This window comes from Drosophila grimshawi, unplaced genomic scaffold (assembly GCF_018153295.1).
Source record: "Drosophila grimshawi isolate 15287-2541.00 unplaced genomic scaffold, ASM1815329v1 contig_848, whole genome shotgun sequence".
NCBI lineage: Eukaryota > Metazoa > Arthropoda > Insecta > Diptera > Drosophilidae > Drosophila > Drosophila grimshawi.
The window spans coordinates 15,928,879-16,000,634 of NW_025063692.1; the positions used below are offsets into that span (position 1 = coordinate 15,928,879).

General features: G+C 41.6%; 6 protein-coding genes across 6 annotated transcripts; 2 read left to right on the plus strand and 4 right to left on the minus strand.

Moving 5' to 3' along the window:
• Window positions 1-7,592: 7,592 nt before the first annotated feature.
• LOC6565031 (protein phosphatase PTC7 homolog) lies at window positions 7,593-9,000 on the minus strand. Its single transcript, XM_043216101.1, has 2 exons — window positions 8,990-9,000; window positions 7,593-8,937 (listed from the first exon to the last, which is right to left on the minus strand). The coding sequence occupies exon 2, from the start codon at window positions 8,929-8,931 to the stop codon at window positions 7,900-7,902; it is 1,032 nt and encodes a 343-aa protein (XP_043072036.1). The 5' UTR covers window positions 8,932-8,937; window positions 8,990-9,000; the 3' UTR covers window positions 7,593-7,899.
• Window positions 9,001-17,678: 8,678 nt separating this feature from the next.
• On the minus strand, window positions 17,679-18,453 carry LOC6565030. The gene is made up of 2 exons (XM_001991736.2): window positions 18,245-18,453; window positions 17,679-18,182 (listed from the first exon to the last, which is right to left on the minus strand). Exons 1-2 carry the CDS (start codon window positions 18,332-18,334, stop codon window positions 17,979-17,981), a joined length of 294 nt encoding a protein of 97 aa, XP_001991772.1. The 5' UTR covers window positions 18,335-18,453; the 3' UTR covers window positions 17,679-17,978.
• A 7,850-nt stretch (window positions 18,454-26,303) lies between these two features.
• LOC6565028 (sodium-coupled monocarboxylate transporter 1) lies at window positions 26,304-29,786 on the plus strand. The gene is made up of 5 exons (XM_001991734.2): window positions 26,304-26,713; window positions 27,605-27,764; window positions 27,823-27,888; window positions 28,190-29,280; window positions 29,412-29,786. Exons 1-5 carry the CDS (start codon window positions 26,475-26,477, stop codon window positions 29,665-29,667), a joined length of 1,812 nt encoding a protein of 603 aa, XP_001991770.1. The 5' UTR covers window positions 26,304-26,474; the 3' UTR covers window positions 29,668-29,786.
• Window positions 29,787-33,328: 3,542 nt separating this feature from the next.
• LOC6565027 lies at window positions 33,329-33,640 on the minus strand. Its single transcript, XM_001991733.3, has one exon. The coding sequence runs from the start codon at window positions 33,609-33,611 to the stop codon at window positions 33,408-33,410; it is 204 nt and encodes a 67-aa protein (XP_001991769.2). The 5' UTR covers window positions 33,612-33,640; the 3' UTR covers window positions 33,329-33,407.
• A 28,850-nt stretch (window positions 33,641-62,490) lies between these two features.
• Window positions 62,491-62,983, minus strand: LOC6564933 (proline, histidine and glycine-rich protein 1). The gene is made up of 2 exons (XM_001991730.3): window positions 62,881-62,983; window positions 62,491-62,799 (listed from the first exon to the last, which is right to left on the minus strand). Exons 1-2 carry the CDS (start codon window positions 62,944-62,946, stop codon window positions 62,668-62,670), a joined length of 198 nt encoding a protein of 65 aa, XP_001991766.1. The 5' UTR covers window positions 62,947-62,983; the 3' UTR covers window positions 62,491-62,667.
• Window positions 62,984-69,257: 6,274 nt separating this feature from the next.
• On the plus strand, window positions 69,258-69,592 carry LOC116805566. Its single transcript, XM_032738150.1, has one exon. The coding sequence runs from the start codon at window positions 69,258-69,260 to the stop codon at window positions 69,381-69,383; it is 126 nt and encodes a 41-aa protein (XP_032594041.1). The 3' UTR covers window positions 69,384-69,592.
• Window positions 69,593-71,756: the final 2,164 nt, after the last annotated feature.

The following is a 71,756-nucleotide window of genomic DNA, read 5'->3' on the forward strand; positions in this document are numbered from 1 at the left end:
GCTGAGTAACTGAAAACATAATGATATACGGCCGTGAAATCCAATCGTGGCATGAGATTCGTGTTCGTACACACACAGGCATACACAGGGAAGGCTTTAAATGCTCGCTGCTGTTTTACTTCTTGGGAACAGTCATAGTTCCCCAGCTACTGATACGGCTCCCAACTACGGCTATCATCATCAAGGGTTACGGCAACGACGAGTCGAGCAATGGCTACGGCTTTTTGGCAAGTTCCTTGAACAAATTCAACAGACTCCGACTCCGACTCCGAAACCGTCGTCGTGCTTTGTATGTGCATTGGCGTGGATTGCCTGGCGCGGCAGCCAAAATTTATTGCGCCGATGTGCCGTGTTGCGTGTCCGCACAGTCGAAAATGGGAACGAATACGAAAACGAAGACGACAACCAAAACGAAGACGGAGACATTGCCCAGCGGGTTGCATGTCCTGCTGCCCAACACGTCGCCAGCGCGTCCTGCTTTTGGCCCCACGGTCCGTTTAGTCAGCCAGCCAAACAAGCCTGCCTGCATTTTGGGTAGGCGTTGGCATTGCGTTTTCGACGGCCGTGTTGAAATTGACAGCAAAATAATTGGTTGATTATTTATGAGACAAACGAGCGAGACGATTTGTCCCAACCCAGCCAACCATTCCATTCAGCTAGCCAAAGTTTGTTTAGGCCGCATTTAAATCAATGCCAAAGAAATGTTTTTATTTATTCGAGTGCCTGAGCAACAGGAAAACTCTTAAAACTTGCCAGCTGTACAAGTCTTACGAATCTTTTAGTTAGTTTAACATGGAGCACAGTTGCATCTGAATGGGAAGTGGACAGGCACTTAATATTTATGCCACTTTTACCATACACAGTATGGATGAGGAATTTACGTGCATGGGTCATGGGTATATTATCTTTGGTACCCCAATAAGCACTGATCCTTCCTAATTCCAACAATATTTGATCGGGTGATGTTTCTGTGTGGTATAATTATTGGAAACAGCACAAAATCGGTTGAATTAATCGCTATGTAATCAATACAATATTGCAATTTCAAAAGGGAAAGGAACTTTTTTTTGAGAAGCGAGAATATAATTTGAAATTAGTGAGATTAAAAGACTTTTAATGCTATAGTTATTAATATTGATTGTGGACTTAATTTTTTCTTTTGAAATAGGTAAAATTCTTTGCACGAATAGCAAATAACATCACTTTAAAGTGCCAAGTTCATTAGTCAAATCTAACTAATTGTATGCCAGAGAAGACTTGGTTAATCCGCCAAGAGAATGGGGCAAAGGACGAGGTTGCCTTAGAGGACTTTTAGGCCTTGTCAGGTCCAACATGAGCTACGCCCTGCTGCTGGCACTGAGTTGGCTTTGATGTTGCACGACGCATACAACTGATTGTTATCCAAATAGTTATTTAAGCAATTCAAATTGTGGTAATTAAAAATGGCCAACAGGCCACATACACAGAAGGATGGCAAGTGCGATGAAAGGGTTGGGTTATCAGAGTATGTGTGATGGGCTAGGAAATGTGGAGAAGGGGTGGAGGGGGGGCAAACCCAGTGGTTATACCTAGACAAACCCTGGATGCAGGCACTTGACATATGGAGCCAGGATTCTTGGGAATGTGAGTGCGAGGCCACTGCTAGGGCCCATTGCCTGCGGCTGGTTGTTATTATTTTTGTCACTGACAAAGCAAATCACCGAAAACCAACAGAAACAAAAGCCGTGCAGGAACGCACACACACACACACACACACACACACTCACATGGGCAGAGGCGTAACAAACGATGTCGCCGGCAGTAGCAGACAAACAAAAAAAAAAAAAAAAGAAGCTAGAGCCTCTGGCGTAGGCCTATGGAGTAGCTGGCCGTCGTCGTCGACGCCGTCGTGGCTGTAGCCAGTCCAGGCAATTTTCCTGTTGAATTATGAGGATATTTGTTTCGTCATGAAAGATTGGCCCCGGCCCGGGCAGCTGCATTCACTCTCTCATTGTAATCCTTATGAAACGGCGTTGACTGTATTTTTTTTTTTGCTGTTGTTTCTGCTCTGTTCTCTGCTTTGTTTCTCGGTTCTGGGATTTGTAGTGCTCCTTGTGGTGGAGCTGCGTTTCCAATTTGTTGTTGTTGTTTGTTGCTGGCCGCAACAGAATCGTCAACTTTGCCTTCGTCTAGAGCTTACCAAATGCACTGTCGCCGCATACTGGGGCGCTGCCAGTGAAATGCACTCGACTGATTCCTGAGGGGCTGCAGATTCGGTAACGGGTTGTTCACTGGGTCAGGTGTCATGGGAGGGGAGTGTAACGGCCAAAAGAGCAAAACCAACAGGAACATATAGTTTGTGTATCTGCAACAGTAACACATGAGTCTTAACCGGACCACGGACTGGCCCGATTGCATCTACAATTCATAGAAATTTCAAACGATGCGTAAACGAAAACGGCAAATGCACAGCAGCAACATCAGAGTGGAAGACAAGTATAAAGAGTTTTGGGGGAACGAGCTGATAGAAGCCGGCTCAAAACGTTGCTAGCTCTTGGTCATCTTTTCACTCTGGGATCCGGGGTCAACGTAAACGAAATTGTTCAACGCATCGCAATGGGAAGTTCTCCGGGCAAGGACCCAAAAATTGCGTTTTTCGAAATGCATGCGTTGAGCGTAAGCACAATAGAGATGGACATACACGGTGCGAGTGAGAGGGGGTGATTGAGGCTAGGGAGTTAGTTTGGGTAAAGGAGCTGGCAAATCCGACTTTGGTTGATGATGAGTGTCGTTATCGCTTTTGTGTAGCTTCGCTTTTGTCATAGCTCTCTTCGAGTGGGCGCCACTTCAGGCCAAGGGGCAGGAGTGGCATCAACAGCAGCAGCAACAGCAGCAACAGCAGGAGCAGCAGCAGGAAGGGGTTTCGAGTATTTCAACTGCAACTTGAATTTACATTTCGATATAAGGCTCGGTTCGGGACCAAAGCACAGCCAGCAGCGCAGAAAACAATCAAGAAAAGCAATTGGTGCAGTTGTTGCCCCGGCTCTCTGCCGGAAAATAGCATCGCAGTCGCAGTCGCAGTCGCAGTCGCAGTTGGTGTCGCAGTCAGCTTCATGGACGTAGTCGTAGTCGGACGGTGATGTAGCTGCACGGATTGATTTACGTTCGAAAAGATTTCTCAAGTGCGACAGTGAGTGCATAGCACAGTTTTGCAAACACATCTAGCAGTTCTGCCCACCCACATACCGTTCCATATCATTCCATTCTATTTTATGACTGTACATTTTTATATACGTTTCAGTTGTAGTTTTGCATTTTGACTGCTTGGCAGAGAGAGAGAGAAAGAGAGAGAGAGAGACAGACAAAGAGACAGAGAGAGAGTGAGCTAAAGCCAGAACGAGAGGGAGAGACAGAGAGAGAGAGAGAGAGAGTTGGCAGCCAACTACTGAGATTTATCAAAAGGTAATTTATATATGTGGGTGTGTAATTTATATATAGATATATACCGAAAACAACAACCCCATTTAACTCCCTCCCTCCCCCATACCATACCCCATCCCTTACATGCATCGAGCTTTGTTTGCACTGCTGTCTGTTTGTTTTTGGGCTGACTTCTGCTCCTCGCAACTCGCAGTTGCAGTTGCAGTTTGCATTTGCAACTTATGCAACAATTCTAAGAGTATTTCGTTGAAAATAAATCGCCTGCCCAAGCATGACATACGACCAAATGCCCCGTAGACCCCGTGGAGTGGCCTCCAGTGCCTTCATCGGCTTCGGCATCGGCATCGGCATCGGAATCTGAGTCAAAGACAAAAGCATGGCAATTATTCTGGGTTACAGCCAGAGAGCACCCCAAGCATGATTTGGACGCAACTCATGCAAATTGGATTACAAATGCTGCTACATACGAGCATTATAATTGCACAGTGCCCCAAGAGAACAGTTAACTTACTCAAATCTCTAATTGTGTGAAGAAAATTTAATTTGTCTATATTCAATTTCCATGTATAAATTGGATTATTATCAACAATGTGACTTTCTGTACTAAGCGTGAATGGAAAGAAATGTATTTTTTAAAAAGAGATTTCAAAATATTCGATTCAAAATAAATTAATGAAATTTTTTAAAACGTTTATGTAAAGTCTTTATATAAATCGATTCAAATTTTACATGTATAAGTTGCAAGCTAACAAAATGCATAAATACATTGCAATGTAGGGTGCGAGCTCTTTGGCAAAAGAAAAAGACATTCTTGCCGATTTTCCAATTTCAATTAATTGTAATTATAATATTTGCTAATCATGGTAATGCAAAAAATTGCAGTGCAGAATTTGTTAGGGGGATTAAAGGCGCCGTTGGAATGATATGCAGCTCGGCAGCACCCAGTCCAAGACTCTAAATGTCAGCTGCAGGTTCTGGGGGACATTCAGAAATGGGAAACGTGTTGGACTGGAGCGCAAATGCATAAATTCAATTTTCGCATAGCAAAACAAGGGAAAAAAAGTTGCATATTTTAACGCTGTCTATAGACACGGCTCAAAGCAGAATAGATGGGTGAGGCCATGTGGTTGTGGTCGTTGTTCGCAGTTCGCAGTTTGCAGTTCGCTGTACGCCTGTAACAAGGTGGGGCGGACGAAGAGAGCGACAATATGATGTAAAAAATTGCAAATCGAATCGAGCAAGCAAACGAACGACATCGCTACCAATGAATGAAGGTAAGCTGGAGCAAGGGGAGGCAGCATGGCAACTGATGGGGGATGTAGGGTCAAGCGAACCGGCTGGTCTGCATACCGAAACGTCAAGAGCACTCGCACGACAGTTACACGCCTAAGCCCCCGGCTTCCCAAATATCCACGCCCCTCCCCCCCACGCCTCACTTTCTGTTGTTGCTTGTCGAATCGACGGTGCGGACCCGCAGCCGAGCGCCGGCCGGGCAATGGCCACGGTATAAACATTGTTGACATTTGCCAAACCTACTTTAATCACTTTTTAACCCCATTTGATACAGTGTCAACATGCATGGGGCGGCGGCTCATAAAATGGACAGTCGACACTCGACAGTCGACAGTCAGCAGGGCCTGTTTGTCCGATCTGGCGGACACGCGAGTCCTGAATGCAACGGTCAAATAAAAGAGGAAAAACTGCGCCGAGTGACAAAAAATGCCAATGACAAACGTCGAAAAGGAAAACAGAGCAAAAAAAAATATCCAAAAATGGAAGCACAAACGGCCAAAGAACATTCTGGCCACCGTTCGTCGAGACCCGTTGACCCCTTCGGTGTCCTGTGCCTGGCTGGCCAGGGCATGGTGAACGGGCCGAGCTGCCAAAGCAATTGATTTACTGCACTTTGTTTGCCAAAAATTAATTGAGTTGATGACAAGTGCAATTGATTTATGCGGGACTCAAATGAGTGTGGACTAACGCATGGATGAACGGGGACGGGGCGGACGGACAAGCGGACAGATGGATAAAGGGATGAGCAGATGGTTGGCCTAGCGTCATTGGAAGGACGGTCAAATGAATGGATAAGCAAAGGCCACTAATATGCGGGCCACAGCTTCAATTTCACGCTTCCAAGAAACACAGCGCAAATAAAAAAATATATCATTGAGGGAATGGCGGATGACGTCAAAACTATTTTCTAAAATATTCTGCTAAACTATAAAATTTCGAAAAATATTTATGTGAAATACTAGATATTCGAGTAAAATATCCATAAAATGAACTTAAAAGAGATTCTTAAGATCAGAGAGACTTGTATTATCTGTTAAACTAAACTTGCGTATTTAACAATATAATTTAGAGAATATTTTCAGAGTTTTATTAGGATAAAAAGTCTGACCAAAGTAGTCTTTTCCATCGAACGCAACCCACAGAAATTTAATATGTATTCTTGTAGCTACAAGCAAAATGTGCTATTAACGCTTTAGCTTAGTATCTAATATAGATTAATAAATAATAATGTATAATCAGATATATTTTTCGCATACCGTTTATCGTGTTTGTTTTGACCATTAAATAAAGAAGCGTTTTATAAAAGTGAATGAACAATATAGCTTGCAAGTGATAGTCTATGTCTTAGATCTACTACTCGTCGTATCTATAAGGCAGCTTTAGGGTTCCTTAAATTTTCAATAGTATTTTCTAACACAAACCCCGACATTCATCATTACACATGAACACTTGTCGCACAGTGTATGGCGGCCCGGGTATCACAGCGCGTTGCACAACGGCAGGTGTCAAAGGCAACGCTGTAAAAAATTGTGAGCTACCTGGGAGTCCCCATCTTGTCACCGTGTTCTGTCACGGAAGCGTGCCGCGCACACATGTCAGGCCTCTGGCCTTTCTCGTTCAGTTGGTTGGATGGTTATTCGCCAGTTGGCCATTTGGCCGTTTTGGTCGGCGCTGGTTTAGGCCAAAAACGAGCGACGCAACGGAAATAAGCGCCAAGCGGATGCCGACAAACGAAGCAAATGATTCATTTCCGATGATGCGACAGCGTTGTGTGCCTGTCTCCCTTGCCCCCCTCCCTTCCCTGCCACAAAATACACCCTCTCGTACTCATTCGCATCGAGAGTGGCAGAGTACGCCTTGTCATCGTCGGCGTCAGGCCACCAAAAATTTGCATGAAATGCAAAATCAAACGGGTCGTGGCATTTAGTGGGTGTGTTAGTGGTGCAGGTTGGTGTGTGTGTGTTGGTGTGTGTGTGTTGGTGTGTGTGTGTGGCATAGGGCAAGGCGTTGCTGGCTGGCATTACGCGTCACGTTTCACATGCCCCGTGCAGGTTGACGGGCAAATGTTGCCACTGCCGTTGCCATATTTTATGAGTCCGGTCTGCGGCGCAGCGTGTGTTATTGATATGCTAACGGTAAATGTCATTGGGGGAAGGGAAGTGAAGGGAGAGCTGGTGGACTCTGCATTTGACGGCTGTGCGGAAGTGGTTAAGCTGGGCTATATGGCTATAGATGGCACTGACCACGCGGTCGCCAGAATCCAGAATCCAGCATTCAGCACCCAGCACTCCACCATCACCATTTCCATCTCCAAGCCCTGTTTTGACCACGGCGACATATGTCGCGGGCAAACGTGTGAAATTTTAAGCCAAATTTTGCACAGGACGCGCCCCCATTTATAATGCGACCGACCCCTTTTTTTGTGGGTTCGATGTGTGGGGCACAACATATTGGAAATCAAAATGTTGACATGCAGTCGGCAACATTTTTCAATTAAGCTTCCAACAAAAACAACAAAAACAACAACAACAGTAGCAGCAAATGTTATCTTCAGTGGCAGCAAAATGTAAATAGAATTAGCCCATTGAAGAACACACAGATCATAAAAGTTCGAGCCGAAACAATTTCGCTTATTCTTGGTCTTAGTTTAAGAACGGATTTGTTAAGTCCAAGCTTTAATCTTTATTTGTTGCTTCTGCTTCTATTTGTAAAAGACATGTTTGTTAATTTCCCACAACATTCGTCCAATATTCACTAGTCACAATTGTTATTATGCTCTTTGCAGTAAGGAGAGGATCTGGGAAGAATATGAATCGCTGGGGAAAAGGACTTAAGAAGCTAGCATTTGATGTTATCACTGCAAAAAAACGAAAATCATGAAACGGTGTAAGTAAATCTTATTTATTGTCTAGATGAGTAAAACACTTGACTTAATTTTGCAGTTCGACGTTTTTAAAATGTATCGACTTAAATATTTATCACTGATATGAAGTAGGACTCTTTCTATTTTATGTGATTGATACTGATAGTGTGTGATGAGGTCAAGGGCTGCTTAAATTGTCGACTTGTCTCGCCCGGCAGCATGAACTGGCAATTGCCTGCAAGAGATGTGCACAGCTGCCAGTGATTGCGTAGGTGGTGGGACTGATAATGATGTTGGATGTGTGAATTGCTGGATAGCTGTATCTATTGAATAAAGCTCGACAAGATGACAGTGATGTCGTCGGGCTTGCCGCCATGTGCCTCGATGTTATGCCGTCTAGCATTTAGGCTAAATGGTGAATCGTAGTTGGGATTTAAGCTGAGCAAGCGAGCTATCAATGCCACTGAATTTGCGTATCTCTGCAGCTGGACGGGATTATCGATGCCGGCCGCTGGACTCAGCACCTGTAGCAGCAGCTCCTTAGATACATTATCGTAGACGCCATCGGTGGCCAGTATGAGTATATCACCGGATTGCATTTCAAGCTCCAGCAGATCGGCGCAATCCGGCCCATCTGTGAGCATATTAACGTTCTGCCCCGGTGGTGGAGCAGCCAGCTGGTATGGTGTATTAAAATGATGCTGTTGCTCCATGGAACAGCAGACGATGGTGCCATGCCGAATGACCAGAAACCCACTGTCGCCAATGTTGGCCGCATGCAGGATGCCGCTCTCACGATGCAGGGTCAGGACACAGGCGGTGCTGCTGCCAAGGATCGGCTGCTTTTGCTCCAGTAGATTGCAGAAGGCGCGCGCCAGCAGCTGCTTAGGCTGCGATGCCTTGAAGTCGGCGGCATGCGAGAGTCGCTCACAGGAGCGCATCAGAAAGCGGCTAAAGCGACCGGGATCGATGCCGTATGCGCGCCAGCCGCCAACGCCATCGGCCACGCCCAGTGCGTATGCCTTTGTTGTGGATGCCTTAAACCAGGCATCCTCGCCAAACTGCCCATCCAAATAAATCGGATACATGTTGATATCCTTGGGGAAGCCACAGACGACGCTGACAAGGTGCATTCGCTGCTGCTTCTGCGAGCTGTCCGCTTTCGAAGTGGATTCCGTTGGCCCACTGCTCTCGGCCATTACCTGTGCCTTCAGAATCATCAATCTGCTATATAAGGTGCTGCCGGTATTCGCGGCAAGATTGCCGGCCATGCTGCTCGCCCCCGAGAGGAAGTTGAAGCTGCTCTCCATCGCCCGTTGAATGTTGCGCCTGGCATTATCTAAATATTCATTCATGTTGCTCTTTGATCAACAATTAATACGAAATTTGACGCGATTATCTTGTTATATTTACCAATGAGAAGGGAAAAAAGAAAACAAATAAATATTTAGTACTTTCTATGTGTGGGTAGCAAGTAAAAGCTAAAGTAAAACTGAACATAATCAGATTGACTGCACAGACATTTAACGCAAGTGCCTACTCAACTCAAACTATCTCAGACTTCCATTCAAATAAAAGTTATTCTGCTATTCAAAATATAAAACAAACGTAGTGGAATTTATAATCATATTATATCGACATAACACGATGTAAAAATGTTTGTTATTAGGTATGAAACTAATGAAATGAATGTGCTTAATGCTTGTAGCACTTTAAAAAAAATATTCATCAATATGAAATAAGAAGGCAATAAATAGCTAAGAAGTTGGTGCCCAAAATACAATTGAATGGATTTGAAGGGGTCACAAATCGTTGCCTACTTATAGGCACACACAGACATTTCTGCCAGCCACTCAATTCTGACAGTCAATTAACTGATTTAACTCAACTGCTTTCCCTCCCAGCTCCCAGCTCCCAGGTCCGTTTTCATCTAAGCTCTGGCACTGGTTGGCTGCTTCCTCCGCCTGCCTGCACTGCTTGGCTTGTATGTGTGTGTCTATCTGTTTGTCGCTATATTTGCTTCAACACCCACTGCAAATTAAATTCATTAGTCAACTTCCGGTTTCAGAAACACACACACACACACACACACACACACAGCAGATGTAGCAAACGTTTGAAGCCGTTGCGTCGGTTGCCATGTGTTGCCTGCCTCCACTGACTGGCTGTCAATTCAGACGGATTTGAAGTCAACTCAATTTGAAATCAATAGTGTGTAAATAATTCCTTCACACCGACGCACGTAAATACGCAAACACACACACTTCCATACACACACACACATACACACACACACAGACACACTCCCACACACACACACACACATGCACACACATTGTGTGCCATTATCTCTAGTTGGTCTCGTGCTTTTTGCCGTTGGCATTGCAACTGCATCTGCTTCTGGATTGTCTAGATTGCCTGACTGGCTGGCTGACTGGCTGGTTGTGTACTTGAAAACATTTTTGCATTGATTGCACTTCATATCGTTCATTCATTCATTCATTCGTGGCAGTTGCACAAGCCGTTTATTCATGCCCTGCCATTGGCATATGTTGCCTTATTTTGGGGCACACACACACACACACACACACACATACACACATATGGCAACCAAAAAACGTGGTATTTGCCTGCCATTAAGCCGACGAGACCTCCACACTGCCGCTGCTCTTCCAAAGTATTTAAGCAATTCAATTGGCATTTTCACAGCAGTCGCCAACACAGCCAGCCACTACCCCTACCCGTAACCGTAGCTCTACCCTTACCCTTACGCTTACGCTTACCATTACAACCTTCCCTTTGCCAGCTGCAGCACTTCAGCCACGTCGAGTGGCAAGCAATGAGCTATGCATGCAATTTAAGCGCCCACCAAGTGCCGCAGCACATGCCCAAATGCAACTGCACTTGTTTGCTGGTGTCATCCAACCACCCATGCCACCCATGCCACCATCTTCTGCCACCGCCCAGCCAAAAAATTAAAACCATCAAAAAAGTGGGCATTGCAAGAGGAGCCATCGGCTGCTGTGGCTGTCATTGCAATGTGCAGTTAAGTTGCCTCAGGCTCCTATAAAGGTCCTTGGCTATTAAATAGGCGTCGGTGAGGGGTGGTATGGTATGAGAGTATTGCCGCATACACATGCCTCACCTCACATGGCCACTTCGTCTGTTTGTGTCTGTAATTGTGCATAATTGAGTTGAATTTGGCTGCCACTTGGGGGCTATAAGAATGCTTCGGGTTGGGAGGGGGAGGTGGGAGCGGATCCAAGCACACCGCGAGCAGCTCCTACTACGTATATTCGGTTCATGGGGTGCTCTAAGAGCCTACAGCGCATTTTAGATTATAAACGATTTTTAATTGATCTTCAAAATGAATTCATCTCAAATGCAGAGCGAACCGGAAGATATATACGAAATATGGTAGAATCATAAAATATGATTTTGAAATAAAAACAGACAAGAGAAAGAAAGAGAACTGCAAAGAGAGTTGTACACAAATAGATGGCAGAAAAATTAGGAGCAAGAGAATTAACAGAAATTAAATTGATTTTGTTTTCTATCTATTTTAAAACATCTCGACTCTGTTATGGCTGCTAAGTGTTGATCTAATGTGCTTGTGAATTCGACCATTGTGTATTCATTGTAGTATTATAGTGAAAATTTATATATTATTATGGATGATAAAACAGTTTTTCATGCAGCACATTTATTATGGATTACAATTGTATATCTAATTAACAAATAAGGAAGTTAACATTCCGCTTCTCTCAAGCTTTCTTTGGAGGACCGTCTAAGGTTCCAAAATGGATTGACAGTTGTTATGGCAAATGCCACAAATAATTGCAGCACCATCTGAGCAAGGAACGTGTGCACCCTTCTCGCCGAGCACAAAATGCAGCAAATGCATACTTTTTGTGCATTTGCCGCATTCACGTCGACATTCCTAGAAAGACATTCATAACGAGAGCATTCAGAGCATTCAGTCGAGCATTTCAATTAATTTCATTAGAATCGTACAATTAATGCACAGAAACGGACAGTTGGACAGTTGGCCAGCAATAGTCAGTTGCCAGCTGCTCCCTGGGGCTGCCACTCAACGCACCAGACAAAGGCCGAGTTGGGCAGCAGGCGACAACAAAAGGAGGCGTGTGTGTGGTTGGGTGCGAGATGGTCTACACAAGGTCCACTTGTCTGCGCTTTGCCCACAATTGTTGCTGACCAATGATCAATTTAATAGGAAAACAATATTGATAGCCCGGCCCAGAGACGCAGACGTCGCCAGGGACTGCTGCGGACCGAACCAAACCGGACAAGACACTTGACGTTAGAGTTGAAATGTTGAGCGGTGGCGGAAGTGTTGCGGTCGTTTTTGGTTCTTTGGGTTCCAGATGGGGTTAGGGTCGGGGTTTGTGTTTGGGTTTGGGGTTTTGGCTTAGGTATTCTGGCTACAACTGCCTACTACTGAGCTTTGTTTGTTTGCAAAACTTGCTAAACTTTTGGTGTTGTGTTGTAACTAAATTTTAAAACATACACATTTACACGCACACAAACACACACAAACACACACACACACACACACACACAGTGAGAGCTGAAAGTGCAGCTAGTTGGCAACACTTTCACTTGTGCGTTGTCTTTGGCCATTTGCCGGGACTCTGTTTGGTTTCTTGTGGTTTATTATTCACGCCTGAATTGATTGTAAATTAAAGTTTGCCAGGTCTTTGGGTCCTCAGGTCCTTAGCATTCAGCGTTCGTTCGTTCGTTTGTTCGTTGTGCATTTTGAGGTCAGCCTATGGCAAAGTTTTCTTTTGTGTGCGAATTGGTTACTTGGGCCGCTTCGGCTTGGCCTGATACCCTTTGTCCGTGCGAGCTACTTGCCCTCTTGCGTTTGTCCCCGCCGTTCGTCCTTGCCTATGGTTTGCAGGTCCTTGTCGCCAGTGTTGTCTGTCGCCTTGCTGCCCATATTAGAAGCCAAAAGGCATTCAAGTGCACATAAGACGATTACACATCATTTAACCGACGCACTGCAAAACTATGGAGCAGCCCCCCTCCCCAAAATTATTCCACATCTGTGGGCCTGTAATTGTTGCTCCTTGGCAAGGACTAGTCCTGGCTCGCCTTTATTGACTACTGCATATTGATTATTGCTACAATGCCTTGCGCCCTGCCAGGGACTTCATTTTGCTGCTCTTTTAACATGAGTTCACTTGATTACCGGCATTTGTCCTTCTTCTTGTTTAAAATTCAATCGTCACACACACAAGCAAACACACATATGTATGGATGCCTAAGTCGGTGTATTTGTCTGAATGTTAAGACAAAATTAATTTGGTGTTAATACAGTGAAAGTGTTTTCAACTTAATGGCCAAGTTTACAGGCAATAGTCTTGTTGCCCGCAAAACTTTAAGACTCAACTTAAAGTTATTGAATTTTGAGTTTCTGGAATTTTAGTTATTGCTCGACTAAAGCAATGAAAAGAACGTAGATTCAGTCTATCCTTGGACATATAAGTAGTGCAGATTACTCAAGAATATCCTTAAATCGATATCGAACGTTCTCTTGCCTCTAACTAATAATATGTTGTATCTTGTTTCCGATTATTGCCAAAAATCCACCGGTTTTAGTTTTTCCTGGTAAATTGAGTTTGGTCCAATCCATTTGAGCAATCTTCGATAGCTGCTTTGCTCATGAATTCAAATACCTAGAAAACAAATAGACCTTAGGGCTACCTGCCATACACTAAACGACCGACTAGGAACTGGACTCGGGGAGTGGAACATGAAACGGACGGACGGAATCTAGCACGGTGACTCTACTATGTGTGTAGAGTGCTTACCTTTTAAGCTCGGGCTGTGTGTGTGTGTTGGGGTCAACTGCTTAGGCAAGAAACTTTTGCCACTTGGCCAGATTGCTCAAGTGGCCAAGAAGAAGGGTAGTCGAAACTGGCAACTGGTCACTGCCTAGGCATCTAGGCATCTAGGCATTCACTTAGCGGTAGACACTCATCCAACTGTTCTTCCCACTGACGCATGCCAACAACGTCGTTGCATACTTTGTGGAGTGCAACCAGCAGGCAGCGGGTGAATATTGAAGTCTGGGAGTTGGGAGTCGTGTGCTGGAAGCGTGGACATCAAAGTTGCCAACTTTCAGCTTGAGGAATTTTCGACAAGGCGACTTGAAACTTTTGTTACTTTGCAGGTTGTGAAGATACCTGAAACAAAAAAAAAAAAAAAAACAGAACAGAAAAAAAGGACAACATGAAACTGCGCACACAGTGGAGAACTGGAGAAGAGCAGCAAGAGCAGCACCAGGCGACGAGCTTTAGGGTTTAATTGTTGTGTTGTGTGTTGTTGTATGGTGCTGCTGGTCACAGTACTCGACTGTCATATAAATTTGCCCGGGTAGACAGAAGGACGCTCAGGTGTCCTTAGTGGTATTCTAATTACTAACAAACTTAATTTGCTACAAGTTATTTGCGCTTACCTCCGAAATCCTCTGCGTCTCTCTCTTTCTCTTTCTCTTCCTCTCTCTCTCTCTCTGTCTCTCTCTCTGTCCATGTTCCTCTATCAAAACCACGAGCCACCCGTGCGACTGCACCACCTAGTGGCCGTAGTTGTAAGTGCTGGCTTAATGCATCCCCATATTGTCACTCCTTGAGATACTTAAGTCACACACCATAGACTCCAAGCACTGCGGCCCTAATAAAATCGCTGCGGGAAAGTACCAAAATTGATTTGGTCGAGAGGGCTACTGATAAACGCTATCACTAATTGTCTATATAAATACAACAAGTTGTCATGCGACTGATTGATAGCTGGTAAAAAGACGCACAACGTATTGTTCTCAATCAGAAAACATTGCATCATCAATTCCTGCACCAATCAATTTCGAATATGTTTTACATAAATCGTAAAATAATTTATTAATTAAACTGAAAAATTACAATAATTCGACAAAATATCAGAGTCTTTGATTTCTCTAACATTTGACAGTGATATTTATCAACATTTTGTAATATATTCTTTTTACTTACACATTTTTCAGTACTTTTACATGATTATACCCCAACTGAAGTGCACACATGAACATGAATAATTAATATTTGTATTATATTATTAATGACGTAAGTTGGATTATTTGGATTAATAATAAAATCAATTTTTAGAGAAAAACAATTTTGATATGCCAAAGCCTAATCATTCGAAAATTGTGCTTTGGTAGGTAGTCTTGCATTCGAGTAAATTGACTAAACAATATTTGATTGGTTGATCTGGGTGCGTGAACCTAACTTTAAATTTCAAACTACGTTATTGATCAATTTATGACTGTTGTAGTCGGACACCATATCCATGTCGTGGGTCCCAGTCGCAGTCTGGGAGGTGAGTGCACGATGACGTCTAATATGAAGTCCAACTCGAAGTCCAAGTCTGTGGCGTGGTCAGCTTTAAGCACTGTTAGACCGACCGAAATGTTCATTGTAAATTATGCGCTTTGGTTTACAAATTGCATGTGCCGGCCAGCACGAAGGATGTGGCAAGTCATTCCGCAGCCAGCGACATGAGAGGACTTGACTTGACTTGACTCGGACTTGGTCTTGAGTTGGTCCATGCACACACCGCACACCCCGCATCACACACCGAGACCCCGTGTTGGGCTTTTATGTTGCTGTGTAACTAATGCGTGGTTAAAGTTGTTGCCATGTATTCAAATGAGCTGCGTCGCACAGGCTGCGGCTGCAACTTGTTTGGCAACTTCTTAGACATACTTTTCTTAGGCTCCGCAACTCCATGCCCATCTGCTCTTCCATCCCTGGAGCATTTCTCTGTTTCTCGACTGGACATCAGCATTGGTTGGCGCTAGAGTCACTGGCAAATATTTTATGCTTTACGTGGTCAGGCTACGGCAGTTTGAGAAATTACGTGGTGCTCCGCATGCAAGTCGACCGTGCACATACTACACCCACACCCACACCCACACCAACACCCGTACATACACCACACTCCCAATCCCTCACAGTCATACCCCCCCTCCAGCACATTGTCTTTCGTTGCTGTGGACTTGCATTTAGTATTTAACATGCGCTGCCTAAAAGTATGCAAAGTTATTTCTTGCAAACCTTTTTGCGCCCCTAACTAAATGCTGCGTCTAACTCGCATAGTACTGTTCCCCACCAAAAACTTGACTTTTTATCTCCGAGAGTCGACAGTCGAGAGCACCCACCCACAGACACTCCATCCCCCACTCGCAACCCCCTCCCAACTAGTGCTGTCCAGCAAAAGCTTTTGTGTACTTAGCTGAAAACGCCGAAAAAAGTTGTAAACAACGTGTAAAAAAATTTCGCAGAGAAAACGTGCAAAATGCGTTTAGTTCTTCATCGCTTTGCCAAGCTGGACTCTCTCAAATAATTTATTTTAATGATAATGATAATGCATGGCAGCTATTCGGGATCGCATAATGGCCGACATCGTCTCTGGGTTTAAGTAAGTGACTCTCCCTCGCTCTGTCTCTTTCCATTTCCCTTTCTCTCGCTTTGTTGCTCTGTGTGTCATATTCGTGAGGGAGCCGCTTAAGGTTAAGGTGCAAGTCCGCGTCCATAACTTGAAAACTTTGTCTAACCCACAAAATAGACCAATAACTAGCCGCTACTTTTCCATATTGCCTCAAAATATTAAGTGCGCTAAAGCGCCCACTTTAGCAATGCCTTCGGTGAAGAAGGGCCTGAAAGATGGGGTGGATGGGGGGAGCGTGAGCCAGAGAAATAGACAGGGAAAGAGAGAGAGAGGATGGGAGGGCATGTGGGATGCGGTACTGCTTAAAGCGCATCATTGTAAAACCCTTTCGGCAGCTACAAGACAAGTGCAAAGTTTTCGCCACAAAAACTTTTATAGAAGCATAAAACTTGTGCATTTTTTTTTTACAAAACAAAGAAGAAACAATACAAAAACAAGTGTGAACGTTGCACCCGAGCTTTACCGACTTCGTAATGCTCTAATATCACTCAAATATCAAATGGCAATTGGTCGAAATATAGGGTGGAATGTAGGATTACCAAAAGGCTTGTTGTAGTCAATTTGATGAATCTAGCTCTCTAGCTCGATTGAAGAAGTGAGCTATTTCGTGAAAGTTATCACATATCAATTATTCCTGTAAATTTGGCGATTGATGAGATAAATCTGTCTAAAGTATAATGACATACTTAGGTTTCATCGAAGGTATTATACAAAGAGGTGTATCGAGGTGTTATCTATGGCAATATTTATCAGCAACTAAGAACCACATAAGTGCGAGTATCTAAGCCAAGATTTAGGTGCACAAACCCAAAATACCCATTAATCTTTGGTGCCAGAGTATAAAAAAGAAACAAAGGGAAATAAACACCATTGGTTTCAGTTTTTCCCTCTTTTTCGTGCTGTATTCCTGCTTCTTAAAACAAAATGCAAATAAAAAAGTTTTACACAGTGGTGCTGCGGTTTTTTTTTACTTTTCTAAGAACTACTTGGGCATGGGTCAATTCGAAGGGTTGGACTAAGTAACCCAAACGTCTTGCTGTTGGTGTGGCTACGTCACCCAAGTCACAATGGAACCTATTTTTTTTTTTGTCAATAGCTCACCAATCTGTGCTCCACTTGTCGGCTATTTTTTTATGAAGTGTGCCCAGTTTATATACCCAGCAAAGCGTGGCATGGCCTATGTACAAATATATTAATCTGCATCAACATATTAGAATAGAAAACATCTCAAGAAATTCACGTTTTACGCCTATGTTTCATAAAAACTCAAATGAAAATTTTATTTATATTATTTCTGAATAAAAACTTAAAAATACATTTTTGAGAAAACAATTTTTTTGCTTGTAATTGTTCAAATTAAATATCGATTTATCGAGGGTGATCAACAGTGTTTCATTTACCTGGTATCGATAGCGATTTATTTCTGCCAAAGCTACACATTTTGTAATAATAGAACAAATTAGTTGCATGCAGTAAACAAGAAAAATGTTGGAGCAATTTTCCTTTTATCTTTATTCTGATTCATAAAATCAAATGAATATATATGTGAGAATAAAATCGGAATATGTCATTTAAATAAACGTAGCTATCATAGTTAATTTTAGTTCTATATATATTTATGTGTCTATATTAATTTTGCATTATTACTGATTACTAGTAAGTATCAACATACATATTTTTGATTCATTGATTCAATAATTTCTATTACACGTTTCGAGGTTCGGTTCGAGTATATAACTTAATGGCTGATTATATTCATAGAGTATCGCTTAGTTTGTGCAAGCTCAATAATATGAAAATCAATCTCTAGAATTAAGGTTAGTGTGACCTTGTGATTAAATTAGTATGTATGGGTATCGTAAAAAAGTAGGTTTGCCCTCTATGCAGATAAAAACTATCGGCGCTTGATCACCTCCTGTTTTTGAAGTGGCACCCGTTCCCACTGTGCGCGAAATTGGGCATCTGTTTTACGCGGATTGAAGTTGCTAATCGTATCCTTCGAGTATGTGTGTAGAATCGGCGGTAGTTCGGCCGAATCTCCATCATCCTCCACGTCCTGGCCAGGCGCTGACTCATCCATGAATTCCAGCGCATGCGACTAGACGAAAACCAAATTGAGTCAATTAGTTTTGTTTGCCTTGGATCAGTTAGATTTCTTACCTGGTGAAGAGTAGAGAGTACCATCAGCAGCAGTGGCAGGAGGAGGAACGCTAACAGCCGACGTCGCAGCCATCTGCATTGGGAGGCCATAAGCACAACAATCTGTCAAATATCAATATAAAAAAAAAAAAACCGCAAGAAACAACAATAAATAAAACCCGCTAACAAATTAGTTCACAACATTGGACGGTGACCAACGAAATACGACTGGCCGCAACTCGTCGTTCGTCCGATTGACGGCCCCCAATTGTTATACTCTACACCCGTCACTGCTGTTCCTCCGCTAACACCTGCTGTTTGGCTACACGTGCGCCGCATACCAAAAAGCTTGAGCTGACCCTAGCATTTGGTCTATTTTTAGCGCAGCACGTCATTTGCGTCTCTCTTGCAGCACCAGCCCCTAACCCCTAACCCCAACTTTAGTCGAGCGGAGCTTTTGCCAATGCGGGCAGTTTTAATAGGCATTGGCCCCCCACGCCCTCCACCACCCACTGTTGACTCACACATTGCTTGTTTTAATGATGAAAATTGCTTTTTTGTTTGCTGTTATTGTTTTTTTTTGTTTGCAATTATTTTGCAAAAACAATAAAAAAAATAAATAAAAAAATAAAATAAAAACAACCAATTACCTTAGCTGACTGTAGCGCATGTCGCACATCCAATTGTTGCGACCAATTGTTCTGACTGGTTAAGTTCTTTGAATGATTTCATATTTATTTTCGATTTTCCTTTTAATTTTCATGAATGCAAATGGAAATTAATAACCAGAACGCACAGGGCTGCAATATATTTGCCGCTTCATAATGATGGATGATGAAACATCCGAGAGGGACGGGAGCGGGAAGAAATTCGGAATAATACTAAAATTCGCTTGCTCATTAATGTTGACTACAAACTAATTAAATTTATCAAATCAAAGACTGGATTTCAATGTGATTTGTTCCAAGAATCTTTTTAACAAACTTAAATTTCGATAAATAATTGTTGGCCACAAATAATTAAATGTTAGATTTTTATGTTGGCGGATATATATCTTTTATGTTGTTATCTCAAAAATTATACAAATAGTAAGTTTCGTTTTAATGATTTGCTGTTTGCTTAAAAACTCATTGAATATTCCACCACCTCCAACTTGGCACGCAAATGAGCCGCATGAATGCCACACACCTTGAAATTCAATTAATTTGTGGCTTATCAAAAAATGCAATCGTAGCCACTATGAACTCATACATAGAGTAGGGTCCAGGCCCGGTTTACCTGTGATGTATCTCTCATGTATTTAGTAAACATAGTTAAAGATCGTTATCCAATTAGTCAAAAGCTCATGTAATAAATTGCCTGAATTAAGGTGCGGAATTTTAATTACATAATTTACGCGTGCGCTCTATGATAGGCGGGGGCGGCAATGTGTGTGTAAGAGCTAAGGAAATATGGGCAAGTAATGGAAAAAAAGACAAGTAAGTGCGCCCTGGCTGGGAGTGTTCGACTTGGAGCTTCTCTGTACTCAATGACACATGTTTGACTTATATGCAAACTCAACTTTAACCGATCGTGCTCATGTCATTTGCATATATATATATTAAAATTAAGAATAAAACAAGTGAGATCATAAAAGAGTCGAATCAGATCCGATTCGAAACTAGTTAATCTTGTTATGCTTCCAAATCTTTCTAGTAAGTTACAAAGTTCATACGAAATTTGGCATACCCTCAGTAAGGGTTTGGCTAAAAACAAACAAAAGAGCGCCGTAAAAAAAGAAGAAAAATCAACGACTAGAACGCAATGGTTACAATGGAGTCAAAGTGCGTTTGATAGGTCATCTAAATAGAAAAGTACACGCAATTTGTGTGCTGCGGGTCATTAGAAGAAATGACAGTAATAACGATAATTATGAATTTTATCCGATTAACCTGCGCCCGAAAGGTGCGTGGGTCAAATGACGGGGCATAAGTCAAAAAAAATGTGTAACGCTTCGGCTCGCTGCTTGCCACAGAATATATGTATATGTATAAATATACGAAGGAGCATGCGAGTATTCAAATATTAAGTGCAATGCGTGCCATTGAACAATTAATTCTTATCTACTTAAGAGGGGGAGAGGAAGGGTAGACACGACTGATGCAACAGTCCGCCCTTTGACAGTCATATTGTGACTGTCACTAAGCATTTCTAGTTCTATTTCCATTTCCATTTTCATTACCATATTCAGTTCGAGTACAAGTTTATGTGGCTTGCACCCAACTGCCTAACCATAACACCCTCCACCCTACTCGCATCAACGCCCAACACTCTGTTGGCATTTCTCACATGTCATCGTGAGGACCGTCAACTATGAGCTCCAATTGCGTGTCAAATGCGCTCAATTCTGTTATGACAATGCGTCGTAATTAGAGGCCACGCATAGGCTCGCCTCATCATAATGATAATGATGATGATGATGATGATGATGATGATGATGGTGGTGGTGCGTCAAGTTCAGTCCAGTTCTGTCCATCCAGCTAAGCCGCTAATATATGAGGCCAGCACTGGGCCCCTGGCTCTAGCTGGGTGTGTTCCGCACTTGATAAATATTATTGTAAAAGGGCCTGAGATTGTTGTCCACCGCCTTAAAAGTCAACTGGCAATGAATGCCAACCAAAATGAAATGAGTGCTCGCAAATTTGCATATGGCAACTAACCAATGACACACAAAACGCATGCTCACATGAATAGAATAGTTTTAGCCGTGGAAAGCAGACATCACAGTTGTTTCCTTACTTCTTTAGCAATCTGACACCATTACTAACACTTTGAGTCTGGTACAAATAGAGAATTCTGAAAAAATCGACCTGAAATTTAGAACATTGTCCCAAAGCGAAAATCGCTCTGCAAAAGTTCTTAAAAGAGAAAGGTTTTTTCTATAATTTATATTTCTTAATAAAAGCATACATTTTTAAACAGAATAAATGGAACCCTTTCTTTAGAAAACTTTTATATGCATTTTTAAACTTCTTAATAAGCTTGCATATTTTAAAATCTTGAAACTTAACAATAATAATATTAACTAACAAAAGATCAGTATTAGTCTGGTCGTTTTTAACCTTAAATTGTACGTTTCAAATTGCATTGGCGTCAACGTCAAATTATTTGTAAATTTCATTTTCATTGTTGAATAATTTATCTTTTTATTAGAATATATTTCAAATAAATATTCAGGACATCATTAGAAATGGAAATATTCTGTATATGGATGATAACAGCTCAGTTAATTAGTGTTAACTTAAGTCAATCATACGAACTGTTGGCCCTGTTTCATGACTGGCTCGCACGACAAGCGATGCATCGAGTTCCCCATAATTGGTCTTTATCGCAAAACGTGCGATTCTTAATTGAGTTTCGACACGACTTAAGATAATGCTTCGATTGCGACATTTACCGATGATCGCATTGAGTATTTAAGTGACTGATATTGACTTGTAAATCCAGTTAGGAACTAACACCTTAAGCAACAATATCACCAAAATGCATTTCCAAGCCGGATCTTTGACTATCTTTGCATGCGTTTTGGTTGTAGTCTGCAGTCTGCAAGCAGTAATGGCCCAAGTAAGAGAGCAAATTGGTTTTGAAACTGAGAATATAGCTTGAGTTTTTTGTTTTCAGGACTGTACCTTAGAGCAAATCCGCACGAATTTTATAAATAATTGCAAATCTTTTACCTTTTTGCCCCTTCCGTGTGAACAAGTAGCGGAGGTATGATATTAAATGATCTCTGATCATATATATATACATTTGATATTTATGTGATAATATGTTTTTTGATTTACAGAGTATTTTTGGACCAATTCTAAACGCATGCAAAGGCATTGTAGGCGTTGCACCTGCCGCAGACCCAGCAGCAGCTTGAATAATGCGATGATTATGAAAATTATCTCCAGATGACGACGGACCTTTGAACCTTTTGATCCACCATATCTATATCTATCTATATATACATATATCAAAATGTAATTAAATATCTTATTCCAATGACATGTCAGATAATAAATTAAAGTCTCTTTCAAGTAAATCAAAATGATTTTTAGTCGGTTTTTCTAAACAGTCAACTTGGTTCTACAAACTGGTCTGGGATCTTTTTAAAGTTACAGTGGCGATTCGTGAACCGTAGCAGGCCGACCAAAACCGTTAGGGCAACTAATTAAAACCACTTTAGAAATGCTTTCTCAACTGTAAAGTTAGCTATAAACAACGACCCAAAGCAAGTGCGAGTGTGCGAGTGTATACGCGTGCATGTGTCTGTTTGTGTGTATTCGAGTGTGTGTGGACCGAGCGAGACATATGCAACTTGAAACAAAATTAAAAAGCAAATAATATTCATGGTATTTCAGTAAGCGAGGCGGAGCAGCGCTAAAAAAATGCCAACATAATTCCAAATAATATTACAACACCTGCAGAAGCATTTCAAGTGCACAGACGCACATACACAAATACAAATACACAGCACTGTGTTAAATGTGTAAAAAGGGTTTTTCTTCTTGAAAATCCCTGCACTGAAATTAATTAATTTGCCGTTGCTCGCGTTTTACTGCCTCTCAAACATATGGGGAAAAATAATTTTACGACATCAAAAGATATTAGCTTAGTTTGTTGAAAGAAATACAATAAACTAATAAACTTAAAAAAATGTACATTGATCATTTTTTTCAGTAGAAAATGGAATTGAAGAATTGAACGCAACTAAAATCACATTCTCAAATATTTATTATATTTTTGCGAGTATTTAGACACAAGCCAGTTGGATGCCTTTGTATTTGTATAATTTGGAAATGAATACAGAATTTGCAGAGTTCATGTTCAGCGTGTATCGTGTACAATTTTTGATTCCGATACAAGTCTTTCTATGCATGTGTGTGTGTGTGTGTGTGTGTGTGTGTGTGTGTGTGTGTGTGTGTGCAGTCTCTTTCTCTTCCTTTCTCCCATCCTGCCAGATGCTAATGTAGTGGCACTTGCTGCTCATTTTACGCCTCGATTGACAGCAAAGTGCAGACGCTTTTCACAAGCGCTGCTATTGCAGCAAGAAAAAAATATAAAAATATAACTTAAAAAAACCTAATGCAATTTTAGTGCTATGTTTACAGAATTACAGACAGTACTGCCGAACCCAACCGGCAACTTCACAAGTATCCCAATCAAACGACTTACAGAGAATCTAAACCCCAATCCTATTTTTGGTATGACGAAAAATATAGAAAATAATCATTTTGGAATAGATGTGTAAGTTTTGCAAGAGAGTGATCGCCAAATAAAAAGCCAGTATCCATGTCAAAAGTTCCCTGAAATGTGCTTACCATGTATAACTCGGAGTTATTAAAATTGTAACTTAATGAGTTAATGTACTATAAATTGCATAGCTCACAACAATTAGGCAGTAAGCTTAACCCATGATTTTCAAAACTACATTTATTTGTAATAGCGCAGTTATTGGTGTTCCATAATTCGAGATAATTTCACATGTTGCTTTATTTCTTGGGCACAAATGGTTGATATTTTGGATTTACCGGCATATCAATTTAATATTTCTGATTCAGTCAAAGCTCATTTGCTGCTTATTGAAGCGTTGATCCAGTATTTAGTGACTGTAATTAGTCGGAACACATGCAATTGGCAATTAGCCGTTGCTAACGGACTTCAAACTATAAAAGACCTGTCACCGATTTTTGGCCACATCTATCTATCAAACCATGGCTTCAACTGGCATCTGTTTTGTGTTTGGGCTGTTTTTGTGCCTGTGCGCCTGCGCCTGGTCAGCTCCCTCAGTTGATAATTTGAGTGAGTTTGGTGAGCTGGAACGCACGATCAAGGAACTAGCCACGTCTGTGCTGGCCATGAGTGGTGTTGGTGGTGGTGGGATGGACACAGGTAAGTCCACTTCTGATTTCGTTCATTTACAAGATTTTCAAATTTTATTTTGTGTTTTTTTGTCAGGGGATGGCATCGTCGATGATTTTGATACGGATATGTTGGGCAGCAATGCCGAAGAAGCTTTATTTAATCTCAGAGAGTTTTATGTATGAGAATGAGAGAAGTTAACTGAACTCAGTTCTCGGTTCTGCTACACAAAGTTTGGCTTCACCGCAGCGCCCAAATTTGATTCAAAAACATTTTTGGATCTTTTTTTTTTGATTGAAATACATTTAAGCTTTGGCAACAATAATTACTTGAATTATTATTTGTTTATTGTACAAACGTCTCTCTCTTTCTCTCTCAAAAGTAGCAGTTTAACTCTATAGAACTAAGAGTTTTTAATAAAATTACATTCTATAATGGGATATAATTATATATGTGTGCATGGTGGATGAAATACTTTATATAACTTTTCACAATCAAAAATTCAGTTACTGTGCATATTGTCCGATTGTTGTTTAACTTTCAGTATAGACCGAAGGTGCGTTGAGACAAATTTGATCGGATATTGATCCGGGTTTTAATAGAAGACAGATGGACGGACGAACAGACAAGATCATATCGACTCGACTGTTGATACTGATCAAGAATACAAATACTTTATAAGATTGAAGATGCATCCTTCTACCAGTTATAAACATTTACATAAAACCGTTATACCCTTTTTGCCCGTTTTCAATGGCATATTGATCACCAGGCATATTGATTAAAACTCCCAATTTACTTTGTATTAATTGTCTACAATGCTCTCCATTATTATTTAAAATGAAATGTATTATGTCAGGAGCAGTCAAGCTAATTCTAATATTAACAAATATACTGAGCTTATTAATTTTCCTGTGTCGTAGTTAATCTTAAAAAAGTGTGTACACTATTTAAAAGAGAAAGACTTTAATCCTGATAGCTAAAATAAAAAAATAAATAAATAAATGCACTGGCAAATTACCCATTCTAAATGTGGCACGATCTATGCCTCACGTATCTATTTGCCTCCTTCTCTCTCTGTCGCGGTCAGCATATAGCTATCTCTCCTCCACGTCGGCCTACATAGGCAAAACTCGAGCCAGTTACTGAGCTCAATTTGCGCGCTAAATCTAATCAACTTAATTCACGCCACCGATTTCTACACATATGCACAAATGGCACCCTAAATAACCCCAGGGGGGGCTTTCCAAAGACAAAGTCTCGTCTACACTGATGATGATCTAGTGTCAAATCGGGGTGTTCATCAAGTAGGTTCAAACGACGATATGCAGGTAAATAATACGATGTAAGCAGACGAACTTGAAGGTGTCGGTTGTTGGTGCCTCTGACTGTCAACCTAAAACGAAAAATATGAGAAATCTGTCATAAGAAGTAATTGAACTAATTGCTGGACTTGAGGATATCCTGAAAGCAAATCGAATGTACAACAAAATACAAATATATCGTGTATTAGTTGATTTCGATATTTTTGGGAAAGGGAGAGACGCAAGGAAAATTGAATACATAACTTAAAATTTAAAACATTTCAAAAACTGAACTTTCCCTCTGTTGGAATGTATGTGAGGATAAAATCATCGAGGTTCAGAGAATCACCATCCACTACATATACCCTTTTTACACGTTTACTATGTACAGGGTATACAACAACAACAAAAATGGCATACATAATATCATTGATAATAATAAATGAAACAAAACGAGGAACGAGCTCACAGCTCACATGCGAAGTCCGAGATTGTTAAAACAAATTTAAATTAAAATTAACAAGAAACATCATCTATCTTAGGCACATCGAATATCGCATACGCTAGCAGACCTATATAATATATAATATATATAATAATAATTTATATATATGTCAATCGATTTTTCAAATGGGAAGCAGATGATAATGATAATAAAAATAATAATATTCATAATGATAATAATTATAGGTTTCGTTAAAAATGTTGTTGCTTATGGTAAAATACTTGATAACATAATTCTAATACCCTTGGCAAGGGTATTCAAGTGTAAGCGACTGCCACTCGGTCTTTTGCTCAGCTGTAGTGACCGAGCAGAAGAAAACTAGGTAGGCACCATCCAACGATCCAACTGTGCATCCATTGGATGTGGCATGTGTGTCTATCAGTTACGTCTGATGCGTGCAGCTGAACAGAAGCTTTTGGTGGCTGTAGCGGACAGCGGACAGTGCCACTCGTGACTGCGTGAATAATCGATTGATCGGCTAATCGATAATCCGATTCGTTTTTTTTTTGTTGTTTTTGTTATCGGTGTGCTGCTGTGTCCTTTCACTGTGTGCGCCATGCATGTGAATGAGCTGCGTGCCAACCTGCAAAGCTTCGGCTGGCCGGACTATCTGGTCTTTAGCCTCATGCTGGCCATTTGCGCCTTTATCGGCATCTACTTTTGCCTGCAGATGCGCCGGGAGTCCAGACAGCTCAAGGCCAGCGGAAGCGAGGAGGCGGCCAAAAGTGCCGCCTCTTATTTAGTCGGCGGCAGAAAAATGAAAATATTTCCAATAAGTATGTCACTCATTGCGAGGTGAGTAAAGCAAAGTTATAATTTTGAAAAAGACCAAAAATTAGCTTCCATTTTTTTGAGAGAGCATGATATCATTGTAAATTCTTTTAACACCTTGTTTCCTGTGCATATCGTTAATCACAATCGTATGACGAAGTTCATTTTTCTTTTCTTAAATAAACAAACTTTCATGACAGTGTTCTCAAATAAGACTGTTTATGCAATTGAGAAGATAGTGATTACGAGTAAGACTTTAATGACAAATAACAATCGTCATCCACTGTGGTTTTAAATGAATGCAATTTATTTGTAACAACATTGTTAACTTTTCTCTTAATACAATATGCAAGTTTACCTTTGTTTCTACCTGAAAGAGTCATGTTTTTAGTTTGATCACAGTTTAACTGACTTGTAGACTTTATAAACTATGTGTTCTGCCTGAGTAAATGGATTAATCATTGGTTTTATCAGTTAATATTATGTTATATATGTATATATATTCGTTGTCTGGAATAAGTGGAGTCAGCTGTGAATATTTATAGTGTAAACGATGCTTATCTACACATCAAATCAAAATGTTGCATAATTTCTAAATGATTCGTAAGAGTGGCGACAGACTAGATTCCAACGCCGGAAATAAGTAACCCGTATATGGGAAATTCAAATTGCGATTACGACAGGGGCATAATCAACGCCTCCGACGATACTGGCGGCTGTCTGCTAATTGAATTGCTTAAAACGCGCTTTGATCTCGAAAGTAATTCAGGAACAGTTCCGCATGAAGGTCAAGTATCTAAGTCAATTGCCTCTGACATCTGTGGGCCTTTCAGTGTATACAGTTGAAACTGAGCTAATGCAGTTTGTGTATTATAATTTGTATGTTTCTGGTTCTTCATCTTCTACTCCAATCAGCTTCATTTCGGGCATCACACTGCTAGGCACACCAACCGAGGTTTACCTGTACGGCTGTCAGTACATGTACATCATGGGCTCCCTGGTGCTAATGGGGTTTTGCATGTACTACATCTTTCTGCCAGTATTCCATGAACTGAACCTGATATCCACCTACAAGGTATGTGTAGATTAACTCAGAATGCTGCGAAACAAACTAAATTTGTATTTGGATATAGTATCTGGAACAGCGCTACAATCGCAGTATGCGCCTATTTGGATCAGTTATGTTCATAATAGCATCGGTAAGTGATTATCTTTGAACTATTTGAACTATCATAAGCAAAGCTGATAAGGACACGGAATATTATCCATAAAATCTACAGCATTTTGGTTTTCATAGGAAAAACACAAATTTTGTATAAAAAAAACCTAAAATTGAACACGAGAAGATTATTAGACAATAATAATTCGGAAGCAGTTGATTGAGTCGAGCGACTGTAAAAATCAGAAATCCTTAAGTGATGAAATGTTCATACGATGCCAGCTTATTCACTTGATTTCAACTTGCAAATGTCTCTTGCTATTTTTGATTCTCTCTGATAGGTATTATGGCTGCCAATTGTGATCTATATGCCGGCCATCGCCTTTAATCAGGCAACTGGGGCAAACATTCACATTGTGACGCCGTGTGTCTGCGTTGTGTGCATCTTCTATACGTGCATTGGTGGCCTCAAGGCAGTCGTGTGGACGGATGTCATCCAGACACTGATCATGTTTGGTGCGATGGCCCTGGTGCTGATCAAGGGCACAATCGATATTGGGGGACCAAGCGTTGTTTGGCAGCGGGCCCAGCAAACGGCACGCATTGAGTCGCCCAACTTCGATCTGGATCTTAAGGAGCGCTACACATTCTATTCGCTGGTGCTGGGAGGCGTGGCGCACTGGCTCAAATCGAATGCCATCAGCCAGAATATGATCCAGCGGTATTTGTCGTTGCCAACGCTCAAACATGCACGCATCGCCCTCTGGTCATTTATAGCTGGAGTGCTTGCATTTTTGGCCATCTGCGGGTATACGGGTCTGCTCATCTATGCCACGTATGCGGATTGTGATCCACTGGAGACGAAGCTGGCGCAGCGCAATGATCAGCTGCTGCCGCTGCTCGTCATGGACACATTTGGCTCATTTCCCGGTATGCCGGGCATCTTTGTTGCCGGGGTTTTCAGTGCGGCCCTCTCCTCGCTCTCCACCGGTCTCAATTCACTCTCGGCCGTTGTGCTGGAGGACTTTGTGAAGACGTTTCACCACGAGCCACTTACTGAGACGCAGACCGCTTTTGTAATGCGCAGTGTTGTCCTCATCTTTGGCATTATCTTTGTTGCTCTGGTCTTCATCGTGGAGAAGCTGGGCGCCGTTTTACAGCTGACCATTACGCTAACTTCGGTGGCCAATGGACCACTGCTGGGCATTTTCACAGCGGGCGTTATGCTGCCCTGGGTGAACTCGAACGGCGCCCTTCTCGGCGGCGTCACCTCCCTCATCGTCATGGTTTGGATGTGCTTCAGTGCACAACACGATCTGGTCACCGGCGACATCGTCTACCAGCGTAAGCCCTACTCCACGCTCGGATGCAACTACACGTTCGACGGAGAGCGACGAGCATTTAGCAGCCTGCCGCTGGATGATGCCATCAGGTGAGTTGCATTTCAATAGATGAATTAGTTCAATCACCTGATACCCCTAGATATTTTCAGTTTCCCGATCATGGGTTAGCAACTATTTTTAAATTGAAACTGTATTTTTGTTCATTTTTCTGATATTGCAGCCCGGCGTCTGAGGCTCCCTTTCAGCTGTATCGCATCTCTTATCTGTACTTCACCCTCTTCGGTGCCCTGTTGGCCATTGTGGTTGGACTGGTGACGAGCCTGCTGCTGCGCGAATCCGATCTGGATGCGATAGACAGCCGTCTGCTGACTCCGTTTGTACGGCGTTGGCTGGAGCGACGTCGCAGCCGAGGCACGCGGCTGCCGGCTGGAAAGCAGCCGGAGAAGCACAAAACGATGCAGGAGACGACAACGTGAGCGGTGGGGAGGGAGTGGGTCACTGTATGTATGTGTGTCGGTATATGTACAGTCGGCCAAAATGTTCCTTTGCTAGCTTAGTAAATATTTGAAATTAAATAAAATAAAATTCATATTTATTTGGTCATTGTGCCTGCCCGCTCCATCCGCTGTTAAATGGGTTCAAAGCAGCTGCTTTCTCTGTAATTAGAAGAGTGCCCGCAGTGATGGAATTGGAACTGATTCCGGACTGGACCCATAGCCCCACTTGTCTGACTTGTGTGAACCTTTGCCAAATCAAAGCCAACTACTAAACAAATTAACACAAAAAAAAGCAGGCAAGAACGAGACCAAAAAAAAGTGTAACTAAAATTGTGCCAGCCAACTTACAAAACCAATGCAGGTTGAGGGGTTAGGGGTTACGGTTAAGGGTTTGCCCTTTAGTCGTGCTGTTAATTGAATATTTACTGTTGTTTATATATGTGTCTGTGTGTGTGGGAGTGCGTGTGTGTATGTGTGTATGTGCATGGGCAAACCAACTCAACTAACTACTTATTAGTAGTCATTGCCACCCTGCTGCTGCTGCTGCTGCTCAAGTCTCTGCCTCTGTGTAGTGTTCATTTGTATGTTTAGGTCGCTTATGCAGCAAATTGAATTGTTAATTAGCTGACAAATGCTTGTGAAATTAGTTTTCAGCTGGACAAGAAGAACAACAAGCAAACGCATTGCCAATCACAGTCCATAAAAATCTATTTAAGTTTTGAGTTGTAGTAAAGTCAGCACAACCGTTGCACACAAGATCATCTGCTAGAACTGAGAAGCAGACCACCAGTCCTAAAAAATGAAAGGGGATGAAGAACAAGAACTCCCACTCTTCTCGTTACACACAAATATGCTGTATAGAATTTCCATAGCTAGTTGGCTGTCTCTTAATTAGCCGCTACAAAAATAAGCTCGCACAAAAGACAGCGGCGAAATGTCATCAGAATGCATAATGACAACGGTTCGTTATGGACACCATGGAAAAGGGGGTGTGCCGGGTGCTGGCCTGCGGCAAATGGGAAGCCCAGGTGCAAATCTCAAAAACAGACATGGCACATGTGCGCCACCTTGCGGCGCATTCAAAACTACTCGTATGCATGGACAAATCCAGTGACAGCGACAGCGACTGCGACTGCGACGGTGGCAGCGACAGTTGTCATATGGGTAGATTGTTTTCGGCCACGACGGAAACGGAAGCTGCCCCGCTAACTTGCCTGCCGCACTCTCTGCCACCAATAACAACAGCAGCAGCAGCAACAACAACACAAACAACAACAACAACAACAGGTACAAGCACCGCTCAGTTAACTTGTTTATGTCGCTGTTCGCTTTAGTGTAATTTTTTATGTTGGCGTATAATTTGTTTTTGCCCTGCTCTCTTAGACCCTGTAATTGAAGCATATTAGCATATAAGGCAATCATAAGATATTATATATTTTAAGTACATTGTTCAACTATGAATATTTATATTTCAAATTTGCCAATCAATTTGGAGAAGAAAAGAAATGAAAAGTTTAGTCTAGTTTTACTTTTATATATCATTTATATTTTAAACATTAATCAATTTACTGAAAGGTTATTAAAAATTAATTTGAAAAAATTATGACATAAACATAAATAGGTTTTACCGTCTTCTAGTTTGCAAAATCATATCAACATTTCGTAATGCTAAGCAATACATGAAAAATATTATTTAACTTATAGCATTTAGTTCATTATTACAAACATTATTAAAAGAAAGTTACAAACATATACAAATTTTTCTTAGATTACAATTTTACAAGTTATATTTTCGAATAATATTTTTATATATTCAACCTAATCAACTAACTGTATTCCATATACATATTTTTTTTCAAATTTAGAAAAATTACTCAGATATCTTAGCAACGATAATAATGTGTTCTCGCTATGAAACATCAATATTTCTGTTGTTGTTTTTTTTTTGTTGTTTTGTTGCCGAAGTTTCGTTGTTTTGCCATTCGTTGCTTTGCTCTCGACTCCCCAATCGTAGCGCACTAGGGAAAGAACAAATTTAACTTCAAACAAAACACTCGCATACAAATACAGCTGTTGACTGAGCTGCCCTGGCGGCTATAAATGCCAGTGACAATTTGCAGCGGGTTTACAAGTAAACCATACACGCCCCCAACCGCCAGGCCGACCCCTCTTAGCTCGACCCAAACCCGTTGCCAAGAAAGGTGCCTGTCGAGATGGCGGCGTTTGAGGCTACTGCTGCTGCGGCACAAAAGTCATTTTTGATTGTTTTCATGAAAATGAACATAGAAAAATTATAATTAAAATTCATATGGAAATTGTCGAAAAAAGCAGATTCTGCTCTGCTCTGTCCGAACAATGGAACGTTGGCCTTGTTGTTGCTGCTGCTGCTGCTGTTGTTGTTGCTGCTGTTGTTGTTGCAGGCCAAAAAAGATTTCATCTGAAAAACCTAAAGACCAAAGAAATGCAACTGGGGGCAATGAACATTTTTTCGGGGGCATGGCAGCTCGATGGGGAAGGGGAGAAGGGGTGGCAAAGTGGTGGGAACGAGTCGGTTGAGCTGCGGGCGTATTGTTTGTGGAACATGTGTTAAGCACACAGATACAGCAACACACACACACACACACACACACACACACACACATGCACATGAACATGCACACAAAGGCAAACGCACACAGACTACATGAAACGACAACAATGTCAGGTCTAACAATATTAGGAGAACGGCCTCCACCTGAACCAGCCACACGCCCCATTCTCTTAAGCAACCACCCCCGCTGCCTGGCCACCTCCCAGTGGCCCCAGTGGGCAATGCAAAATGGTCAGGCAAACGCATGCCGGCTGCTCATTTTCTTGTTGTCGTTTAATTTTGGCACTTTTCCTACACTTTTATGCGATAAAATATTTAATTATATTTGGCAGCTTGTTTGTGCATTGTGCGGTTCGCCTTTGCCTGTGCCTTTTCCTTTGCCATTACCAAATTTACATTGCCCCTGGGGAAGCAGCAGCAGTCGCAGCAGCAGCAGCAGCAGCCCAAACAGCAGGAAGAGGCACTGGCAACTGGGTGTAGCACAACCGACTCTGAATGCGACTCGGATCCAAATTGCATTTTAAGCGCATGCTTAAAAATATACAATGCCATTTCTTTTTAGCCGAATTAGTAGCAAAAATTGGCATGAGATATGACCATTACAAATGTATTCCTCCCATTGTTGATTTTCATCTGATGCAATTCCGCCAGTGCACTGATCTCTCTAGCGATAACTTACAATATCATCGAATTGATGTTGCTTTCTTTGCGTTGGATGACCGGCAAGTCTGGCCAGAGAGCAGAGCATAATAAATAAAAAATACATAAATTAAAAGAGTAAAAGCCTAATTATAAGTTAAATGATAATTGATAATTGTACTTGACTTAAGGAGTTTTACAGGTCTTAAATAAGTCCACAATTAAATTATAATGTATTCGATACATGGCTAAATCTCTAAATCGCCCCAAAATGATGATGAAAAATTGTTCAAAACTACACTCAGGAAAAAATTGCCTTGGAAACTAGATATACGAAAAAATCAAACACAACCTTCCGTTTTAGGAATACACTTTCTGAATAATAAGGTTAGTGCGAACATTTTATTCGCATTCGCCTTGATGTTTTTAAGCACACTTTTATTTCACATTTGAATAACAAAAATACTTTTAAATCTTTTAACTCGGCTTTTCAGCCAGCCGCCACAGTTGTTGTAGTCGGTGGTGTTGTGGTTACTGGTGCGGCTGTGGTCAGTGGCTGCTTGATGATCGTCACACGTACGCAGCCAGCATGTTCGGCATGGTCGCCAATTGGTGTGGCATGCAACTTGCCCAAGCCGGCCATCAGAAAGAGACAGCAAAGTAGCAGGCCAAATAATTGCATTATGCTGTGCATCGGAAATGGTAGCTGATCCACTGAACCACTCAAGCTGTCAGCCAAATACAACTGCTGGCAATAGTTGCAGTCGTCGCTTTTATAGTTGTCTTCGGCGTGGAAACTGACTGTAATTGTGATTGTAAATTGCCTGTGCATTTGTAATTTCTATTATTCTAATGTTTTGTTTTAAATCGCAGCAGCCGTTGAGCTTTGTTCCATTCACGTGATATTTCGATTTATAGAAAAATCATAAAATTGTTTATCTATGGCGAAATGGTTTTGTGCATGCATTGTCCAAGGTTTATTTACCGATCGCTATCCATTCATATTCTCATGGAATGATGAAATTACGAAATTACTCACCAGAGGTATTAGAACAAATAAATTAACAGCAACACTGATAACGTATAATAATTTTTAAAAACAATAAAGTAAATCTTTACTTCTTTTTGTTTTTTTTTAGCTTCATTGATAAACTAGGTAATGTCCCCGAGATAAACCTATGTTGTTTTTTCGTTCCAAAGAACTGTTAGTTCCGGTTATAGCAGTCGGATTGATCGGTATTATAACCATTATTGTGACTGTTCTAATTGTGAAATCATTTTGAGTGCCTTCAACTATGCAATTCTTTTGTGTGGCCTTATAATTGTTTAAGATTGTCATCTCATCTCTGACACACACTTGGCGCAATTGCTATAGCGTTTGGGGTCAATTCACTTGGGCCACATTCGACTTTTTACATTCATAAAAGTAACAAAAGCATTTAAATGGATATTTTTTATTCGAGAGCAACAAAGTGAAAATGTCTCGCGTGAATGAAAAGTAAAAACGTATAAATTAAAATGTGGTTCACTTTTCATTTTAAATAATTGTGTCTACCTGAAAACTGGAGTAAAGCTGTGAGTATATGGAAACCAAAAAAAATCCCCTGCTAAATGGCTTATCCACAAAATCTTTGAACAAGAGTATTTAAATATTGTGTAAAACGTTCGTTCGACTGTCTTTCTGCAGGAACGAACTTCTTTTCAGTGCACTATCGACAAATCTTCGATATACTCAGAAGTGCCAATCAATGAAACCTAGAAATTTTTCTTAATTTGAAAGCTAATGAAATTAAGATAAGCACAAAAATAAGGGGGTTTTTTATCTTATGTTCAAGAAACATGCACATCTGGTTAATAATTCTCATTAAATGTCAGATAGTTTTATGTATCAATGGCAATACCTTTAAGATTGGACATTTTAATTATATATGCGATACGGGGAGATACGAGAACTTACATTAATAATTTAAAGAGTCTAGATATTCTCGTCTGTTGATACTTATCAGGAATATATATTTTTTATGGGGTCGTAGACGTTTCCTTCTGCATGTTATAAACATTTGCATTAAGCCATTGCATCATTTTTACCCATTTTGAATGGGTTCAGGCTATAAAACGAATATTATTGATCAGAGAGTCAATTATACAGCTGCTAGATCTACAGCATTTCATTACATAATTTAGACAAGAATAGGAAGTTATATTTGCTTTGCCACTACTTTTACTTTATTGGGATGCTCTATTCGTGTGTTACATACAGTGTTAATATAAGTTTCATAGATACGAGGTCCAGGTATAATCCAATGTATAATGTCCAGGCTCCAAACTCACACCCAGCTCACTTGTTAACCGGAGGAGGTGGCGGCGGTGGTTCGTGGCGGTGGTGGTGGTCCATTACGTGGAGGCCGTCCGGACGGGACTCCAGCAGCGGCCCTTAGGCTGGCCACGGTGGTTGAGTGATGATGCTGGACATCCTGGACAGGCATCATTCGGGCTGCGGCCAGTTGCTGTGCAGGATTAATACTCCTATTAACGAGATGTTGAATTTGACGGAATGGGTTTGACTTACCAGCAGGATGGCGAGGGTCAGGCCGAGTAACAAGTATATACGCATTCTGATACTATTCGCTGTGTGCCAGGGTTTAAGATCTGGGTCGAGGCTGCGGCTTATATAGCAGTTCGGCACCAAACTCTGAATGCTGTAGTTTCATCAGATGTGGCAATTGTTATGGTGACAATTATAGTGGCACATTAAAACCTAATTGAGTGATTTGAGTGTTGTTGATATATTATTTAATACCAATTCACTACTTTCAAATTAAAATTAATTTGACTTAGCTTATGCACGCCCCAAAACACAATTATCATGTGCAGTGAAGCCATCGTTTTGTTTTTGCTCTCATTCATGCGCTCTGTCTGGGTTTAGGGCAGGGTTAATGTCGATAAATGTTCCACTTATTACAATGAAGTTGATATTATTTAATGAATGTTTTATTTGAAATCTCATCATGTAAATAATTGTAGTAAGAGAGTTTTAATCTACGATTCATTCTAGAATAAAATATTGTTAGAAGCGGATTCGTAATTTGGTTTATAATCATAAATCTGTTTTCTCTATGTAATATAAGCTACCCCAGCCTTCACAGCAATGCGTGCTTATCAATAATGATGTATATATGTATGTTATAAGCAATGATAAACTAATCCAATGCTCCGCAGCTATTTGGCAGTGGGTCGTTTAAAGCCAGTGGCTTAAGCCACCAGAATTGGGCGTCCTTGTCAGCTATTTGATCTACTGCGACTCCTGATGATGATGTCTACCGTTTGGCATGGGGAATAAACATAAACGTGCCGAGCAACTTTTATTGCGATTTCGTTATAGTATGTGTGCGCCAACAGGAAGGTGTGCCATGCACTGAGAAAAATTAGCGGTTGAGATTAGTTTATTTTTTTCCATAATGTATCTTTTAAGTATCTATTTATATGCTAGTTATCTTAAATACGTAAAGGTAATAAATTAGATTATATTTTGCAAAATAGATAAAAAATGTAATTTTTATTTTTAATTTTTATATATATGCTTAGTCATGAATGAGTAATCTATTAATTTCGTTAACATTTGTTCAAGTGTGATATCGAAAATAACTCAGAGCATTGCTTAAATTGTACGAGTTTTCTATTCCTTAAATTTTCTTAATATATTTGAAATTATTTCAAGTGCATGGTTTTCCACATGTTGGGGATGGGCAACAGTCATGGAGCGGAACTTTGATAGATTTAACAGGGAATGACAGACACACAAACACATCGGAAAAAATATCATAAACTACATCCAAAGATGACGATGATAGAGACTGAGCCAAAACCGAATCGTAAAAGGCAAAAGCTGCAGTCTCCATTTCAAAAATGTGTCTTTCTGTCTGTGTGTGTGTGTGTGTATGTGTGTGAGTGTGTGGTGTAATATAGTGGTAGTAGCAACATTTATTGGATTTTTATGATAAGCGAGGACAGGTCGACGACAGTCACTCAGATTCCTTGATTTTTATTTGTTGTGTTGGTAAACATCGTTTCTTGTTGTGGTTGTTGTTGCACAGCACTAAGAGCGGGCAAATTGTGGCTTTTATCGCTGATAAGATGACAGCAACAAAAAAAGCGACTTAAATGGTGCTGCTGGCAGTTGCGAGTATCCTGCACTGCTCCGTTGTCAACTGTCGCCACGGCACAATGCAAATCAAACAAACAATAAATTCAGCGACGGACATTGTTGCATGCCACAGAAACAGATACAGATACAGATACAGCAATAGATATAGATACAGATGCAGTCTCCATCTACCATTCAAGAAGACAATGGCGAACACCGGCAGTAAAACGCATGCATATCCTATAAACATTAAGGATATCCTTGAGTAGATGCAATTTTCTAACCAATATAATTCATAAATTTATTTTCAATCCTTTCCGCACATAAATTTTCATATTATGCACAAGCAGACATACACACACACACACACACACACACACTAACACACACACACACACACACACACACACACACACACACATACACACGCACACAAACACAGTCATACATCGTGCCATTTCGCTCTCAACCAGGTCTTTTTTCCTGCAGGTCTATTGTGCTACATATCCTGTGTGTCTCTTTCTCTCTCTCTCTATCATTCTGTGTGTATGTGTGTGTGTGTGTGCATTATTATTTGTCGTCGTGCTTGTCATTATTTATATGGCCGGGCCAAGAGATAGGTTGCTGCAACGTTTTGCAGTCAAGGATATGCTGCTGCCTACAGTTGCAGCTATAGCTCCTGGCAATTACGCACACACACACACACACACACACATCGATATTGCATTGCTGTAGGCATGTCCTTTCGGCCTGGCAAGGTTTGTTGGCCTAACATTTTGATTTATAAATGCCAACGCCGACTCTGACTCCGACTCCGACTCCGACTCTGATTCTGATTTCAACTCTGACTCTGAGGCTGAGACTGAGCGCAAGTGCTGCATCCTGAGTCCTGACTCCTGGGCCCTCTCTCGTGCGCCGGACGCTGCAGCTACTTTTGCTGACTGGCTGTAGCTCCGCCCGCCTCCGCCTCCGCCCCTGCCACTGCCACCGTGCTGTGCATTGCCCGTTAGGTAGCCCAAGTGGCCATTAATATATCAGTTCAATTCATATTTGAAATTTTGCATATCCTAACACGCCAACAGTGACTCTGGCTCGTCTTCGTCCTTGCTTTCGTCGTGCCAGTTGCTAGTTAGTCGTTCTCATTGCACACGCATACGATTATGATTTGTGTCTTACTTAATGCACAGACAGATGGGGTCAAGAGGTTGCTTCTGTAGTTGTTGCTATTGCTGTTGGTGTTGCTGTTGGTGTTGCTGTTTCTGTTCTTGGTCCGTTTGTTGGGTGGCTTTGACCAGCAGACAAGTGGACAGTGGGACGGACGGGTGAATTGCTACCCAGTCATCGTCTCAATCTGATTGATTTAGAATTCCAATTGAGACTACATGAAATATGTTTGTCTCGTGTCTCCAACTGCCACTCGAATTCCTTCTGCCTGTCGCCGTCTTCTGTCGCTTGCCTGCTGTCGTCTGTCGAGTCCAGGCTGCTGGTGCTGCGACTGGTCCTGCATCCAAATGCCATTTATGCATGGGCATATCCTTTTGCGAAATTTGCATATTCCAACAGCAACACAGCAACACTAACCCCAACAACAACAACGACTTATTGATATTTCATTGATTTACGACACTTGTGAAACAATTTGGAAAATCACAGATTAGCAGGCAGGCAGCAGGCAGCAGGCATCAGGCAAGTCGTGAACTGCACTAATTACACCCAAAGCTAAAATGACCCAGACACAATACACGCACACACGCAGACAGGCAGTCTATCTCTTCCTCTGGCAATCACAATATTAACTTTGTCATGTAAATCGCAACAGACAAGTCCTCAGCTAAAGTTGCGTAGGTACAATTTTGCCAAACATTCCAATAAAACCCATTTTCGCTCAGTCGATGTAAAAAGTCAACTAACTACAGGGCACCAGCTCAATTTAGATATAGTGCGTCTAGATTTTGACAATTACATTCGCACTTCAGCTCTTCACAAGTCCATTCGCCTTGCATGCTTTTGTCTTTCAGGTGAAAATATATTGGGTATAAAAACAAAAAAACAAAAAAGAATTATCCATTTATACACAAAAGTGATTGGCTTGACAGAAGAGGTGCTTTTGAAAGCATGGAAAAATAATTAAAATCTATGGCTACATGAAAATTCCTTACAAATATATACTTAAGATATAATCGTGTCTACAAAATAATACATATCTGTTTAATGCTCGTTTATTTGGTCAATCATCAGATTTTCGGCACTAATTTTCGCCAATGTGTATCAATAAATTAATCAAAGGCAATCGTCTTCGAGCTAACACAACAATTAATAATTATCAAATACTTTAATTAGTTATTGAATTAGCAAATATTAACTTAAGAGTAAGAATAACATATATTCATATGTTTTTCGTCTATGAGCAACAATAAACTTAATTTAAAGTTCAAGCTTTTGTATGGGTTTCACATGATGAGCATCCAATCAATCAATCAATCAATCAATCGATCAAATTGTAAATGCAGATTGTAAAGTTAATCATGCTAAATGTCTGGCTGAGAAATTATCTTAAATTAGCTGAGCAATTGACCCAAGTTGCCCCCGCACAGCTTCGACTGAGACTTGTACGTCAACCCTGAATGCTCCATTTCCTACATAAGTATACATATATATATATATATATATATGTATAACAATATATATTGATATAGAGAAGGCATTCACAATCACATTTAGTTTCACATTCGCATCCTTTTCCTGGCTTCCTCTGGCTGTTGAACTAACGTGCAGTGATTAGGCTACCAGGCAACAAACGATTTGTTGCATGTTGTTGCAATTGATTGTTGCAATTTCAATTTTGAATTATGAGCCCTGGCCAGGCCAGGCGAAGGCGAGCCTGCTTTGCAACGACAAACGGCAACTGCATCCTTTGGCATTGCATCCGGCCGCTGCCTGCTTCCGCATGGGTGTGACTCACACATTGTTTGTGTGTGCGTGTGTGTGTTTGTGTGTGTGTGTGTGGGTGTGTGTGCTTATGTGTCGTTTGCATGTTAAGCCCCAGACTCAGTCGCAATCGGCAGCGGCAGCGGCAGCGGCAGTCTCAGTCTCACTCCTCCCGCCACCCATTTGGGAGTGTGCAATGTGTTGCAAGTTGCATTGGCAGCGTCATTCAAGTGTTTAGTGATTTATGGAATGCCGTTAGAGCTGTTGCATTGCATTGACCATCCCTCAAGTCCTCACCTCCCGTTAAACAGCCTCGTCCCCACCGTCAAGATTAGCACAATGGATTTGAGCACTTTTGACAGCTAAGATTTGTTTATGTGACGCCGGAACCCAGAGTCTTATCTTAGGGGCTCGTCTGGCTGGGAGTCGATGTCTGGGCTCTCTGATTCATGCCGTTGCATATTGGTAACAAATTTGTGGTAATTGATTTGAAATTGATTAATTAAGTTTGCGGCACAGACGTGACACACAACAATGTTTGCCAGTGGCTTTAGCGCACATTGCCACAACACAATCAGCAAACACACTTGCGACCGCCCGACACCCCGACTCCCCCACTCATCTATCTCAACCTATCTGTTTGTTGTTGCAGCTGCTTATTCAGCCAGGAATGCCTGGAAGGTGCAACCGCAAATGGCAGCCTGGTTTGCCAACAGTCGGCATTCGGCAGGCAATCCTTCAGTCCTGCACTGGCATCCACTCAACTCCGTTGGCTTTCGTCTCTGACGAATTGCTGTGGGGCTTGTTTGAATGTTATCGACACGATTTTGACATATTGAATAACAGTTAAACGTTGCCAAGCGGCAGACGACATGTCTGTCTGCCTATCTGGAGCCTCGCCTCACCTCGCCTCGTCGCCCTCCACTGGACAGACGGCTGCGATTACCAACTTGTATCCTTGTTGGCAGCAGTTTGATGCGCGCGTGTTTGTGGCTGCCTTTTGGCATTTGGCTGCCAAATGGTGCATATGGCTAGATACACAAGCTGAAATATGCCAAATCGGTTTAACAAGGCAGCTAACAGGCGTCGGCACTCCAGACGACATCGACATCGACATCAACATCAACATCAACATCGACACTGACGACGAGGGCGACGTCATCAACGAAAATGTTTGTTGACACGTCAGGCATGGGCTCTCAACTCTCAACTCTCAACTCACAGGTCTCTCCCTCTCTGTCTTGCTCTCTGTCTCTGTGTGTAGGCGCTGGGTGTTAACAAACATCAAATATTGACAGTTTACTTAACACAGCCGCACATTGGAGACACGCAAGATGGCAAACGACACTTGCAATCGACGCTCGATCCTTGCCACTTTAAGTCAACCAGAGCCCAAACCGGCTGGTCGCTAATCGACCACGTGCAGTTAAAGCCAATCGAAGTGGGATCAGAGTTCGCCATTTAATAGCTCTTCATAATAACATTTATTTTTACATTGAGTCAATTAAACATATACAAATTTGAGAGTTATACAAATGAATTATAAATTTGTGATATTATATTAATGTATATTTCGGATTGGGGACAATATTAAAACTAGATAACTCTAGTCAACGAGAAGATACTCTGTAATCAGCCTTAATTGAATTGAAACTGATTCACAACAAACTTATATGCATTTTGCTCAATCGAATTAGAGTTTATGGTGCATATTTGTGACAATTATTTTAAGTATTTTCTGTGAGAGGCAAAACAAATACTAATACTTATTAATTTTAAGTATGATACATTCATTTGCATATAATATTACTATAATAATCCAAGCAAGAGCACTTGAATTATCAATAATATATGAGTCATCAAATAGTTTTAGATGGATAGGAATATAACCTCCACAGATAGTCTATTTTCGAGGCAGGGCTCTTCGTCTTGGATTTCCATTTGCAATATACTTTTCCTAAGCTGGAATTTCGTTTTTCGAATCAATTGAAATTCAAATCCAAAACTGGACCCTTTTATTTTCCACAATGCCAAGTGGTAGGTGGTTTTTTGTGGTTTGGTGGTGCTAGTTAGCCGCTGTTCGCTATTTTTGCGCGCTACAAGAAATCTGTGCGGGGCACTGCGGATATGATTTATCAGTGCTTTTAACTGCAGCCGATACGGGGCGTTGTATGAGGGGGGGATGGAGGCTGAAAAATTTGCATAAGACGCTGGAAACTGGCAAATGGAATATGTCAATTGAAGCTGCATCCCACCGAGAGAGAGAGAGAGAGAGGGGGAGAGAGAAAGAGAAAGAGAGAAAGTGGCGCGCCATGATTAATGGCTGCGATTATATTTTTCCTTTTCGAAGTTGTCATTTTTGTTTTTGTAGTTTTTTTTTTGTTTTCTTTTTCTTTTTTTTTTTTTGTTCATAGTATTATCTGTAAAGTTGAAATTGTAATTTAATTTAGAGCGATTCTCTCTAGTGGCCGAGGCCATTTCTGATTCCTTGGCTTCGGCCCTATGCAAATGAGCGGCTTTGTGTTGTAAGCCCAACCAAGCCAGATGGCAGCAGGCAATGGGAGACAATTGTCAATTGCATATCCTTTTCGCATTAATATTTCATTAACAACATTTGCGGAAGTTTGATCTTCTGCATCAATGGTTTGTAAAATTGACTTGGGCCCAAGAGCAACAACAGCAACAACAGCAACAATCGCTGTAAGCAGCTAACAAAGTTCAAGGCACGACGCAAGCACAGCAAGGACGACAACAGGACGACGACAATGTTGCCTTATTAGATTAATTTCATTTTGGTTTTTTGTGCCATCTCACTCAATCTCTTTGTCGCTCGGCGTAATCATCCTGTTGATTCACAACATTGCCCCAATCCACATCCCCCCATCCATCCACATCAAAATCACTCGAACCACCCAAAGTTATGCAAATTTTTTATATATATATATATTTTTTTGCCAACCCTCCGCGCTCTATTTTCAATTTTAGCAGTGCTTCAGCTTCAGCCTCAGCTCCGTTGTAATTTTCATTATTTATATTTTTTCCATTTTACTGATTATGATTTAAAGCCTGCATCTTTGGCCGGGGATTGTCGCACTGATTGCCACGTATCAATTTCCAGCCGCCAGTTTTGCCAATTTCTCAAAATGCTCCGCGCCGCAATTTTAAATAAGCCATTAACCGCAGTCGACGCGACGGCCCGACAGTTGCGACTGTTCAATATATCAAAAGATGTTAAGGCCCACAAGAGGGGCGCATGTAAAGTTTACAACAGCTAAGACAGGCATTTTTGAAAGTAGATTTGCTAAACGGCACTCGAACCAAAAACTCAAAGATTTTATTATTACAAAAAAATACATTTTATACCATAAATAAATAATTTGTATAACATTTTGAATATTCTTTTAAGTTTTCATATCTGGGAGAGTTTGATATTTATTTATTCATATATTTGTTTCCCAGTGATACTAGATTAAGTTCTATATACTATATTCAAAACATATATTAAAATTAGTTACAGCCATTTTAAGATATTAATTTAATTGTATTCAAATTTTACAATCTATGTAATGCCACGCTTAGTAAAGTATTTCATAGGTATCTAGTCTTTACTAGCTCTGTTTGGCTAAATATATATAATTCTTAGCTGCAAAATAAAATATGAAATAAATATCTTGGTGAATTTTGTAAGCGACCCTCGCGAGTTGGCAACATGACTGATATTTGCATTTGATGCTGATGCCCGCTAACTACGCCTGTCAAGTGGGATTTTGTGCGATTTTTCTTGCAGCTCTAGCGTGACCCCCGTATTGAACAGCACTCGCCCGACCGCCCGACCGCCCCCTGACCCCGCACCCACCACTCTGATAGCCTGATAGCCTGACTGACTCTTGGATGTGGGTGGGTTTGGCGTGGTGTGGTGCTTCGACTGGCGGCATGCATGCCGAAAATTGCGTTGTTTTGCGTGTAACCGCGCGTGGTAATCAAACAAGCGGCATGGCTTGCGAGGGTCGTGTGGGGGTGGGGGGTGGGGGGCTGTTGGTTGAGCCTGATATTGGTATGGGGCAAGGAAGCTATACATGCCGCTGTCGTCTTGGTGTCGTTTTTTTTTTTTTTTTTTTTTTTTTTGTTTTTTTGGTTTTTGTTATTCGGCGCGCATATGCCGCGGGCTGGCGCCTGTGTGGCAGCACTGGGTGGTGGCAGTTGTGTGGCGTCGGGGCAGCGGGTGGCATTCGCGAATCGTGCTGTTAGCAAATATGTTGCCAATTCGACGGCGCATTGACGTTTCCCTTTTGTTTGACGTCGAAGTCGACGTCGTCGTCAACAGCTCAACTTAAGTTGCTAACGAGCTGCGCGGCTTTTGCCCAGCGGCGTTGTGTATGCCGCAACATTAATAAAAAATTTCGCAAATTTTTTTGCGCTCTCTATATGTGGTGGATGTGGGCTGTGGATGTGGATGCAGTAATGTGATGGGTGGTAGGTGGTAGGTGGGCTTGGCGCTTCAATTTTTTGTGTAATTTTTCAAATATTGTTCAATTTGCAAACGCGCGTTTAACGATGTGTGCGTAATTTAAGTGCCCGTTGATGCTGTCGAGGGTAGGTGACGCATGGCAAGGCCATGTGGAGTGAGTGGGAGGGGGCGGGGGCGGGGAGGGATTGGTGTGGCGCGGCCTTTGAATTTTCACTTTGATGGTTTGATCGTCATCGTCATTGGCATCGCATTTGTGCAATCGCTTGTGCCATCAATGGAATATGATTTAATTATTTTGATTACACATTTTAATTGTATTGATAAAAGCGCAAAATGTACTCGAGAAAGGTGCCCTACAATTGAAAAGTACTAGAAAAGCCGACTGGCAGACGGAATGGGGCAAATGTCATCAGCTTGAAATTAAATTGCTTACAAAATGTGCATCGTTGTTCATACAGCAGACTCTTGCAAAAGTGGAGATGCCCAAACATAAAATAAATATATATCTCTGATGAGAAAAGTCGATTTTTTTGCATAAGTTGTACAGGAAAATGATTACACTTCTTTCATAAATGTAATCCACAACTACACGAGTCACAATCGGATATCGGAATGTGATAGAGCTGCTGCCATCTAAGTATTATATATCGAAGAGCGTACGCAGCTTATACTGAATGGGTACTGTAATTCTCTTATCAATTTGAATTTAAAGCACTTTGCGTCTACCTTGATATAAATATCGGCTTGGAAGGCAGCCATTCATTTTGTTTAAACAATATTATTAGTTGGTAATCTTCACCCGAAGGTTTCTTGGGTTAACACTGAATAAAATACTCAAGATAATAAATATTGTTAAGAGTTCAAGATGTTTGATAATCTGTTTGAGACTTAAGTTTACTCAATTTGACATAATTTTTTTTGCACTCCTCCGATTTCTCTCGACTCTGAGGCTTAAAGTAATTATCTCTTTGTCATTTTGTAGCATAAGTGTCTTGGTTATATTCAAATATAAAATCATTTATATTTTGTGTACTTTCTCCCATTCTATTTTTCTATCTCTGTCTCCCTCCCGCTCTCTCTCTCTCTCTCTCTCTTTCGCTCTCTCTCTCTGAAGATTACAATATGAGTAAGTGCAACGCCTCGCTTCGCTTTGCGTTCGCTGCCGTTTCCGCTGCTGAATCCAGTTGCGTCTTCTTGCCCCTCCCCCTCCTCCACCCCGCCCAAAGCCCGCGTATCAAGCAACCACTTAAATAGTTTTTATCATGTAATTACGGCCGCTGTCGTCTGCCAGACGCATCCTCGTATCCTTGTGTCCTCACATCCTTTTTGGCGCTTAACTTTTTCTGTAGCAGCTTCCGTGATTTGTGCAACCGACCGCTGTGGCAACAGCCACAGACTTGGAGTCGCCACCCGCATCCATCCCCCAATTCTGCAGGACACATGAGTCGACTTTTGGGCCATTATGGGTGTAGGCGGCTGTGTGGGGGCGTGGCCAACTGCCCATTGCTTGTATTACAATAATTTTTAATTACCGGCGTAAACGTAATTATGAATTTTTATTTCGCACTGCTCGGTTGCAAATACATTTTTTTGCCCCCCCCCCCCCCCCCACACTTGCCTCATTTTTGTTTTTTTTTTTTTTGTGTGTGTGTGTGTGTTTTTTTATGTGCCTTTTGGCCTTTTTGTTGTTTGGCATCGTTTGGTGGGCGCTTTTTGTAGTTGTCGCTGGTGCTGATCCGGTGCGCGATATGCACAAAGGCTTCACAGTTGGTTGAGGCGGCCGTCTAAGGGCTTCGGGTTGTGCCTTTTTGCATGTGTCACTTGGCTTGGCGTTGCCAGATTTTGCGTTGCGTTTCTTAGAATTTTCCGCCAAAAAGGGCAAGTGTGGTGCGGGTGTTGCTGGGGCCCAGCCACCGGCTGCACGCAATTATCACAAGTGACGTGGAGCGGATATGCTGCCATCGTCACCAGCGTCTCCAACGTTGGCGAATAAAACAATAAGTGCTGCATGCTTTCAGGCGTCAGGCGTCAGGCGATGGGTGCACTGCGCCAAATGCTTGCCGGGCAGTCAAATGCCATTCGGCTGGAGCGAGGGAGTGTGGGGGGACTTGGGGATTGTATGAGATTTTTATGGTTGCCCGCAGCGGCGGGCGCGCTCATTACGCCGACTGCGGGTCGACAGCGTCAGCATCAGCATCAGCATCAGCTCATCATCAGCCTTAACCCTTTTTCCGCCAACGTCAACCCGTGCCAAACCCTAACCCAAGCCTAACCCCGGCAACAAAACCAGCCCCTTTTACTTAGCGTCACGCTCTTTTTGTAGTTTAAGCTGTCGCTGTCGCTGTCGCTGCTGCTGCTGCTGCTGCTGCTGTTGCAGCGTTGCATTTTTAGCTTCTTCATTGCGCTTAAGGACTTTTGACTTTTGTTTTATTAGTTGTGAGCCTGCGACCTCTGAACCCCCCTCTCTTTCTCTCTCTCGCTCTCACTCTCTCTGCACTCTGCACTACTGCACCACCCACACGGTGGGGCGATGCGGGCGCAGTTATTTAAGCATTTGCCATAGCTACTCTCAGCGCTTAGCTCTCAACTCTGTTTCAGTCTCTGCATACATTCATTTTCTGCGTTTTTTTCCTATTGTTGTTATTTTTTCGTTTTTTTTCATTATATATATATATATATATATATATATATATATATATATATATATATGCTTTTTTTTTGTTGTTTTTTGTGTGCTCTCTGTACTATTTCTCATATTTTTAATTTCTGCACTTTGTCCCTATTTATCCTGGCGTTGGCAGTTTTTAATTTCTCTGCTTTTCCGGTGCAAAGTTAATGAATAATTGTGCGCACTTTTGCGGCAAACGGCGACAGCGACGGTGACAGCGACAGCGACAGCGACGGCGACGGCGACTGAGACGCAGACACCAACTGCAGCGGCAACATTTCCCACTGTGTGTTGGCTTCATTTTTATAGAGCCGTGCGCTATCGTATGAGAAACAGAAACGGGGAGAGGTCAAGCGGGACATGAGCATTAGAGAAACAGAGAGAGAGAGAGATACGGAGCAAGATAGAGAGAGAGAGAGAGAGAAAGTGAGAGAGAGAGAGCGAGAAAGAGAGAAAGGGGGGAGCAAGTGGAAAGGCGACTCGCTGAATAGCGCAAAGTGTGATTGCATCCGGCGCCTTAATGAGTTCTTGATTTAATTCTTTTTCCAGCTGCGTTTCGTTGGGTTTCATTGTATTTGTGATACCCTGCAATCATGGCAACAACGTAAAAGGTTGTCATTGTGGCATGCATAGATCATATCCTCGAAGGCAACAGCAAAAAACGGCTCAACTCTTCTACTAATTGTCAGATTGCTCATTTGCAGTTAATAACGAACAGTTTCTTCTTTTTTCTATTCAAAACCTTGTCATGCAATTTGGTCATATAACTTAAATTCGCATAACAGGGTATATTTTCGAGTCGTGCAATGTTGTCTCGAAAATTTGCACTTATTTTCTACTTGCTGATGATGCTTCTGCCGCTGAGCTGACGTTGATTTCTCGCCACTTGCAGGGTCCAACGCCAATGTCGCCTCTCGGTGTCATTGTGACTTGAAATTGGTTGACGTTTCTGTTCACCGTTCGTCGTTCAGCGTTCAGCGTTCAGCATTCAGCGAGTGGCGCCTCAGTCACTACAAAATGCCAACGGAAATAAAATATCTACCAAATATCTTCACATTCCCCGCTTTATCTGTGTATGATCTTTTGAGTGCGAGTTAAGATTGAGAATAATTGACTGCTGTTTTCTTTTCTTTATGCTTAAAGTAGTCTCAGATTTGCAGTTAAAAAATAGTTAAATATGATGATCTTAAGCACTCTTAAATTCGTTTATTATGGAGGAGGTTAGAGTCTGTCGATCGATAGGTTTTGATCTAGTCCAATCATGTGCAAGAATGCAATGATTCAATTCATTATTGGTCTTATTTTTGTGGTCTTTGGTATGGAGTAGGCTAGGACATTGGGATATTTGTGATATTGCAGTCCCCTAGATAATAGAGACTATTGGAAAAATAATGTTTGTGGTGCTTACAATGATACATTAATCTTAAGCATGCAAACAATAACACATATATTACCAATTTGTTTAGTCAAGTATGTATACAGTTTAGTCCATTTATCTACCTTAGCCTAAATGACTCCTTTAACTCTGATCTTTAATGGACAAAGGCCACTCGCTAAGCTGAACTTTTTGACTTCATCGACACTAATTTGTTTTCAATGATAATGAAAGCACACTCGAGTTGAGCGCCCGGTCCGCGCTTTAATTGTCGCGGCACCACGACGCCAAAAGTGCGTGACGAAAGCAGGACAAGAAGACAGCAGGGCAGCGGGGCAGCGGGGCAGCGGAGCAACACGACAACAAGGGGACAATGGCCAAACAGGTCAATGGGCAGCGGGCGCAAAAAGGCAAAGGCAAGGCAACAAACGGAATCAAACTGAAGTGCCAAAACGACAACAAACGCAAGTGCCAAACAAGGCTGGCCAAAAAAGAAAAACGACAACAGAAGCCTGAGCAGAAGCAGGGATCTGGTAGCTGGAGTAAAACCAGTAGCTCGAGCAGGACTTAACCAGGAAATAAAGCACGCTGTCTATCCTACTGGCAAACCCAATGCGTAATCAAAGTGCCGGCGGTCGAGGCAACTGGGACTGGAACTGGGACTGGGACTGGGACTGCTGCAGGCTGTCTGCCTGCACAGAGAGACAGACACGACTTCGTCGTAGTCGTCGTCGTCGTCGTCGTCGTCATCTTAGGTGTGTGGCTCCAACGGATCAGCAACAGCTCCCTCCCCCCTCGTCGTCTGAAGCTACCCAGTTGGATTTAGCGTCCTTTGCCTGCCGCTTGCCTGTCAGATTCAATGAGCATCATTGTGTTTTAAGTGCGTTCGTTGTGTCCTGTTCCTTATCCCTGTGTCCTATGTCCCTGTCCCCGCCTCCCATCACCTACTCACTGTCTGCAGGCGGGTTGTTTATTTATTCTTTTTCTTGTCCCAGCCCCGTCAGCAGTCAGCAGCGGCAGCTACATTTTTGGCATCGGTTTTGGCCATGTATTTCCGTTTGCCGTATTGTCTCACTGTCTCGTATTTCTTTTGAGGTCTGCAAGAAAGTGGCCGGCGACCAGCCCAGCCCAGGCCAGGCCAGACGCTTTGCCATTGTCCATGGTACAACATCAGGGCAGCCTACCCTAACCCCTTGGCTCCCTTGTCACATTGCCAATGAAAAGCGTTTTCAAATTAATTGATTAAAGTCCATTACAAGTTGGCTGCCGTCTCTTCGTCTCTCTGTTCCTATGGCCGGTGCTCGGGCGACAGCCAAATGACATTGGCAATTGTATGAGAAATTACTGCAAAGGACTCAACCAGAACTCGCTTTGTATCCCGCTAGGTGGTCCACTTCAGCTAAGAACTATCAGCCCGAGTGTACAGCTCGCAATGAGAAATGAATGCTGGAACTGGCAGTTGGGAGTTGGCAGTTGGGAGTTGGGAGTTGCAAGTTGTGGGTCAAGCACATATGGCAAGGCTCATTGATTTTGTGGGTGTTCGTTGGACATTGTATTATGGAACGATAAAAGAGCAGCTCACAGTGGGAATGGTGTTCATTGTTTATTTTTGGATGGTGAAGTGATTTTAATTTGATTCGCTTAGAGTGATTTCAGTCGCATTTCAACCCCATTCGTACAAACGTATTATTATTAATTATAATGAAGATTCACATATAATCAAAAAGAGATATAACCTTTTTCTTTGCCTCCATGTAAGATGTTCGTCCAGTCCAAATAAAAGAGCTCTGATTAAACGCTTAAGTCTATTTGTCAGCTTCAGCTATTCTAGTTACGAGATCCGATTTAAGGCTATGCTCAATAGATTCTTCAGCAAGTTTAATGTATTTTAGATTAAGGCAGAGTTACCTTATATTAGTCAGTTAAAGACAACTTCTTGCATCATAAAGTAGGCAAACACACATGGAGACGAGGTAAAAGTTTTGCGAGTGCTTTTGGCCGAGCACAAAGGAAATGCGGTCAACATGTTAGTGAGTTTAATTTTATTTATGTACGGTTGGCCAAAAGAATGCCTTGGCTATTTCTCAAGGAGCGCCTGGACTGAAGTCGTGGGTGACCTGTTTTCTCTCCGCCCTGTGTCCTCTGTTCTCTGGGCAGGAAGTGGAGGTGGAAATGGCGAGCGCACAAATCAAACTTGTAAATTAGCAATACTCATTGACAAATATTTCATTCATGCAGACAGCTGGACAGACACTCAGTCAAACGCTCAGCTCAGCTCAGCTCAGACAGTCAGTCACTTCTTGTTCTTGGGCTTCTTAGCCGGGTCAGGTGGGGAAGGGGTGGTAGGGGGGTTGAAGGAAGTGGTGCTCACTTCCTGGCGGCTGGCATCCTTGCGGTTCGCAAAACATTTTTGTTTTGCTTTTGTGGATCTATGCAATATTTCAAACACGAACTTTGCGCACCAAAGATTAATTAACTTATGTCAAAGTAATTTTCAACGTTCGTTAAGGCGACACGAGACCAGCCACCCCACCGCCACTCCCTCCAATTGCCACCCAGCCTGACGGTATGCAGTCAAGCCAAATTGATTGTCAGTCATTCAAAGACATTTTTTCTTATTTCGCTGCGGCTGCTCTAGCAGCGCAAAGATATTGGCTTTTAATGGGGGTTGGCCGCTGGCTTCTTGCCCCTCTCTCTCTCTCTCTCTCTCTCTCTCACTCCCGCGCTAGCTGTGTGGGGATGCGGGGGTCATGGGGTAGCCATGTCTTGAATATTGTTAGTTATTTGGGGAGTCTGGTCCGTCGACACAGTCAATAAGTAAATAAATGAATGTAATTACAAGCTAAATAAACACCAATGCGATTAATGGCTCAAGCTCTGTGCTCTTCTCTGGACAGGGACAATGACTATATGTGTATGTGTGTGTGTGTGTGTGTGTGTGTGTGTGTGTGTGAATGTGTGTCTTGGTATAGTTAATAAGAAATTGTCATAGGCAGCTTTAAAACAGGCTTTAAGGAATGCCTTTGCCATAGAAGACACAGCATCAAACGCATTGCTGCGTCAAAAAAAAAAACCAAAAAAAAAAAGCAGGCAGAGTTTGACTCTTTACATCCTTTTGTATTTTTTTCTTCTTTTACTGAATGGGGAAAAATGCTAAGAAGTCGCGGCCGCAGCTTTTGCATAAAGTAGAAATTTACACATTCTTAATAAAATAAATACAGCAGCAGCAAAAGAAAAACAAGTCACAAGAAGAAGAAAAAAAAAAAAAAACACACACAAAACACACACAAAAAAATGAAGAAAACATGAGAAAAAAAAACATCTTGCATATTTTCCAAATGCTACAACAAAATATAAAGCAAAACCACACAGCAAGTACAGAACTTGAGAGCGAAATTCTTATAATTTTTACACATGGCTCATACCCAGCACCAGGAACCTACGAACCTGTCCCTGTCCCTGTCCCGGTCCCTGTACTTCGTAGCCACCGTCACCCTTGCCACGGCCTTTCTATTCCCAAACCTCGCCGCTGTTTCTCCTGCTGCAGCTGCTGTTGGCTGTCCTGTGCCGCGGTAAGCGACGTTTTTTGTGAAAGGCTTAACAAAAAAATGCTTTTTAACATCGGTGGGTGCCTGGGGCGGGATGCGTTCAAGAAAATGCCCCAGCAAAAAGATTTCAGCTCGTCATTTATGCGTTTATCTGCGACCACCAACAACGCGAGTTGTGGTAAGTTTGCCAGGCTGCTAACAGTTCCATGTATACTCTATACCCTTGAGGAGAGTACTCCAATCTAAGCCTGTCTGGTCTTACTGCAATCGGGACTCTCCTTCGCTTTAAGGTGTTCCAATATATGACATATAATTCTGATCACTTTGATCTCATAATTGTCTCTCCTCTCTCTCTCTCTCTCTCTCTCATATATTCGATGTATGCAGGGGATATGTTGGAGATGATTGGATCAGACACCTAATTTCACATTAATGTGAGCAGTCAAGCTTTGGTCTGTAAGTGTATATCTTCTTCGTTGTGGTATGCCCCTTCCTGATGGTTTTTTCAATATATATTTTGTACATTCTGTGCTTCTGCACCGGCGTGTGCGTGTGTAGAGTGCACGATGAGGCATGTGGCAAATGGAGAAGCTGCATTTCCATTTTCATATTTATGATAAGTTTACACCAGAATTGCCTTATCACAATACAAGCTTATAATCAGAGAAAGCTAATTTTACCCATAAAACATTATTTATATTTCTTAAAGGGGCCAACTGATCAACGCTCAGATCAGTTTTGAATTTGCTGGATGTTGTAGGGCACTTTTGGGCGTTTGAGCTGGAATTTGTAGCAAGTGCAGCCGGCCGGCCGGAAATGATGCAACTGCAAATGGCAGGTAGGGTTTGGTGTTTTGGTGTGGCAGCAGAGAGACCAAGGCCATAACCAACGTCGGCTCACATATGCGACCGCTTGCAAATCTTTTCTTCTAAGTTGCACAAAGCCCAGGCAAAGCAAAAGGGGAAACAAACAGCACGTAGCAAAGAAAAATACGCGAAAATTATATTTAAGATGACATTTTATTTGGCTAGGCTTCCGATTTGGTCCAGCCTGCGGTTGCTTACAGCCTCTCTGTCTCTCTCTCTCTCTCTCTCTCTCTCTCGCTCTCTCTCGCAACGTGTGTGTGTGTTGTGTGCCTTGTTAACCTGTTCGTTTGTTTACCACTTTTGTGTGTACGAGTGTTTGCCGTTGTCTCGCAAAAAGAGCGCTGGCCAATTAAGCTCCAGCCCATCTCTGAAGCGCATACCCAAACCCAAGACCAAGACCAAGTTAAAGGCTGACTCGCCCTTAATTAGGAGTGTTTATGTGCAGCTTTTCGTGGAAGCTGTGCAAGCTGCAATAAGCCGCATCTTGGAGCCTGCTACGCATAGAAGCTAACATAGTCCACGATTGTTACAGCAGTTACAACGGCAGCTTTTTAATTAACATTTAACACGTTTCCTCCACACCCATGCCACCCATGTGCAAGCGGAGGACAGGGCTCGAGCCATGCATGACATACATCAAAAGCAGCATAGACAGCTGGACGGGCGGAGATTAGCAACAAACAAACAACAACAACAAAAAAACAAAAAAAAGCGTAGAGCAAAAAGTACCAGCTAAAAAAGGCTAACACGAATGCGCCAGGTGGCCATCATCAACGCGTGGAGCTGGTGCTGGGCTCTTTTTTTTTTAGGGGGCGTGGCTGCCATTACACGCGTTAATTTCATTAAAATTAAACACATGCATGGTCAAAAACAAAAGGCGGACCTTTTAAGTAGCTGACGTTGCTGTGTTGCGAGTAATATAAAAATAACATTACCATGTCCTTGTACAGGACACCTTTTCTGTCTTTTCTGTTTTTTGTGTTTCTGTGAAGTACTTTCGGTCAGGCATCCCACGTTTGGGCGCCATGCCACACAGCCCGCATGTCGAGCCGACAATGAGCTGCGTTTTACGTGTGCATCCTTGCGGTGGTCCACTCAAGCTCACCTGTCCTCCACTTGTTTGTCTCTTTCTCTTTCTCTCGCTCTCGCTCTAGCTCTCTCGCTCTCGCTCTTTATCACTCTATACACACCACAGCAGCACTCTGCTGAACTTTTTTTTTTTTCTTTTATTTATTTTTATTTTTTGTCAAACTCTTCTCCGTTTGTCTGGCTGTCAAACGTGTGCTGCATATTTTTAGGCTGCGTTATTATAATTTTTTACAGCCAAACCCGAAACCAAAACCTCAAATGTACAAATGCACAAATCTCAAATGGATACGGTGGACTTACATTGGCTTAAAAAGGGATGCTCCTCTGTTTGCTTTGGACCAACTGCACTCAAAGGGCACTTGATGCCATATTGCAGCACACACAAATTTTGCATTATATCTACTTATGCATCTGAACAGTATGTCTATATGTCTAAATATACTCGTATTCGTTCGTATGACTTAGTAAATGGAAAAATCTCTTGCCCTAAAACTTGATTTCCATATAATTCAAACTTGAAAGCCGTGAACTTTCTTTGTTCACATATGAGCCAATAAAGTACGCCATTCACATTCCCATCAAACCCCATCTACAAATTCAGTGGCATTGAAATCCGCATAATGAATAACAGAGAAACAGACGCTGCTGAGTATGGCGCCAAAATTAAAAGCAGCTGTCAAATGCATTTGATAGTTTTTTACCCAGTCCACTGTCAGTCCCCAATCCTCAGTCCTCAATCCGCAATCTCAACTTACGACACAAGCAACACAAACTCAAAATTATGCTTCAATAAATAAATGTTGTCCATGAATATGGCGCTGAAGTGAAGCGAATCGGGGTTTGGAGGTTTGGAGGAGGCACATCCTCAATGAATGCGTTGCCTTTGAAAAACAGAAGTTGATTTTATGAGTAGTTTTGCGAGTAGTTTTGATTTGAATTGCGCGAGGCGTGGCACATACAAGAGGCAGGTCTACACACACACTCAGATATACAGATATTCAAATATATAATATATATATATATATATAAATCTGTGTGCTGAAAAGGTGCGATTAATTGAAGAGCTGTCAGCGTCCTCCTCCACTTTGTTGAACAACCCGTTAATTCAATAGCCCAGCAAATATGTGTGCCTGTGTGTGTGTGTGTGTGTGTGTGTGTGTGTGTGTGTGTGTATGTGTGTGTGTGTGTGTGTGTTTGATTCTGTGTACGTCCCTTTTTTGGGCGGTTTTGCGCCGGATAATAATAATCAGCGCGCTCCAATGCATACGGCTAGTTTTTTGTTTGTTTTAGTGCGGTTTCCTTGTGTCTGTGTGCGAGTGTGTGTGTGTGTGTGTGTGTGTGTATTTTCATTGATAATAAAAGGATAATAATAAAACGCGTCGTGGCAAATATTTAGCTGCTAACTTGCCCACAGCGTTGCAAATCCCTTGCTACTCCTTGGTCCTTGCTCCTTGCTCCAACGGCGTCCAGCAGCCAGACGGATCCTTTCATCTGACGCACCCAAAAGTATGCATGAGTTTCATGCATTGACATTGAGAGTCACCATCTTATACTTCTGTGTGTGTGTGTGTGTGTGCACAGCGTCCTTCCGCAATTTATTGTTTTCGACATATTTGCGGCTGTTTATTTGGCGCGCAATCAACCTAACCTCATTGTGCTGCTATCTAACCTCACTTTTGCCTCAAATTCAGTCAACACTCGCCTGTCATTTAATTACACACATATTTCGGCTGTGCCTTAGACGATATAACAGGAACTATATATAGGTTTGAGCTCAAGTTGTGCTTACCTGGAGTTAAATACAGACACAAAGAGAGACACAAAATTAACAAAACAATATTCGATATATCCACAATATGACTGGCTGAAAAAGTTGCGGCCGTATTTAGAATAAATATAGCCGTGGTCAAAATAATAGTAGTGCAGACATATGTGGCAGGCACAACTAAAATATATTTCTCTCTCTTAAACACGTCTGCTCACTTTTCTTTATTCACAACGAGCCTCTCAGCATCTACATTTTGGTGATCACACCGTTGATATCGATCGTTATCGATATAATGCTTATCGCTATCGATTGCATTTTAGGTTGCAAATATTAGGTTACAGTCTTAGTACAAAATCACTAGTTGCCTGGTACTTGTGTAACAGGTAATGATTTGGAAAATATTAAATAAATACTTTAAATATAGTTCAAAGAAAGCATGAAAGTTTTATTTAAACACAAGAAGTAAATACTGAGCGTGAGTAAACATTAAAATGGCAAAATGCTATAAGCTTATTAGCAAAAAAATACAATTAAGATGAATCTATTATTTCGACGGCAAATTTATATACATACATATATAGTCGGAGAAGTACATTTAAACAAATTTCCTAATCCAAACTGATATATGGTATATATTTACAAGCAACAGAGCTATAAAATTGTCTCAGTATTTCCAATTCACTTTAATTACCTCAAGTTGCAATAATTCTCACAATTTTTGATAATTTTTATCGATTTGCTATCGATGACATTTTATGCCTGTCATCTATGTAAAGCTCAGAAAGTTGATGTTGATTGCAGGCTGGATTTTTGTCAAATATTAATTGTTAAATATTAATATTTATTGTTGCTTTGAATTGTTTCTGCCGCTTGTACTTAGATGAGTTTGTCATTTGATTTTAGCAGCGCTTGGGGCAATCTCTGTTTTCCGCATTGCAGATCATTTTAGGCAGAGCTGACCTTTCTGGTGGGGTGGACGCCGTTGGCATTTAGTCGTGTGCCACAGTTGCCAAATGCGGCAAATGCTAGGCAAAAACAATACGAACAACAACAATAACAATTACTAAACTAAAGGCTTGCCACGCAGCCTGGCAGGAAGTAAACTGCGCGTTGACAGTCGACTACATAAATTAACCATAGTTGTATTTAAATCAAATGCGATTAACATCTACAAGGGGCCTACACAATTACGATCCCTTCCCAGCCACCACCCGCTCCTCCTCCCCCATCTTCCCATGTCCCCCCCCCCCCCCCACCCTTCCTCTTTCCCTTCGGTCCGCTTATTTCTCGACTGGGTTTGACCCATTTTTGGCTGGTTTATCGGCTCATCTGCTCGCAACTCCTAACGCTTTTATGCCTATGGCTATCTGGCAGCGCTGGCAGATGCACATTTTTGGCCAACTGCCTTGGCCAGGCCAACGAGATCTATCAGCAGCAGCGACTAAACGGCAGTCGCATCCATTTATGACAAATTGATAATCGTTTACAAGTTGCCAGTTGCCAGTTGCCATTTACCAGTTGCAAAAGTTGCAGTTGCAGTTGCAGTTGTTAGTGAATGTTTGGGGCACGCACCAGAAAAGTATTTGCCTTGCAGCAGCTTGTGGCAAGCAACTGCCAACTGCATTTGCATACAATGCGAATCGGCAAGCACAACGCACTTGTCGCCAATCTTTGATCAAGCTGCACGCAGCTGCGATAAGCGCATCTGCCCCAAAACCTGTTCAATACGCCAAAGCCAACAGTGGCCAAAACAAAAATAATAAATATAAATATAATTGTATAAATAAATATTAATATTAATATTTATATATATATTTAAACATATAAGACTATTTGTGAGCATATTGAAATATTTGATTTGAAAATTGATGAAGTCGTCGCCGAGTTGGACGCCATTTGTATTTGATCTATTGAAGAAATCGGTGCAGAGGAGAAGCGAGGAGGAGGAGAGGAGGGGAGTGGAGTGGAGTGGAGTGAAGTGGAGCTGGCTGAGTGTGAAGCCCTGCCCCCTTGCAATGCTTGGAGAGAGAGTTTAAGCTGGCTGCTCGACGCGCTGCTATCTCACTCACTCACACACACACACACACACACATGCACACATGCACACATGCACACATACACACTCACTCATTCGCTCACTCACACACTCTCTCAGCAACTCAGCGATTGCCCCTCATTGAGCGGTTTCGTGTGCGGCGCTGCGCACCCAGTTAGAAATACTCAATTTCGAAGAGCTTCCCCTTTTCGAAAAACTGTTGCCTCTCTGGCGGAGAAGTTGAGTGAAATGCGGCTGCTCTTGAGTGGGAAGCCGAACTCATTTTTCGAAGCAAATCGAGGGAGCAGAATTTGATTCGATTGTTTTATTCTTTAAGTAAATAAATATATGCAGATGTAAACACGAATATATATTTACATATATATATATAAATGTATAACTATTTGCATCTAGTTTTAAATTAAAACTATTCAAGTTGAGATTCCAACAGTTTACAAAGTTTTCATTTTGAATTTGTTCAATATTCATATATCAAAACCAAAATTGAAGGCGGCATTTGAAGACTTAAGGACTTCTTGACCATGTGGCTAATACCAAAGTGTTCTTATAAGCTTATTTTATGAATATAAAAGCAGGTGACAAATTGTTAATTGTAAAAGCCCCAAATATAAAGAAATTTTTATGCTTATCATGTTTATTGTAAGCATTTTCAAGTAAAATCGATTATCGTTAATTGAACTAAAAAAGTTTTCACTTAATATGAAATCAATTATTTGTATTAATATGTATATATAAAAACATTTATAAATAATAACAATAATCATAATATTAATCACAATAACAATATAACAATAATTATTATAATATCAATAATAATAATAATAAATATACAATAATAATATAAGAATAATAAGAAAATATAATATATTTTAACTACACATAAAATTGTTAGCTAATGTTCATAGTTATACATACAAAATTTAATTGTGCTGTAAGTTTTTTAAGAGCCGAAGCCGAACAGATAAAAATAGTAGTTTAAGCCAATTAGTAGTAAACAATATATTTAAGCCAGATTGAAAATTGAATCAAGATTAAATATGTGAATTGTTTTTATTGTTCTGCGGTTTTTGTTTAAGTCGATTTGCCGTGCTAGTTTCCACATTGAAAGTGTGATTCATGTTAGATTTATTAATAATATTTGAGTTGAGTTGAGCTGAACTTCAAATTCAATTCGCTCAAGTGTTGAGAAACGCGCGACTTGTTGAGCTGCCAGCGTTTGCCAAATGATTGCATAATGATAACCCAGGACACACAGCTGTCAGACAGCAGGAGTGTGTGTGTGTGTGTGTGTGACGTCATTGCAGGTCATAATTTCGTTGTCAATTGTCGTCGAGGCGAACAAAAGTTCATTAGGCAAAAGTCCCTGGAATACATATATCTGTATCTGTATGTGTGTGTGTGTATGTGTGTGTGTGTGTGTGTGTGTGTAGGCTGTGGGCACTGGACAGCAGTGGGGCCAAGGACACCAAATGTTGTAGGACTTAACAGCGTGTGTGAGTCAGAGCACTGGCAACATCATTTGTCAAAACAAACTTTTTGACGTAGTCGCGTTGTATCGAGCAGTAGCGAAAGTGCAGGGCTACACGCCCTGCCCCTGCCCCTACCACTCCCCCATCACCATACCCCCCTCAATCCATCAACAACTCTCGCTATCTGCTTACCTCCACAGCTTTCTCTCTCCGTCGTGTGTGTGTCTGAGTTTGGTGCAACAACAAACTGGTGCCTCACGTCTCCCATTTAGCACCTCCTGCCATTTGCCACTTGCCTCACGCCTGCCCAGCGTGATGTTTATCATTATTATCGCGACTCACTCTCGCCCAGCCAACAGCCAAAATCGTCCTCGGCCCTCATCCCTCCACTTAGGCTGAGACTCTGTTGCTTTTGCTGCATTGTCATACACTGGACAAAGAAGTCTATTAACTTCCACATGGTGTGTAAGTGCAAGCGTGTACGTAATTCTCATGTCTTATAGATACTATAATCAAAATGTGCATCCTTAGCAACTTCAAATTAAATCACACTAATCCATCATTACTCATAAGTTCACTGATATTATATTTAAGTTGATATATAAGTTTCAGATTTATTACTATCAATACTATATTAATCGAATGCATGTTTACTTCTTATCAAATTATGATAAATGGATGTAGATCTGTACAGATTATTATAGGATTTAATAAAGTGCAATTTCCAATAGCTGCAAGTAAAACTGAACTAAAAACGTAAAAAATACCAATACTAAAAACCAAATAATATAATGTAAATAATAATACAAAAATAATAATACATTATTATAATAATAAAAAATAAATAATAATATACTCGTCGTGTTAAGTTTCTCTCCAGACTTGCTTTGAGTAAGGGTATTTACAGCTGTCTGCTTTCTATCTGGCTTTAAGCTGTGCATGCGTTGATCAACATTACCTGCAAACACAAACAAACACACACACACACACTCAGACACGCACACACACACGCAGACACACACATGCATATGTTGACTGACTGCGACTGGCTGACTATGCCGTGTGGCATATGCCGCATGCCACACGGGCAGGCCCCATGCCACAATTGGCCCCGCTACTGTTATTATTCTTGTTGTTGCTGTTGTTGTTGTTGTTGCTGCTGCTGTTGTTGTTGTTGCTGCTGCTTTTGGCGCTGTGTTGTGTGTTTTGTGTGTTGATTTTTGGTCGCGTTTTTTGCGGCAACGCCAATGTTGGCATATTAGCGGTTTTCGTGGCCGATTATTTGGAAGCCCATTTGATTTGGGTGCCGCCTGCCACTGGATCCACTGGACGTCTATTAATTATCCAATTGTAGCTGTGAACGGTACTCGAACTCGAGTTACATCGAAAGCACACAAGTCAGCGCTTCCATTCGGGAAACACTTGTGTCTCTCTTTTCTCTTTTCTCTTTTTTCTTTCTGTTTTGTTTTTGTTTTTTTGTTGTAAATTTTGCATATAATTCCATTTGAGAATTACAGCAGAAAGTCACTAGAAAAGTGACATGTCAAAGAGTCAGACAGCCTCACACAGCATCTCTTCATAAGCACTGCTTCTCAGCCATGTGCGGAAGCTGCAAACAGTCCATAGTTGCCACTCCTCAGTTGCCAGTTGCGAGTTGCCAGTTGCCAGTTGCCAGTTCCCAGTTCGCTGTTCTCAACATGGCGGCAAGCGAAACGAGGCGAAACTATGCACAGTTATGGACACGTATTCGCCCCCGGGGGGTGGAGTGGGAGGTTTGGGGATGTCCATTTGTGCAAATTATTGTGAGATATGCAGCGAAGCGGGACAGCAACACACAAAAAACAAAAAGAATCGCTGCATACTTTTGAAAATGGAGTCATCGAGGCGCTGAGAGACACACACAGCTCGCAGAGACAGAGGCAGAGACAGAGGCAGCGAGAGAGGGAGAGAGAGATGGTTGTAGTCTGTGTGCCACATGGAACCCTTAATTAAATAAATTCAATATGCGCAACGGGCGGCAGCACCAGCTCCAACCCCCCAACATCAATCCCAAACCCCAGTTCAAACTCGAATGCCGAGCAAACGAACTACAAAATTATATGGCGAAAATGTTCTGTTGGAAATCATCATGGATTTTAATATTTAAAAGCGTTTTCAAAAACTGTCCCAGCTATAAAACAAGGGCGATTGAGAGAGAGCGAGAGTGGGAGAGAGGGAAAGAGCGAGACAAACAGACAAAGAGAGAGAGAGAGAGAGAGGGACTGACTGCTGACCACCACGTGGGCTGACCAGAAAGTGCCGCAGCTCAGAGGCCAAACGCATCGACTGCGCCATGAACCATGTCCCAAAAGAAGCTCGGCGAGCCCCTCAATCCACTAAGCAACCCGTTCGACAGGGTAGCGGCAACATTTTGATAAGCATCGTCCGTTCCTCGCCAGGACAACCTCACTTCCCCACCCCCCTCCCCCGCGCTCTGTGTTCCCCGCCCACCGTTGCAACTTGTGCCCTTTTCGTACGTCGCCAAAAAAGGATATTATTTAATGAGCTAAACTTAAAGCGTTGGGCGCTCCACTGGATCGGTTTGTGGGCAGGGGCCCTTGGACTGCTGGCTACTGACCAAATTGAGTTGACCTGTTTTGTATGTTTGTGTGTGTGTGTGTGTTATTGGCCAGACTTCGTCTCGCTCTCAGTGGCTTGCCTTGCATATTCAAATGTACAGCTGCAACTGAAGCCTGCCAGCCTCCATTCCAGACGCCCCTAACTACATCGGCAGTTCTGCTTTATATTTTGGGGTCAGGCGTGCGCGTGATTAAAAATTCAACACCCGAAACGAATGTGGAATTGAACGGCAAATTAAAAGAGCACTCAACTGGACTGAGCTTGGTCCAAACTTTCCACAGAGCAAACAGGGGGGTGGCAGCTGGAAATGGCGTTGCTCCAGTCTGGGCAAGGAAGCGGCCCAATCGCTTCCCTGCAATCCTTTTCTCACTACAATTTTGTCGTATTCAATCAACTTTTATACTCAGCTCTCGTTTCATTTCGACAAATAATAATAATAAATAATAATAATAAAAAGTAGAAATGCAATCTCTGGTTGCTAAAGAGACACAACCTTCTGTTCTAGATATACATATACTTTCTGAATAAGATGAGTTATCCTGCTGTCATCAGTGAACCTTCAGTTGTTTTATCGCTTGCTGATTAGTGAAATATATATTTTAGGTCTACAAATCAAAAGAATTGAAGAGGTACAAGATGGTTATAAAAACAAACAAAAAAAAAACAGAATCCTGAATCCAGGGCAGAGTTGCTTGCTGAATTTATGGTTGTGCCAGGGTAGCCAGATGGGAATCGGTTTCGTTGGGGTCCACCTAGCCAGTTGCCGCAGTAGTCGATGGCGGCGATCCGCAAGGACCACCGCCTGGTGGCCGTCCCGACGGCCTTGGACCACTTGGAGGCGGTCCACTGGGTGGTGGACCGCACGGACCTTGCGGCATAGCGTTCTATGGGAGTGAGAGTGGAGTAAAAGGGTGTGCGTTAGGTGGTGGCACGTCACCGATGCAGATCACAATTGAGAGACTCACCACATAAGCGTTGCTGCAGAACAGCACCAGGAGTAGGGTCAAGAAGTAACTGATAGTTAGACGCATCTTTCCAGCTGTGTTTCTCGTCGAGAAGTGTGCTCCAATCCCGCAGAGAATTACCTATTTATGGGGTGTTCGCGTTTGGGCAGCCTTGCGTGTCGAATTGTTATCGTCAAATTGCTGCGGAAATTAATTTCGAATTAAGTCTATAGTTTTTAGGTTGCAGTGTTAAAATTTGTCAGCGATTTTTTGCTTTTTTTTGTTTCTTCTTGTTTTGGTAACGTGCTGCGACAATTGTCATTATTTTTACTATTTGCAATAATTATGTCATTATTAATAATAAACACAAATATAATTGCACGATATTTATTACGGCTACACTTTCAATTGGCAAATTTCAATCGGAAAGTAACGCGGTTGTGCTCTACTGATTGCATTGCGGATAAGTGAATTTTGTTCACGTGAAACCAATTAGAATCCGATTAAAGAAATAGGTTTTATGCGAAAAAAATTAGAATATATTTTTATTTGTAAGCTGCACAAAATACAAAATATATTTGCTAAATAATCGATGGCAACAGCTGAAAACGACTGCCCAGCACCGGGTTATTCATAGCCATTAGGCTCCAGGCAATCTGAAAACTCGGGTCATTATATAATTTATATATATATATATATATATATATATATATATATATATCGGCAAAGGATTTATATATCTTTAGCGAAATTGTGCAATTGTCAAATCTTTTTTACGGAGAATTCATAAGCACAAGGTCAAATTGCTATCGTATTTCAATATTTTCTATATATATATTTATGTATTTATATATTTATGTATTGCTCTCGCTCTGCTCAATAAAACCCAATCGAATGAGCCTACATTTGGCACGCCCACGAGGGGGGTAAAGCAGTTGGTCTGGCTTCAATCAGTGCTCACAAGCTGGCGCATTTGGCGGCCATATCTTTGCTACTGGGGCCAGAGCCCCATGCAGTTCATTAAACAATTATAATTATATGGCAACAGAAGTCGCCGGAGGCAGCAGCAGCAGCAGTAGCAGCAGCAGTAGCAGCAACAGCAACAGCAGCAACAGCAGGCAGTTTGCCCTTGTGCTTGGGGCTGGGAGTGTGCCCTGATGGGTGCCCTGATGGGGCCGCATGGCGTATGAGTAATAATATTAATAAGCCGTCTTATTTGGCCGCCGCACGTAGACAATGTAAAACAACACAGCGTATGCGTAATTTTCTTGTCGTTATTATTTTACGGGCCAGCAAGCGAACAGTACGCCAACTTTTTATCCTTATCAACTGGCTCAGGGCATCCAATGGCAGCAACCAGGAGACAGGAATACCAGAAGCTTGGCATATACAGCAGCAAGGAGTAGCAGGAGCAGGAGCAGGAGCAGGAGCAGGAGCAGGAACAGGAGCAGGGGAACTCAACAACTTGCAAAACTTCTTGGGCGTCGACTTTGTCTGTGTCTTGGATTCATGCGCTTGAATTTCACACCTTATTGCCGGAGCGTTGCCGTTGAGATGATGTTCTTGGCGGCCTTAAAACAATTAGCGACGTTCTTTTATTTTATTTTATTTTATTTTATTTTATTGCCGTCTTTTCAATGTGTGTCTTCCTCCCGTAAGCAACCCAATCCGAATCGCAATTGCGGACTGCAACTCGGTAGTCGACTGTCGACTTAGGTCGCCTCAGCTTGCGCATTGCTGTTGGCTTAATTGGTTGCGCTTGCTCAGTGGCTTGTGTCCCCCGGCTGCCAGATACAGTGCGTATAAATGCATTTTGGCTCAGGTTCATGTTCATGGCACACCCACCTTGCATCCCTGCCGTTCGTTCAAATTGCAGCCACCATTTTGTTGTTGTTGATGTTCTTGTTGGCCGTTAACTTGGCTCGGCTAAAGCCCACCTGGCTGGGCTGCTTGTTGGCTTCTCACTTGGTCATAAAACTAAAATAATAGCCGCATAACATTTTATCTACCGCAGTAATAAATATTCAGTTAATTATAGCAACCAACAACGGACAAAGCCAACCAAAGAGAGAGAGAGAGAGAGAGAGAGTGAGAAAAAGAGCGCTGCATGCAGGAAAAATGCAATTGTCAGGTATATAACTGAGCACCAAGAGAGCCCACGAGTGCAGCACAGAGAGGAAAGTAGAGTAGAGGGACCGAGAGGAGAGGCTGAGAGCACACACGCACTCAAAGGGGTAGAAAGTGCCGGGGAGATGCATCAGAGAATCAAATATGCTTTCTACTACTTTTCTAAATATGACACAACCCATTCTACAGGGTATAAAAATTAATGCATTGCAAAAATAATAATGCAGTAAAAAATATATGATTTTTAAACGGTAGACGTATGTATATATGTTAGACAACTGAAAGCCAAAACGTTATTGCTTAATAGTTTATAGCATAGATATTATTATTGCAGTCGAGACTTGATAAAACACCATGATTTAAGTCTGAAGTCTTTGGAGAGTGCATTCACTTAGAAAACTCCATAAAGTACTGGAGAAAAGTTCAAATCATTTAACGTACCTGCCAGCTCTCCAATTGAAATTTACTGATCCGCCTGTGTTGTCTGTAAGATCACCAGAACAATGATCGCCAAAAGGATAATGACAATAATAATGTAGAAATAAACACACATTTCAAGAGAATATCTATCAATCGAATAGTGAAATGAAAGTCGAAACTCTGCACGTATAACTGATCAAAATGATTACTTATGATACTATGCCTACTTTTGTAAGTGAGAAAGTGAATAATTCTGTCCATCTTAGTGCTTGAAATGAGCACTTCACTTATACTTTCTACTTATATTCACATCGTTACTTAACTATTTAAGAACGACGTACCATAGAAAAAAGGAAACAAATTTAGTTGTGTGAAGTGCTTGGGAAATAACAATTCAAGTCAAGGCCTGAAAGAGGCTTTTCAAACTGTGCATATTAGAGTTGGCTATAACAATTGGTCCACACTAATCAGTCTTGGTTGACCCAAGTAACAAATAACCCTTTCCACTCTCGGCTGTAAGCGGGACGTGCATCTAGCACCTATCATCCAAGGAACAGCAATGCCACAACGAGTATTACAACAAAGCCTCTCGAATCGACAAACTCATTTCCAGTCATTCCCACTCCCATTCCCATGGCCCACTTTCTGCTGCTGCCCGCTGAACGACCCTACGTTGCTCATAACCGTTAAAATTTGTGTGCCTCCACTGCTCCACAACCCCTTCACTGCTCCCCACTTCTCACTGCTGATGGCTCCCTCTCTGCAGGCAGACACCACATTAGCACATGAAGCCCGTCATCATTGGCACTGCCAAAAAACTTCATTGTGTGTGTGTGTGTGGGTGTGTGTGGTTAGGTGGGTGCTTGTGTATGGCATTGTTGTTGCTGCCTGTACTTAGCGGTTATAATAATTAAAATGAGCCAAATAATTTCAGCCAAAAAGCATCGATGAAAGGCTAAAATGCTCAATAAATGGCAGAAACGCGCGCGTTTTCGTGCAGAGAGCGGAGCTTTACAATAGAGAGGGGACTAGGGGTGGCTAGTAACTCAATGCTTGTTATCAACCCCTACTCATCCCCCTACCGACCGGCTTTCTATGCTACTGCAGACTCCTGGGACCAATTTAAGCGCATAAAAAACGCAAGCGAAGAAAAAGTTGTCCAAAAGTTTTCCCATCGATGACTTTTCAACGTTTGTTACGTTGTATGGAGGAGGGGAGAGGGTTTGGGTGTGCTGGGGGCATGGGTATATTTGCTTGAGTGCTGCCATGTGATATCGATGTCATCCACTGCCAGAGCCAAGTGGGTCGCCCACAGCAGTCGGCAATGCGTAAAAGTGTTAACCAAAAGCAGTTAAAATTACAAAAGGCAGCAGACGTGGCCATGGCAATACCTAAGCAGCCAGCCCCTCCAGTGTCTTGGCCGGGGTGGGGGTCTGGTGTTGGGGTTGGGGTTGGGGTTGGGGAGTGGTACTTTGAAAAATTAACACCTAATATCCACAAAATCGCATCAAAGTATTGTTGTGGAGTTTCCGTTACCGTTACGCACTCACCACCCAACCAACCACCCACCCACTCGCAACCACGCAGCCTTTCGTTCGCCTTTTGTTAGATGGAAAACTTTGCAATTTCTTAAAAGTGTCGCCCCTGCCCCGCCCATAGCCGAGCACCGCCTCTACCATCGCGCATTGTAGAAATGTTGAAATACCCCGGCAGCTGTTTTACTTAGTTGTAGGCGTTATTAGCAACACTTAAGACGGTCCACGGGCAATGGGTGGTTGCCTGGTTGGGTGGTTGGGTGGTGCGGCAACTGAAACTTTCTTTTTTCAACACCTACGCAACAAAGGCACATTGAGACAAAGGAGGTGTGATGGGATGGGAGGGAGGGGGCGGGGGGAGGTGTGGTGTGGTGCTAGCTGGCACTTTATTGGGTGATTGCGTGGTTTGGGCTGTTCAGTTGGGTGACTGAACTTGGAGACGCAACATTTTGCTATTGTTTCACTTGAGTTGCTGTTGTTGTTTGGCATTGTTGTAAATTGACACCACAGCAATGAGTTAATAAGGCGATAAAAATGTTACCAACTTGGGCTAACGGCGCCAATTGGTGTGTGTGGGGGGGAGGGGTCTAAAAAGTGGATTCATGGAACGGGGAAGAAGCTGTGCTGAGGTGCTGAAGTGTTGTCGCTAACTCTTTGAGGCAGCTGCAAATCAAAGCGTTTGCATACCCACCAACCCTAATATTAGCTAACGACTTTATGTGTAAATCCCGAAATACAACCTGATCCGAAAACTGAACCCAGAAACTGGTATCAGTGAGCAATAATGCCTGTTTAATGCCGACCTCATATATGTGAATGGTAAATATGACTTGAATATGTACACATATTTATATGTATGTGTGTGTGTGTGTGTGTACATACATCTATATATGTACCTATATTTACATATATGCATATAAAAATTTTTATCCATATATATTTTTCATTATTTTCATTTCATGTCTTTTAATTAACATGCCTAATAAAACACATGCCAATGGGGTGGGCTCAGCCGCAGGGTTAGGGACAGAGACAGGCACAGGGTGGGGTGGTTTTTGGGAGGAGTTGGGCTGCTTACGCCTTAGAAGCACATACGTGTTCATACATGGCGAGAGAGCATAAAAAGATATTGTCGGTAGTCGACAGGCAGGCATCACACATTTTGATGTATGCAAATAACACCCCCATCACAAACACACCCACACATCCACACACAAACATACAGGTTTCCTATGTGTGTATGAGGAAAAACTTGCCTTTGAATCGTGAGCTGCCTGCTAAAAATCCCAAAATATAAATAATTAAAAAGAAAATGTTGCTGGCAAATCAAGTGAGAACCAGAAACAGAACCAGAACCAGAACCAAAACGGGAACGGGGCGAGACGTTTCTTGTAATTATGAATCCTGCAACACTCTCCTCCGCACCCCTTACCCCTCACCCAACCCCAAAACGTCCCTCTAGCCAGCAAAAAGTCAGCTCTATCAGGCAAACCACCATATCACCCACCACCCCCTCCCGTTTGCCGTTACTTGGCTTGCCAGCACCACCACCGCTTTCTCTTTTGCGGTTTTTTCAAATGCATAATGCTGATTACGGGCAATAATTTTATGAATTTATGTAAACGTTCCCAGTCGTTCCCCGTAGAGGCGAAGGTGTGCCTCCTCCTGATAAGCGGGATAAGTCGCCTGCCATTTTGATATGTAGCAATATACACACATGTGAATACCTATGTGTGTGTGTGTGTGTGCCATAAACTCTTTAAATGTCCTCGTATCTGCAGCCAAGTTTAACATGAGAGCGTCTATGCCTCCCACAAGTGCCATAAATTGTCTAAGAAATTGTCAAATTTTACATAATTTGCTTCATCTTTTTGTTTCTGGTTTTCTCATTTTTGTATATATTTTTTTTTTTGTTTTTGTTTTATTCAAAGTTCAAAGTTCATATTAGTCTGATATATTCGTTAGTTGCTAAACTACAAAACTTTTTATTGCATAGAAGAAATCGGTGAGATCAATGTTACCAAATATAAATGAGCTTCTTTTTAAAACTTAAAAGCATAAAAAGAGAAAGTTTAAATCCAATTTGAACTTGGGAAGTTAACAAAAATCCGATTTGGCTAAGATAGAAGGAATATTTTTTGTGGTCAGGTTTCTCCTTCCAATATTTGAAAACTGTCGCTTTTGTTAGTGAGATAAAAAACAAAAAAACAGATGTGGCTATGCCTCATGATGTTAATTTTTTGTTTGTTTTTTTTTGTTGTAATTCGTTCAGATTTGTAAAACATATTCAAAATTTGTTCGTTGAACTATTTTAGCATGTCTGATGACTTTCTGACATTCTTGAAATTTAGCATGTATTGCTTTAAATATATATACATTTACTTTGTGTGTGTGAATATTTTGGAGCACGTAATCCAAGGCTACGAAGGCAGCTCCAATTGAGCGCAGATTATTGAAGTTTTCGGAGGGAATAAGGAGCTGCCTAAGCAATTTGACAGCTGCCAAGGCTCCATTCCCCGAGAGGACTGCATTGCTCTGATTAACAAGATCCCAAGATGTGATGCATCTGTAGCAGAAAGAAATCTATTACGAGTTCGATATACAGCACAGTTTGTAACAAATTATAGAGATAACTGAATAAACAGAATGAGCATGTGCTTAAGCGGTTGTTTTCCGATCAGGGGCATCACGAGGTCGGATATGGCGTCTTGCAACCGGTGAGATTGATAATATTTTCTAGGAGTGCAACTACAACGCATCCAATATACAGATTCAGCCAGTATTCAAGCTTGGGTGACAGTTAGCAACCAGCCAGTTTCGACTTGCTATAATTTTTGTCTATCTCGCCAATGCACATAGACACAAACACATTCATATACACAGACAGTCTGACTTATTCCCCAGGTAATTATTCAAGCACCAGGCAATTCCCCTAACCTGCTGCTCAGCTGTTTTGCATATTTCGAACTTTGTGTTAGTTGTTTGTAAGACTCTATAAACCTGGGAAATATGGCACACCCACAACTCAAGCCCACTTTCACTCCCACCCCTTTTAAGCACCCCAGTCAATATTAAAAACATAAAGTTTTATATTATTTTTCAAGCGAAGTGTGGGAAAGCTGTACTAAAGTTCTTCAAGATATAAATTCTTAAAAACTTCAGAAAAGTAAGCCTGTATATTTAATATCCTGGCAGATAAAATGATTTCAGCTATATATAGTATGTGTATCAATACATATTCTTAGCAACAGGTCTTAAAATTGTTAGCTTACAGTTAAATGTTTGAAATTGTAAATTATACAATAAATACTTATAAGTCGTGTCAGAGATAGGTCAGAGAGAAAAATAGTAAAATAAATATGTATTGATTAAAGTACAAAACGATTGATTCAAATTACGAATGTGTTGAATAAAAAATTTAGGTTGCAAATGCTCAATTCTCTTTTTTAATAAGAACTTGTAGCCATAACTATTAAGGAACAGCAGAATCGAAGAGTATCGAAGATTATAAATACAACAAACGAGCTTAATTATCCTGGCTAACGGGCTTTGAAATGTCTCCATTCATACTCCATACTTTATACAATTCGTGGGATATTTATAATACCATCTGTCATATCATAGGTTTAAGATAGGTGGGAAAATGAATTGTGATTTGAGGGTGGCGCAAGTAAATATAATAAATAAATGTTTAAATAAATAAGTAAATAAATACGTGTGGAGTAAAATAAAATTCATATATATATATATATATATATATATATAAACGCCGCATAAAAAAAGGAGATGTCGAAAGGGGCCAAAAGCCAAATGTAATAATTAAATTGCATTTGTGTCTGCGGCCGTTGTCCTCAAACAAAATGGCGGCGGCACGTCCATGTGTGTGTTTGTGTATTTATATGTGTGTGTGTGTGTGTCTGTCTGTTGTAAAAATATTTATGTGACCGCTGCACAGTCATTGGTTTTGGCCTTTTTTTTTTTTGCTGGCCAGAACCAAACGACCCCTCCGGTACCTCCGGAAACCGCACAATTTACAATATTATTCCTTTTCGCAACTCGTGCTCTCATTCCCTCTCTCTCTCTCTCTCGCTCTCTCTGTCCCCTCTCTCTCTTTGTCCCTCTCTCTATCTCTCACTCTCTCGCTCTCTGTCTCCACATATGTCTTTTGCACAGTCTCTATCTCTTTTGCTCTTGGCTATATTTATGCATGCCAGTGCTTAAATTTATTTATCATTCAATTAAATATTTAAAATACCAAAAAATGTTTTCACCACTGTCCACCAACAGCCCAGATATACACACACTCTCTCACACACACACACACGCACACCTTTAATATTGAAATTGAAATCATAAATAAATGAGCAAATTTGCGCTGCTCTACTTCAGTGTGTTTTTATATCCTGCACCCATTAAAATTGGTAAAAATGTATGAAAATTATAATAAGTTGTCGTATGTTCTTCTGAAATCAAGGTTTCTACTGCCTTTCTGCAACTTTCTCTCTCTGTGCATATCTTAACACTTAGAAGAGTTGAATGAATTACATTGGTTTTGCCTGTTATATTTTATTTTATTTTTTATTTATTTTATATTTTATTTTATAGCAGATACAATTGCGGAGTATTTCACATTTGAGTCACTGTTTGAATTTTCATTTCTGTGGAGAGGTGAATTCATGACGACAGGGTATGTGATAGTCAATCTCTCTTGACTAGAGCACGGTTACTTGTATTTTTTGTTTGTGGGCTTTTTGGTTTTCATTGTGCGAATGTCGACGGGTTTATTTGCTATGCTTTGGACGCGGCATCACGCGG

What these genes read in the sequence shown, in the direction of transcription:
- LOC6565031 (XM_043216101.1), bottom strand. Translation starts at nt 8,931, where the DNA reads ATGAATGAATATTTAGATAATGCCAGGCGCAACATTCAACGGGCGATG.
- LOC6565030 (XM_001991736.2), bottom strand. Translation starts at nt 18,334, where the DNA reads ATGGCCTCCCAATGCAGATGGCTGCGACGTCGGCTGTTAGCGTTCCTC. An exon ending in TACTCTCTACTCTTCACCAG is followed by an intron (nt 18,183 to 18,244) that starts GTAAGAAATCTA and finishes GTTTTCGTCTAG; the next exon opens with TCGCATGCGCTGGAATTCAT.
- LOC6565028 (XM_001991734.2), top strand. Translation starts at nt 26,475, where the DNA reads ATGCATGTGAATGAGCTGCGTGCCAACCTGCAAAGCTTCGGCTGGCCG. An exon ending in AGTATGTCACTCATTGCGAG is followed by an intron (nt 26,714 to 27,604) that starts GTGAGTAAAGCA and finishes TACTCCAATCAG; the next exon opens with CTTCATTTCGGGCATCACAC. An exon ending in TTATGTTCATAATAGCATCG is followed by an intron (nt 27,889 to 28,189) that starts GTAAGTGATTAT and finishes TCTCTCTGATAG; the next exon opens with GTATTATGGCTGCCAATTGT.
- LOC6565027 (XM_001991733.3), bottom strand. Translation starts at nt 33,611, where the DNA reads ATGCACAGCATAATGCAATTATTTGGCCTGCTACTTTGCTGTCTCTTT.
- LOC6564933 (XM_001991730.3), bottom strand. Translation starts at nt 62,946, where the DNA reads ATGCGTCTAACTATCAGTTACTTCTTGACCCTACTCCTGGTGCTGTTC. An exon ending in TCTGCAGCAACGCTTATGTG is followed by an intron (nt 62,800 to 62,880) that starts GTGAGTCTCTCA and finishes TCACTCCCATAG; the next exon opens with AACGCTATGCCGCAAGGTCC.
- LOC116805566 (XM_032738150.1), top strand. Translation starts at nt 69,258, where the DNA reads ATGTCTGATGACTTTCTGACATTCTTGAAATTTAGCATGTATTGCTTT.